Consider the following 72,089-nt stretch of genomic DNA (forward strand, 5'->3'; position numbering starts at 1 on the left):
ATGGACGAACCATGAAAACATTATGCTAAGTGAAAGTAGCCAGTGAAAAAAACCACATATTGTATGTGAAATGTCCAGAGTAGGCAAATCTATAGTGACATAAAGTAGACTGAGAATACCTATGACTGGGGTCATGGGAGGGTTGGGTAATGATGGCTAAGGGGTTCGGGGTTTCTTTTTTAGCCAATATATATACATAGATAATATAAATAGTGGGTTGAACTGTGTCCACTAAAAAATATGATCAAATCTTAACCCCTGATACCTGTGAATGTGATCTTATTTGGAAATAGGGTCTTTGCAGATGAAATCAAGTTAAAATGAGGCCATATGGACCTCCAATGAGTGGGGTTTTTCTAAGAGAAAGGAGGGGGGGATTTGAATACAGAGACTCAGAGGACACCTAGGGAAGAAGGCCATATGAGATGGAAGCAGAAATTGGAGTGGTGCAGCTACCAGCCAAGGAACACTAAGGATTGACAGCAACCACCAAAAGGTAGGAGAGAGGCAAGGAAGGATTCTTCCCCTAGCCTTCATAGGGAGCACGGCCTTGCCAACACCTTGATTTCAGACTTCTGGCCTCCAGAACTGTGAGAGAATAAATCCTGTTGTTTTAAATTACCATGTTTGTAGTAATTTGTTATAGAAGCCCTAGAAACTAATACAACATATAATGTATCAAGGGTTTTCATAAAATTAGACAGCATAGAAAGAGTTTTGGAGTAGGTCCTATAGACCTGGTTTAAACAATTGCTCTACCACCTTCAGGCCCATCTCTAACATTTGCAGGACATTGACCAAAAGTACAAATTGACAGTTATATGTCAACCTAGTAAACTTTTTTTTCCATATTTTGCATTTGTTTTATTCATATAGTAGGAATTTGCCTTTGTATCTTACTGTTTTTTTTTAATGCAATTTTGAGATGTACTCACACTCTATATAATCCATCAAAGTGTACAATCATGGCTCACAGTATCATCATATAGTTTTGCATTCATTGCCACCATCAATTTTCAAACATTTTCATTATTCCAAAGTAAAGAAAAAAAAACATAAAAAAAGAAATAAAAATGAACACCCAAACATCCCATACCCCTTATCCCCCCCCCATTATTTATATATTTTTTGTCATTATTTTATTACTCATCTGTCCATACACTGGTTAAAGGGAGTGTCAGTCACCAGGTTTTCACTATCACACGGTCACACGATAAAAGCTACATAATTATACAATTACCATCAAGAGTCAAGTCTACTGGATTGCCATTCAACAGATTCAGGTATTTCCTTCTAAACTAATAAAACTTTTAAATAAAGTATATTCCAGGCACCTACCATGGCAAGTATATTCTAATAATGACCAAAAGACCTGTTCGAGTTTAAAATGTTCAGACCCTTTAGAGTTCAGCATTGTGATATAGCAGTGAAGGAAAAGCTAACCCTAACCCTTGGGCTGCACCCCATCTTTTCTTACTGCAGTTCCATCCTGAACTCTGAGAGGTCTTGCATGCATTTATGTAGGCACCCAAGCCAACATACCCAACCCCCATCCCTCCCCACCCCTCTTCTCATGGGCAGACAAAGGTGGACATGGGGATGAGACTTTTCTGTTGGGGTTCTTCAAGAATAGATCCTTAAGTAGGGTTCCTCTTAATCTGATGACCTGTAAACACCTGAGACAAATTGTCTGCTCCTTTCCACCAACACACATAAAACACAACAGCAAGAGAGGATAATTGCAATAGAAACTCCTGTTCTTGAAGGGGAAAGTTAGAGGCACATAGCAGTCACTGATCCATTGCAGTTCTGAAATCTGGTCTGGTGTGTATTGTCAGTTCTTTGATTAGGACCTAGAACTGCTTCCTGGGAATGATCCTGTGACTTTTAGCTTTGTTCTCTGGGCTCTTGGTTCTGTCTTCTGGGTAATTCTTTTATATAAGAAATGGTCTGTTTCACACAGAGTGGTGTTCTCCACCTGTTTCCTGCCCATAGCAGTTAGGGGCTCCAAAGGCCTCTTTTGATTTTGTAGCGTATCTCCTTATTAGTTCAAGCTGATAAAATTTATTTTTAAAAACTGGGTGGAGTTCCCATATATCCAATTATAATTGCTTTATTAGACTAATGCCATACTCAGTTTTCAGTCAGACCCTTCTGGACTTTTTGCTAAGTCATGGTGTTGTGGAACTATGCCCTTAGGATTCTTAGAATGCTTTTTGTACATAGTTGAATGAATCTATGAGGCATCCACTTAGGATTCTAAGAGGACCTTTTGTTTGGAAGACAGTGTCTAAATAGTCTGTCGTTAGGCTTCTTGAAAGTCCTATTATTCGTGTCTTTAAATTATTTCCTGGGTCTCAGCAAACGGTCTTATAGGCATGCCCTTGAAATTTTTACCTGAGGTCATGATTTACTGGTAGCAGTGCCCTGGTTTTCATCTTTTCCCTTAAGCCATTTCTTTCTTTTAGAATCTTTACCTAGATGGAATGTCTGTCCTGAGCTTTCTCAATTATATTTACAAACTGAACAGTTCCTTTCATAAATCCCTCTCTTTTCATGTATTTTGAATTAATTTTATTTATCCACACTCCATATCCACCAAACATACCCCTCCTTCCCATTTCTAGTGAGAAGTCACTGTTTGAGCATTGAAACCATTATTCATTATTAATTAGATTTTCTGTGTCAGTCTTACATGGGAAAGATATGACATCCAAACTGAAACATGCGCTATCTATCACACATGTAATAAGCACTAGGCACAAGTTTGCAGGGATACATTTTTTCAAAACAACATTTCCATCAGTCCTGGGAAAGTATCTGCTGAAAAACCATGCTGGCTGAAGAGAAACAGAAAACCAAATATAAACCTATTTTTGATTCAGAAAAGATAAAACTGTAAGTAATGACAGATACTAAAAGGAAAGATGATAGAAGCAAACAACACAGAAGGGACTTCAGATAATATCTAGGGCTCTTTTGTTGTAAAATAACTTAATAATATTTTAATAATTGTAATTTATCAAAATATGCATTTTATTTATGCATAATATTTATGAAAAATATATTTTCCATTTTAAAGTTATAATCTTTGCAAACATTATTTCACTGGCTGTTCAAAATCTGTACACTATTCTTATTTCTGATTAAAGAAAATATAGTTTTATTATAATTAAAATCAGGGAATGTGCATGTATTATGTCATTCCCCACTTTTTTAAAACCTTATTTTTTATTGATAAACTTAGAATCTTTTAATTAACTGATGTTTGGAAGTAGCAAATCATAAGAGTCTCTCCCAGACATGCTAGATTCTGGACAGGGGAAAATAATGTTTAATTTACCTGATTTTCTAGTTCAGGATGTAAAAAGAATTTGAAATATATACCTCTGATAAAGGTACAAATTCTAAATAGAGCACCTACTAAACCCTTGTTTTCTTCCAATTAAATCTTCTTATTGAGAAAATTATATGTATATACGTATATACATATAAATTATATGTATATACGTATATACATATAAATTATATGTATATATGTGTTACATCTTAATAATACTCAAGCTAAGTTACTTTTATTTATTCATATTGTATTTAGTTTCCAGGTTTCTTAATTGCTTGCAATCTAGGCAAGTTTAATGTTCAGATATATATGTCTTTATTTTACATTCTACTCAAGCAATAATTTATTTGGAAAGATATTGTATAATTCCAATGAAAACCTAAAAATTTGTTAAAGTTATCCACTTAAAAACACTATTTTTATACTGACTGCAGTTTTTGCAATATCTAATAGTATCTTAATCATAGTCAACATTCAATAAATATTTGTTGAATGAAAATCATAATGAACTATGGTCCATTTAAATTCATTTTTGCTATTCTGATAATTTAATATTTTAATGATAATTTTATAATAGACACCTATTATTAACATATTATTTCAAAAACTTAGGAAAACTGAAATGACCCTTTGTTCTGTTAGTCTGCTCCTTTTACACAAATAAACAATGTACATAGACTCTAAATTAAGGACCCACATTTTCAAGGAAATGCTCTTTATGTTAAATGAGTTATTTTCAAGTCAGAAAATGAGAGTCATGGGTCTCTAACTTTATGTTCATCATTGTATTTGGGAAATACCTGATAAAATGCCGTAACTGCAAGGATAGGGAATAAGTATGTCATGTATAACTTACTTACAAGTCCTAGGCCATGGAAAGCTTTATAAATTAAAACGAACACCTAGAATGATTGTTGGAAGCCAGCACTATGCATAGAGCATCCGTATTACATGCCCTGTGTGGTTGACATTGCTAAACAGGAAAGCTGTCACATTCTGTATTAGTTGAATATTCCAGGGCTTTTCCTCTGTCACCCAAGGTAGAGGACATGGCAGTAGTCAAACCTCAAAGTGACAAAAACCTAACGTAGTGTGGTGAGCCCTGTATTATGAAGGGAAATTTACAAGTGTAGGTAGGGAGAAGCATCTCCTGCCACAGTATCTATATCATAATCCAAATGCATCCTTAGACATCACTATTAAAATAAAGGCATACACTTGTATGACAGGGACTATAGTCAGTAAATCTAGATCTCAAAAATAATAAAATAAGACCTCTAGACAGGGTCATTTTGCATATTTCTAAGCAAAACCAAAGATGAGTATTTTTAATACTGCAATCTTTTAATGGGAGAAAACATATATTTTGAAATTCAACAAAGAATGTTATTAATTTATTAGTAAATAGGCTACATGAATTTATTTCAATTCATCATAAAAAGAATAATGGTACATTTTATTTATTTATAAAACTTTTATTGTTTCTATTACTTATTCTAAAAAATAACAAAACATCTATTTCTAATTTTTATGATTTGTATCCTTATTAGCAAAAGAAGAACAAAAACCTTAAATCGCACATGCTTGACTTTAGGAGACAATTGATGAATTATGGCTATTTGGTGCCACCTAGTGGTTTAGGGCTTTTAAGATCAGGTTAAGTTACCTCTGCTTTTAGAACATTTGTAATGAAAAACAATTTATAGATAATTGTTGCTTAAAGAGATAAACATTAAGACAAAAATCATTTGATACTCATAGACATTAGAAGTGTCTCTTACTCTCAACATTGGATTGACATTTGGTTTGACTGACGTAGAATGCTTTGTGACTAAAAGACCTGATTTGGGGTTGACAGGTTTTTGTTCTATCTATTCTCTCTTTTTTTTTTTCTTTTTTAGAAAGTCAGGGCTATAGATTCAGGATTTACATATAAAGTTAGAGGTGCTAGCCCGTCTCAATTAATTTTTATGAATTATAATTTATCAAGACAATAAAGGATATAATTACGTCATTCTGTGGGCAAAGTGAAAATAACATATGCCTTATAGCATATAGAAGGTTTAAAAGTGCCAGATTTTTTTCAGAATTCAGGAATAATGGACATTCCAAATTTAGTGGTAATGTCAACATGGTTTTCTCTCCTAACATCTATTTTTAGAGACTCATGGCTCCCAGAAGAAGCAGTCACACAAACCAAGTGGCCATCCCTGAGGTACAGTTGATTGAACCTGAGTGGGTATTGAGAAGAAATTGAAATAATCTGGTTCTGTGGGCACTGAGAGGCTAAATCATATGAATGGAGGTAAGAGCTGAAAGGGAAAATTCATATTAAGCCAATGGCAATGCCAATACAATGGAATATCAAATTTATTTTCAAGTTATGGAATCCAGAAAGAAGCAGAAAAAGCCAACCTGTAGAGAAATCAGAATAGTGGAACCAGGTGTAGAATATAGCAAAGATGAAAGACTCTAACTTATGAGAGGAAGGAGTAATCTTAATTTTTGGTTTTCAGTTCCAGTTTTCTGGTGATCAAGCTTTTTACTTTGTTTCTTGTCCTTGGTTATCCCTGATAATTCTTTCAAATAGGTACCTTCTTACTTGACCTAAGTAGATTTTGATCCTTTCAACCAAATGATCCCATACTATAAAATTATACTTCAAATTTTGTGAAATATATTTTATCAAATGGGAATGACGTCTTTCCCAAAATTTCTGTGAATATCAGGATGTCACCAGGAAATTATAGAATATTTGATTGAAAATTTAATTTTTACACTAAATTTCTAGCTTTTTGTGGTTTTGACAATACTTTAAAACATGCATTTTTGGTCCTGCATTTCCCTTTCCCTTCCTCCCATTTTGCAAGTACCTAACACTGCTTTCTGCCTTGTATAAGTTTTTAGGAGTAGGGTATGTGAGAAACACTGCTCTTCCTGGCTTGGGTTTCCAGAAGTCCTAGCCTGGGCATGTTTGTATGGGAGGTGTGGGATTAGGATTATATGGCATAAGCAAATGCCTTGGATTAATGTGAAATGAAAAATACTTTCTCTAGTCTAGAAGGACATTGATATTGGGAAGTGGAGAAGAGAGAGGCTTGTAGGACTGGCGAGCAGAGGGGGAGTTAAGCCCTACTTCTTGAAAGCATTGCTGGGGGTGGGGATGAAGTAGGGTGGCAGGACTACAGGGAGAAAATGGCTATATGCTGTGTCTAGGCAGGGTGGACCATATGACGCCATAAAAAGTTTTCCTGTCCCACTAATATCACAGAAAGTGTTAGTGAGGAGGAGCTCCGGGATGTGCAGGGCTAAGTGACTAGACAAAAGATCTGTACTGATGACCAAGGTCAGATGGATCTCTTTTCCCCATCCTTGCTCCGTGTAAGTTCCTTGAACTGTGCCCTGTGCCATTACCATAGAAGGATTCCAGCAACGGCTGAGGTTAAGTCTTCAAGATCTAAGCTAACTGGGAACTAGGAGCTAGGAAGGAAGTTGTTACATAAAACAATAGTTCCTTTACACCTTGGTGCATGGGCTGAGATTCCACTACATAATTCTAAAATATAAAGTGTTTCACTGCTCTTTCATATTTTTCAATATTACATTCCCTTTATAAACATGTTAAGAAAGATTTTATTTTCCAATTTAGGGGTATCTCCCAAAACTGGCTGATTTGGCATTACCCAGGTGTTTACTAAAACAAATGCAGATTCCTGGACTGTACTCCAGATGCATGGCTTCTCCAGGGTTGGGGCTTTGGGGATACTTATTGAAACAAATGCCCTAGATTCTTCTGATTTGCTGTCCATTTGGGAATCACCACTCTAGTTAAGTGTAGCCATTAAAATGAGTTCATGCTTAAATCAATCTTTATTATTTTAAACCTCTTTTGATAAACTGCAATTCATTTGGAGGACTTTTTATATGGGAGAAAGAGTGTTATGTTCACTAAATTTACTTTAAAATCACTGTGTAGAACATGCATGCATAATCTCACTTTAAAGATAACAGCTATATGGTTATAGACTTCTGTGACATAAAATTCTTTCTCAACCAGAGAAAAACTATTTGAAATACCTGAACAGAGCAGATATGGTTTGCTTTTCGGTTGTGAGTGTCTCCTTTTAACCTATCATTGATCTTTTCCCAACCTTGTGATTCAAGGGGCAGGGAAGATGGGGTGTTACCAGTGGTTTTAGTTGTTCAGACCCCTTACCATTTTCAGGATTGTGGGTAAGAATTGACCACACAGATGATTGGAAAGGTACTGTTGGAACAAAAATATCTTTGACACCAAAATGTCAACATTTACCTTAATTTTTCAAAATGAATTGCTACTTTGAGATAAACTATTTTTTTTCCAGAAGAGTATAAATTAAGAAGAGAAGAAAGGTAGAGATAGCAGATAGCCTAAATAAGCCCTCCCTAACCTCCTTTCCTGCCCCATCACCCTGCAATTAGCACAGTGCTAGAGGCAAATTTATTTAAACAGAGCTTAACCTCATGGATTATAAAGTAAAAATAGAGCATAAGAATATTTTTAGCACCAGCTTGCAGGGTGAGTGGGTCTTAATAAGGGTCACTGCCCTGGGCAAGGTGGGAGGTTAGTACAGGCAGTGGGCTCAGAGTGGACCCCTCAACAGCCTAGGCACCCTACTAGGCAGTCTCAGGACAGGCTGTGGATGACAAATGGGGACAAACAAAATTCATTCATTCAAATCTCTGCTTCTAAGGACAGAAATCAGGTCTTTTATGGAAGTTCTGCTGAATTATATTGAATGTAAGAATTCCCAGGAGAGCCTATCTCCCTATCCTGGAGATGAATAGAAAGTGCAAGCAATCCTGGGACTCTATTTCTGGCTCCAAATACTTACCCAGCAGCCTTTGCTTTTTATTGAGAATCTAGGCATTATCTAGGCACTTGAGATACAAAGATGACAAAACCCAGTTTCTGTCCTCAAAGCAAACATAACTAAGAAATCTCAATATAACTTAATACATACCATGCCAGAGTGATGCACAAAATACTTTGGGTGCATAGAGAAAGGCCACTAAGCCAGCCTGAGTATTTTAGGATTTCTTGAAGGAGATGGCAAATAGAGCTGAATTTTGGAATTGATCTGGTAAAGAATGGGAGAAGACATTTCAGGAGAAGAAACCATACAAGGCTGGAGCTGGAAACATGACACTGCAAGTTATATGTGAGGAACAATCAAGCTAATGCAGATGACAAGTGATGAGGGCTCAGGGAACTGGAAATAGTAATAGAAAAGTTGAATCTGAGAAATATTTGGAAGGCAAAATTGGCAACCATTAGTTGCCTGGTAATTGATCAGATGAGGGGGAACATTGGGCTCTTAGGATGTCTTGTGATTCTGGCTTTACCAATTGGGTAGAAGGTGGTCTTATGGAGACAGGAAATAACATGAGGACAAGAGCAAGATTCAACACAAAGATTATAAGGCAAATTGGATGAATTGCATTTGAGGTGCCTATGGGGCATTTATTTGACCAAAAAAAGTAAGCAACTGGCAATGTAGGTCTAAAGTTCCAAATAGTTGTCAAGGCTTCAAATAGACATTCAAAGGTTTTAAACACATACAGGTGTAGTTGAAAACATGAGAAAGGATGAGTTCTATCAAAGAGATTTAGAACGAGAAGAGTAGTGTGCAAATTTGGAAGACCTCCATTTACGGAAACGTGGCTATAGAGTGAGAGGACACACTCAAGATTGCAAGTGAAACTGATGTGATTCTCTTGGTCATTGTTGCCTTGGATGACTTTCCAGGTCTGTACTTAATAGTTATCTGCCTGTTTCCGCTAGCCTCAATGGCATCCCAGACCCTGGATTTAACTCCCCCAAATTTGCTCTTCTTCCATATAGACAGAACTTTACTTTGCTTGTCAAACTGCTGGCTTCATTCTGGTGATTCCTTAGATTTGTGCAGTCTTCCAGGTTTCTCCAGTTCATGGAAAAACAGAGGGAAAACACATGGTGTAGTATACTGGTTTATATATATATTTTTAAAGCAGAGGGACCAATATTTCAAGTTAATAGATGGTAGATACATTGAGGCTGTTCTAGTTAAACCTGAGTGTGTGTCCCAGAATACCCTTCACTCACCTGACCCCTGTGGCAGCTCCTTATGTATCTCTTCAGAACTCTAGGACTCTACAGGACAGTTAGAAAATCACCATCATAGAGTAAATAGTATATGCATTGTAGTATGAAATCAAGAGTTTCAACCCTGAGTCTCTAGCTCACTGATTATTTGTCTTTGAACTGATCGCTTAAGTCTTTCTGAGCCATATCCTCCTTAGCTATAAAATGTAGTACTTCATGGGCTTGTTAGCATTAGATGAGCTAATGCATCAGTGCAAAGCTCAAAGGACATGAGAGTCTCAATAAATATTATTTCTCTTGCTTTCACCATCTCTAGGTCCTGGTGGACAATTTATGGAATGAAACAGAAATCTTGGAGTCCCACAGTGGGAAGGGGTTGAGAGCTATCTAGTCCAACTCCCTAAGGTGCCTTCTAAAATGTCCATAGCAGATGGCCATTTAGTAAGTGCTTTAAGATTGCTTAGAGACTGAGCTCTCATTTTTTTGGTGATCGATTCTGTTCCCCCAAGTCAAAAATTGCCTCCATTGTTCTAAATTTTATTTCTTAGATAAACACACATAATGGTAGTCATTCAAGTTTTAAAGCCAGATTACCAAGTGTTAGGTAAGTTGTGATCTCGTTTTGGTTAAAAAATATATGAGCATTCTCACATAAGTATGTACATATGCGTATAGAGACAACATCTGGGGAGATTTATATGAAAATTTAATAATGGCTGATGTTTCTTCTTTATAAAAATACTAAGCTAAAGATTTTTTCCTCTAATAATCATGACCTTTCACAGATACGCTCTTTCCTTGATTTTGATCCTCGTAACAATTTTTAGAGATAGGGGAGATATTCTCTTCTTTCTGCATGTGCTCAGGAGCACATACGCACACACACATATAAACACACACACACACCTGGAACTCAGAGGAATTAAGTAGTTTTCTGAGGTTTATTGGTAATGGTGGAATGGGAATTAAACTCAGATCTCCCGACTCTTATTCTTCCTACCATACTGGTGTTCTTGCTGTTGCCGTGGATTTTGGTTACTCTCAATTCCCCAGTTCCTTCAGCTCTGTCACTTTTGACGTTGACTCTCAAACTTCCTATCATTCTGGTCATTCCTCCCTGAAAACATTCCTTACTGTCACTTTCCTAATTAAAATGTAATGTCTAGAAGTATGCATAATATTCAGGTGTAATCTGAGAAGCACATAATATAGTTTATTACCTTCCTTGATTAGGATATTATACATTTATTAAATCAAGACATAATACTTTAATTAAATATGTATGCATTTCAGCTAATTTTAAAACAATATTTTATATTTCTATTATGAATGTAATATATGTTCACTGTAGGGCATTTGACAAGTACAGAAAAAGAAGCAAAAAAAAAATCACTCATTCTGTCCATGGTTCTTCTACCTAAAGATAACTTCTCAAAATATTTTGTGTCTTTTCCCACCAGAAAGGAAACTCCATGGGGAAGGATTTTGATATATTTTGTTCACTACTCACTCAGTGCCTAGATCAGTACCTGATACTTTAGTAGGCAATTGATTAATATTTGTTGAGTGAATAAAATATTCATATATATATATATACACATACATATATATGGTGCATAATGGAATCTATAAAATTTTGCATTCTGACTTTTTTTCATCTCATATTAAATTATTGATAATATTAGAATTTTTATCATAAATTCTATTATCATAATGACTGCATAATAGTCTATTGAGTGAATATACTGTCTTGTTTTGGACACTTAAATTGGTTTTTATAGTTTGCTGCAGTGACAATAGTGCTATTATAAATATCTCTTTGTGCATATTTTTCTGATTTGAGGAAAATATCTTTTGCAAATATTTCCAAAATGAAATTATTAGCTCAAAGGTGCAAACAGCCCCAAATAAATATTTTCCCCCAGTTACATAGATAGAGTTTGAGTACATATTGAATTCATGGTCATCTATTGTAATTGAACTTCCAGGTCTTTTTCATTTCAAAATCCAAAGATAAATTAATCAACATGCTCTAGGTATATTGTTCAGCTAGTTATGACTTTATGCTACTGTACTATCATTGTATACATTTCCTCACATTTCATAATACCAACCAATTCTTTCCGGTCAGAATTGGGTAGAAGTTCCACTTTTTGCTTCTACTATCTTCTGAGGGATGAAATTATCAGAAGACAATGAAGGAATTTGTCTGATGCTCAGCTTTTTAGTATAATGAGATTTCTAGAAGATGTCTTTATAGTGGAAGTGCCCTAATGTTGCATCTTTTCTGTGTGACAGATTTTTAATCTGTGATAAGAAAGCAATGTCCGTATCTTTTGTCAGGCTGGGCAGTCTGTTGTATGCTTTTACCCTATGTATTCCTTAATTTTTTTTTTCCCATTTGGCTTTCATCTTAGCTAGTCCATAGATTTCCATATAAAAACAATTCAAAAAATGTTTCATAAACACAAAAACATAATGCATATTTAGGGCTAATTTTAGAGGTCATATACCAATTAGAGAAAGCCTAGAAAATGTTGAAAAGTATAAAGAAGAAACTCCAAAACAACCCATAATCCAATAACTTTAAAGAGAACTTCTGTTAACATTTTGCTGTATTTCTTTTCAATTTTTTCTCTGTATGCAAATTTGTGTGTGTGTATGATATGGAATAGTGCTGCAAGTGCAACTTTTACCTTGAGATTATATTTAACATTATCTTATAAGCATTTTCTGAAGACATTAAGATTTTTAAAGATTAATGATTTTTAAAAAATTTCACTGTGGAGACAGGCCATAGCTCATTTAATCATGCTGCTGTAATTTTCATCATTTTCAATATGTCCCTAATAAAAATAAGACTTCCACAAATATCTTAGTATGTAAATCTTTTTATATACTTATGATGATTTCTTTCAGATAGATTCCTAGGTGTAAAATTACCTAGAGAATGTGCCACACTGATTTAGGCTACGGCTTTGTGTTCCTGTATTCCTGTACCTTTGCCAACACTGAGCTTTTCTAATCTTTGCTAATTTGAGTGCTGAAATTGAGGATTTACACCTTTAATACTTATCAATGAGGATAAACTTTTCCATCTTTTAGGCCATTTTAATTCTTTCTTAATTTGAGATTTGTTATCTTTATAATGATTGTTCTTCTCATGTAGGAACCGGCATTATGTTTCTATTTATTCCTGCTCTTGTTCTTTTAGTAGTTCTTATAATAATATAAGGTTTATCAAGTTCAATAGCAGTCCTTTGCTCACTCCAACCCACCACCAATTACATATTTTCAGAGACAACCATTTTCAACCATTTTGCCTGCATCATCTGCTGTTTTCTTCCATATTTCTGAATAAAGTGCTTATACAGCTATTTTTAAAAAATTAAATTCAGATATTATTTACTTGCTATTACAAAATTAGCTCTTATAAACTCCTCACACTCAACAATATGTATTTCCTCTTCACTCCACCTCCCGAATATAATTGTAGCACATTCTTTGGTTAGAATCAACAGCAGCTGTTTTCACAATTTGGGTTTCATAAATATTATTGATGAGCGATGTGCATGATGATAATATTTTCTTTCTTGTAAAGCTTATATTTTTCCTGTTATTTTCATCATAACTTCATGCATTCACCATTAACTTATTCTCAAATCATCTTGGATCCGTATGATCAAACACACTAGACAGATTTTTTCTTCTTTCCTTTGGTAACATCCCTGGTGGTACTCTCTGACCTCCTTCTCCAATCTGTACTGTTCATTCTCTAGGCCTGCTGTACATCTGTCACCAGGAACTCCCTTTGCTTCTTTCTCATATTAGATTCTATGTTTCTTTATTTACTCCTTTCAGCAGTTTCCTTCAAAAGGCTGCATGAGACAAAACATTTTTGAGATCTTGCACACTTTTTAATTTACTCTAATACTTGACCAATACTTTGGCTTTTTACATAATGCTATATTGGAAATAATAGTCCCTCAGTATTTTTAAAGAGTGGATCCATTATGTGTCTGGATTCTAGGATTGCTATTGAGAAGTCTGACATATTCCTAACCTTGTATTTCACATTTTCTCTCTGCAAGCTGTAAAATCTTTACCCTACTCTAGTATTCTGACATTTCATCCTCTTTGCTATGATAAATCAGCACTATCCTCAGCTGTTCACAAGGATACAGTTAACATCTCAAAATAAATCTTCTGAGTTCTTCTGGGTGAGGAAGAAAATGTGACCTTGTTTGAGAAACATACGGGGAAGGGGTGATTTTTATTGATTCATTCACTTGTTTGCTCATTCAGTCATTCAGTTTGTATTCTACAAAGATTTATCAAAGGCAAATAGTGTAGCAAACATGGTACCTGGCAATGGAGAAACAAGTAGATGTGGTTTCTCCTCTCAAGGAGTTTGCAGTCCTTTTGTCTTTTCCAATAATGATGTCATTATTCCAATAATGTTGTCTTTCTGTTCTTTCACCCAAGTATTAAATCCTAATATTTACTGATGTCTCAACACTAGTTTTGATTCTTTTTCAATTGCTTGGTGTATTTTTTCATAATTTAATTCAACAAAAGTTTGTTGATATTGCACTCTGTGCCATGTTCCGTGCTTGGGTTCAGACAACTAAACATGGAGTACATTCTCCAGATGCTCATAGTATAGCATAGGAGAGAGCTATGAATGTAAATAGGTAAATATATGCAGATATCTCCTACTCTAGTAGGAATATAGAAAATGGAGTTATTAATTCTTCCTGGAGGGGCTAGTGCATCTTAAAATAGGAAGTAATACATGAGTGTGTCCTTGGAGAATGAGTTAGAGTTTGGATAATTATTTTATTGAGAAGATGAAATGGAAAAATGTATCTGAATTGCTGTATGAACAGCAACATCTGATACCTTTATTACTGGTAGAAATATTAATGTTCTTTCATAGAAATACAACATACTTGTTAAGTATTAGAAATGCTTACTTATTAAGAGACTATGAATAAAAAGTTTTGTATCATTACTTGTAGTCATTCTATGCTAAAATAATTTGTTTTGCAGAGATAATACATAATAAAATGAATCAGTAGAACAGGTTAAATGCAAGTATTTCCATATCAGTGGTTCTCAAACTTTAGTGTGCATCATAATCACCTGCTGGACCCAGAGCTTCTGAATCAGTAGGTCTTTGGCATGTCCTGAGAATTTGCACTTCTAACATATTCTTAGATGATGCTGATGCTGCTGTTCCAGGGACCATGCTTTGAGAATCATTGTTCTAAATATTTTATGCAATGAATTATGTTCTATTTAGAGAAAGAAAGTTATCACTTTTTTTGCTTTTGATACTTAAAAAAAAATTCCCATATGCTACTTTGTAGTCAATTCCTACCTTAACTCGTGGCCCTAGGCAACTACTGATTTGCTTTCTGTTGCATTTTCTAAAACTTCATGTAAATGTAATCAAACAGTATGTGTCTTTGTATCTGCCTTTATTCACTAAGCATGATATTTTTTAGGCTCATTCAAGTTGTTTCATGTATCAGTAGGTAGGGTGGTTTGAAGCAGAATGTACCCCAGAAAAACATTTCCCCTTTTAATCATATTCAGATATATATTTCAGAGCTGTTAATTATGTTCACAGTGTTCTGCTACCATCACCACCATCATTAAAAAAACTTTTCCATCATTCCAAATATGAACTCTATGCATTTTAAGCCTTAACTTCCCACTCCCTATCCCCGCTCCATTCATTACCTGGTAAGCTCTATTCTAGATTCTATCAGTTTGCTTAAACAAATAATTTCAAATCAGTGATATCATACAATATCTGTCCTTTTGTGTCTGGCTTATTTCACTCAACAACTCAACATGATATCTTGAAGGTTAATCCATGTTGTCACAGGTATCAAGATTTCATTAATTTTTACAGCTGAATAATATTCCATTGTATGTCTATACCACACTTGGATTGGTTCCATCTTTTGTCAATTGTGAACAATGCTTTTATGAACAGAGGTTTGCAAATATCTGTCTGAGTCCCTGCTTTCATTTCTTTGGGGTATATACCTGGTAGTGGGATTGCAAGGTCATTTGGTAGTTCTATACTTAGCTTTCTGAGGAACTGCCAAAATGTCTTCCACAACAGCTGTACCATTCAATAATGCCACCAGCAATGAATGAGTGTTCCTATTTCTCCACATCCTCTCCAACACTTATTTTCCATGTTTTAATAGCAGCTGTTCTAGTGGGTGTGAAATGGAATCTCACTGTGGTTTTGATTTACACTTCCCTGATGGCTAATGATGGTGAGCATCTTTTCATGTGATTTCTGGCTGTTTGTATATCTTCTTTAGAGAGATGTCTATTCAGATCTTTTGCCCATTCTATAATTGGGTTATTTGTCTTTTTATTGTTAAGTTGAAGGATAGGTCTCTGATTTGAAGTCTCTCTTCTTTATTTTAATGTAAACATGTAAAGCTATGAATTTGCCTCTCAGCACTACCTTCATTGCATCTCTTATGTTTTGGTATGTTGTATTTTCATTTTCATTTGCCTCAAGATATTTCCTAATTTCAATGTGATTTCTTCTTTAACCCATTTGTTCTGATTATCCATTATATAATGTGGTGTATCAAAGTATCCTGCTATTAATGTAGATCTGTGAATTTCTCCCTTCATATCTGTCAGTATTTGCTTTATACATTTTGGGTTTCTGCTGTCAGGTGCATATATATTTCTAATTGTTACATCTTCTTGTCAAATTGTCACCTTTATCAGTACATACGACCGTCTTTATCCCTTGTAACTGTTTTTGACTTAAAGTCTATTTTATCCAATATCAGTATAGCTACTCCAGCTCTTCTTTGATTACTATTTGCATAGTAATCATTTTCAACCAACTTATGTCTTTGAATTTAGGGTGAGTTTCTTGCAAACAGCATATAGTTGGGTCATGCTTTCTCATCCATTTGCCAATCTCTGCCTTTTGACTGGAGAGTTTAATCCATTAGTATTTAATGTAACTACTGGTAATGCAGATCTTTCTTTTGCCATTTTGCTCTTTGGTCTTTACACATCTTATATCTTTTTTTTTTTTTGTCCCTTAATTATTCCATTAATCCCTACTTTTATATTTATTTGAATTTTTGCATGTACCATTCTGAGACCCTTCTCATTTCTTACTGTATATATTTTTCATATGTTTTCTTTGTGGTTAACATGGGGCTAAAATTTAACTTTCTAAATCTATAATAATTATATTTGATTTCATAGCAACTTAACTTCAAGAGTATACACATATACTGTTCCTATAAGCCTCTTCACCTCCTTTTAAAGATAATTTTTTTTATTAGAGAAGTTGTGGGTTTACAGAACAATCATGCATAAAATACAGGATTCCCATACCCCCACCACCAACAACACTGGAATTGGAAAATTTGATGTGGAAAGTTTGTTACAACTGATGATAGCAGTTTTTTTTTTTTTTTTTTTTTGTAATTCTACTATTTTTTAACTAATTACATTTGTTACAGTTGATAAAAAATTATTAAAGTAGTACTAGTAACTCTTGTCCATAGTTTATGTAGGGGTATTTCCTCCCTATAATCTCAAGGTCTAGTGGTAACAAACTCCCTCAGGTATTGTTTATCTGGATATGACTTAATCTCTCCCTCATTTTTGAAAGACAGTCTCACTAGATATAAAATTCTTGGTTGGCCATTTTTTTTCATTCAGCACTTAAGTGTTTCAAACCACTGCATTCTTGTTTCCATGGTTTCTGATGACAAATCAGCACTTAATCTTATTGGAATTCCCTTGTACATAGCACATTGCTTTTCTCTTGCAATTTTCAGACCTCTCTCCTTCTCCTTGGCTGGTGTGTCCAAAGTCTGGTCTTCTCTGTTGATCTTTTCTGGATTTTTATCTTATTCTTTTCAATGAACCATCATTTCCCTTTTCTTTGTCTTGTAATCTTTTGTTGTGCAATGTGCACTTTAATATTTAAAAGTGTTAACTCAGGCATATATTCTCTGAGCTGTCTGTTCCTTAAGTAAGAATCCAGTTGTGATATGACAGATATTTCCTTGAATTCCAGGAGCTAACAAAAACAAACAAACAAATGCAAAAACATCTTTCACAGTCTTTGCAAATTGCCTCTGCTTTGGCTGATGGTGTCCTTCAGAGGTACCCCTCCTATCAATAAGTTCAGCCCTATGCAAATGTGAAGTGCAGGGTCCTTTCTGTTTTATTTGAGCCTGAGTCTTGTTCTGAGCTTGCACTTGCCCATGACTTTAGGAATTCCCCCATATACAGGACTTCAAATGCCTCCTTTTCTCCCTGTGAAATACTTTCTTCCCCTCCTGGGTGCTCTATTGTATGACTTAACATAACTAATCATTTGCCCCACTCCTTTTTGACTTAATTGTTTCTTACACTGCTTTAGCTTCTGCAACCTGCTCTGCCTGCAGAGCAGAAAGTCCTGGGAGGGCAAGTCCAAGACGATTTTCCTGGTTCAGGCTGCTGCATAATAGATAGTTTCTGGTAGTTTTTCAAAGATTTTGGGGGAAATGGCACCCTGGATTGTCTGTGTTGCATTTTGGTTGACAGAAGTCTCCTCTATTGGCTTTTAGTTGTATTTCTTTGTGTATGTGTGTGTGCATGCACTTGTGTGTTTAATGGTTGTTCTAAGACTTGAAATATGCATTTAACATATCACAATCTATTTCAAGATATTACTCGATGACTTCTAGTTAAATATTGGAAATTTATACAAATAGAACTGCTTTTTCTTGCCCACCTTTCATATATATGGGGGAGGGCAGATAGAAAGAAAGAAGGAAAGAAAGAAAGAAGGAAGGAAGGAAGGAAAGAAAGGAAAGAAAGAAAGAAAGAAAGAAAGAAAGAAAGAAAGAAAGAAAGAAAGAAAGAAAAAGAAAAGCAGAGTTTATATTAGGCTGGAAACACAAGGATTTCATGCTGCAGTCTTGAGGCAGATTTTTTCTATTCCAGGAAACCTCAGTTTTTGCTCTTAAGGCTTTCAACCAATTGAATGAGGCCTATCCACATTATTGAGAATAATCTCCTTTACTTAAAATCAGCTAGTTGTAGGTGCAAGCCACATCTAAAATACTGTATACCTTCACAGCAACACCTAGATTAGTGTTTGATTAAATACCTGGGTACTATGGTCTAGCCAAGTTGACACATAATATTAACCAACACACTCTCTTTTTTTATATATTCATATAATTACTATCTGGTGCTCTCCATTTCTTTGGGTAGATCCTAATTCTCATACTTCATCATTTCTCTTCAGCCTGAAGGACTTTCTTTAGTGTTTCATGGAGCACAAATATGCTAGCAATGGATTTTCTTGGGAATTTAATCATCATTATTTGAAAGAATAATTTCTCTGGACAATTTGTGGTTGACAGTTTTGCCAGTTTGGATATATTTGTCCCCCAGAAAAGCCATATTCTTTAATGCAATCTTATGGGGACAGACTGATTAGACATTTGATTAGGGTGGAATCTCTGATTTAATTATTTCCATGGAGGTGTGGACCCCACCCATTCAGGATGGGTCTTAATTAGATTACTGGAGTCCTTTAAAAGAAAGAGCTGGAGCCAACAGAGATGCTGAGAGATGCTTGGAGATGTTTGGAGATGATAGACCAGAGTTTGCTCTGGAGAAGCTAAGAGAGGACCCCCAGATGCTTAGATGCACAGAAGCTGAAGAAGCTAAGAGAGACAGGCCCAGAGACATTTTGGAAAAAGCAATTTTGAAACCAGAACCTGGGAGCAAAGGATTAGCAGATGCCAGCCATGTGCCTTCCCAGCCAACAAAGGTTTTCTGGATGCCATTGGCCTTCCTTCAGTGAAGGTATCCTCTTGTTGATGCCTTAGTTTGGACACTTTTATGGCCTTAGAACTTTAAATTTGTAACCGAATAAATACCCTTTTTAAAACCAAACCATTTCTGGTATTTTGCATAATGGCAGCATTAGCAAACTGGAACAGCAGTGTTATTCTTTCAGCTCTTATGTGAAATTCCAATGTTTTCTGGTCTCCATTGTTTTTGAAGAGTTGACAGATGTTATTCACATTGCTTTTCTCCTACATGAGGTGTCATATTTCTTGTATTGCTTGCAAGGTTTTTTCCTTTTTTTTTTTTTTTTTTTTTTGCTTTCAGCAGTTTGACTCAAAAAGCTCTAGGTGTATTTATCTTTGTGTTTAGCCTACTTGGAATTCATTGGATTTCTTGGATCTGTAGTTTAATGTTTTCCACCAAATTTGGGAAGTTTTTGGCCATTATGTCTTCAAGTATTATTCTTTTGCCCCTTTTTAATCTGGTCTTCTGGGACTCAACACTTTTGTGTTGCTTTTATGCCACACATGTCTAAAGCTCTATTCATTTTTCTTTCTTCAATCTTTTTTCTATTTTTCATATTAGATGATTTATATTAATCTATCTTCAATTTCACTGATTCTTTCTTATTACATCTCAAATCTGTTCTTGAGCCCTTCTAGCAAATTTTTCATTTCAATCTTTGAACTATTTAGCTCTAGAAATTCCTTGTTATTTTACTTTCCATTTTTCTGTTGAAATTTCCTAATTTTTGACTCATTCTCACATATTTTCTTTAATTATTTGAATATAATTCCTTTATTTTCCAAAACATTTATTATTGCTGTGTTTAAATCTTTATCTGCTGAGTCCAGCATCTGGGCCCAATTGCAATTAGTTTTTATTGACTTATTTTTTATTCCAGAGTGTGGGTCTCATGTTTGTCAGGGTTACTACTACAAGTACCATACAGTGGGTTAACTTTAACAACAAGCATTTATTGTATCATGGTTTGAAGCCTAGATGTCCAAAATCAAAGCACCAGCAAGGCCATACTTTCTCTTTGGAGTCTAGTGTTCTGGTGCTAACTTGCCTCAATCCTGAGGGTTCTTCTGTGCCTCTCTAACGCCCATCATGTGGGGATCTCTCTCTCTCTGCTTGTGTCTGCTCTTCCCATTTCTGTTGATTTCTAGCATATGGCTGCTTTGATGGCGCCTGTAATTTCATCTCTTAAGGCCACCACTCATATGGATTAAGACCCACCACCATTCAGCTTGGTCACACCTAAATAGGATCTTAGAAGATTCTATTCACAAATAAGTACACACCATAACTGATAATACATCTTCAAAGAGTCCTATTCATAAATGGGTACATACCCACAGGAATGCAGATTAAGATTAAGAACATGTTTTTTTCTTGGGTACATGATTCAATCTACCACAACTATATAGGTCAATTTGGGAAAGACTGATATCTTTAGGTTATTGATTCTTCCTATTCATTAACATGATAGAGCTCTCCATTTAATTAAGCTTCCTTTAACCCTTTTCAGTAAAGTATTATACTTTTCTCCATACAGACCTCACATATACTTTAAGTCTTCAGATTTTATTGCCTGCTTTATTTTGACAGCCTCTTAATTGGTTTCCTATCTTGAATTCTTTAAATCCATCCTTTATACTGCCTCCATGATATGTTAATAAAATAAAAATCTGTTATATTCACAGATACAAGAGAATGTTTTTGTGATTTTTTGTTCAAAAGAAGGTTACAAAAGACTATGTACACAATGATTCCCCTTTAGGAAAATTGTTTATTTTAATATGTAATAGCAAAAGAAATGATAAACACAAAAATAAAAATGTAAAGAAAGATGAAACCTGGATATTGGGATTCTGGATGATTGTTTAAAAATTGTGTTATTTTTAAAAAAAAAAAAAAAAAAAAAAAACGACTACAATTTAAACATACATGCACCTTATAAAAATACAGTATGGTTTTGGTTTTATTTGTTATTCTTTGCCAAGAAAGAGTGAAATCTTCATTCAAGACAATGTCTCTGTCCTGATCCTGTTCTAATTTTCTTCTGCTTTTCTGTTGCTGTCACTGTCGAGTGTCACTCTGTGTGGCATTAGACTTGCTGACTGCTTCTTCTTATTTTCTGTCTGCAATTACTTAAACCTTGCACAGTAATCATTGAATACTTTTTATATATCACATTCTATTTAACCCATCCTCTTTCTGCATTTTATAAATGAAGTGTGAAAGAGTTCAGATATACAGAAAGGTACTAAAAATAACATAAAATTGCATGCATATCCTCCACTCAGTTACAGCAGAAACATAGTTTTAATGAGCATACTTCCTCTCTTCCATCAATTTCCTTATTTCTCACTCAAATTCACTTAATTTGGTGTTTATCACTTCCATACCTTTATTTATATAATAACTACATATATATGTGCCCCCAAAATAATGTAATACTATTTTGCTTTGTTGATAACTGTTATCATATGGTATTTATTTTTTTTTTGCAGCCTACTTTTCTCCCTCAACATTCTGTTAGATTCATTGATGCTGACACTTATAGCTCTAGTTTATTTCATTTTTGTGTAATATTTAAATATAATATATAATTATATAATATATTTAATAGAATATAAGTTGTAATAAGCGTACATACTATACATATATATGTGCGTAATTTATATACATATATATGTGCGTAATTTATTCTTCTGTTCTCTTCTTGATAGACTTTTAGGTTGTTTCCAAGCTTTTCCCTTTTAAAAATACTATTAGAAATGTTCTTGTACATATGTCTTTTTGTTCATTTGTAAGCATTCCTCTAGAGTACATGCCTAGGAATGGAATTTCTGGGTTGTGGAATATAAATACCTTCAATTCTACTAGATATTGCAAAATTTCTCTCCAAAGTTTTTATACCTATTCACATTTTCACTGACAGCATAGAAGAGTTTTCATTGCTCTATATCCTTTCTAGCCCTTGTTACTGTCATTTAAAAATCTTTGCAAATCGGGTAGATATGAAATGGTATCTCATTGAAGTTTAATTTTGCATTTTTCTGAGACTGCACTTCTTTCCATATATTTATTGGTTTGGGGGTTTCTGTTAATGTCTATTTTTAAATTTTTATATTATTAGACCATATTAATTACCTAATAACAATAATTGTAAAGGAAAAATGCAAATATAATGATGTTAACTTTTCCCACCATTTTTGTCTCCTGGCTGCTTAACACAGGTACCATGTGATGAGTTGGCTTAAACAATGGAAATCTATTGACTCATGGTTTTGAAGCTAGGAGAAGTACAAAATCAAGGTGTCATTGTGGTGATGCTTTCTTCCAGAAGACTGTGGCATCTGGAGGCCGGCTCCTCAAAGACTGGCTTTTCTGTCACATAGCAGTACACATGGTGGCCTCTCTTGGCTTCTCAGTTCTGTTGACTTCTGGCTTCTGGATGTCCTTCTAGCATTTTCTCTGACTGACTGTCACTTTGTTTATAAAGGACTCCAGTAATCTGGACTAAAACCCAACCTGATTCATTTGGGCCAAGCCTTAACTGAAGTAACTTCTTGAAGAGATCTCGTTTACAATGGCTCCACACGCACAAGAACAGATTAAGTTTAAGAACATGTTTTTCTGGGGATATAGATCCAAGTCACTATACCCACCCTCCCCAAACTCAAGTCCATGAACCATATCAAGACAGTGTGCCTTCCCTGATCTCTCTTCAGCCTGCCTTTTCATGTGGTCCTTTGTTTATACATTTCCCTCTGCTTGATTGAGCCTCCACAAACTCTTTCTATGCATGAGGTACATTATTCTAAAATGACTTGTTTTCATGATTATTCCATTCCTTACTTCCCTGCATCCCCAACCTCCCCAACCTCCCTACAATGGACCGTAACTTCCTTGAAATTAAGGGTCAAATCTAACTAGTTTTTGCATTCCTAGCGATCATTGTATTGCTGGTTATGATTTGATTTAGTTCCGTGGAGGGTTTAATAACATCCTGGAAAAAAATGGAGTTCAGCTGGGGCTGTCAACAGAGGTATCTGCACTTGGCCTCTCCATGTGACCCCTCTTCTGATAGCTTACTGGCTGAATTCTGAGAGGGAGTGTCCTAAGTGTGAGTGTTCCACCAGGCAGGAAGTAGAAGCTGTCGGTCCTTTTTAGACCTGGCCTTGGAATTCCCAGTACATCACTTTTGCCTTGTTCTGTTGGTCTGAGTGGTCCCTTAGCCCATCCAGTTTCAAGGGAAGAGAAAATACACTTGATGGGGCAATGGGAAAGTCACATTGCAAGTGAGCAAGTGGGACAGAAGGTATTGCAACCATCTTGGGAAATATAATCTGTCACACAACACCACAGCTTTTTCATTTTTATTTTAGTTGATAATTTGACCAGATAAATGTCTTAGGTATTGAAGAGTTCAATAAAATTGGCATAATTCAATGTTAAGGCAGCATGTAAAGGGTGAAACTATGAGTTGCCTTCTTGTTGTGAAATCAGAAATAATAAATCTGAGATTCAGTTATATCTTGGGACCAATTTCTACATGTGGACCCCAAATAGATATTTCATGTTTCTATTTAAATTAATTCCTAGGTCATCTAATTATCTCTTCAATAACATCAGAAAGATTTATGTGTTTATTATTAGTCTTTAAAAGTTCAGTATAGTGTTTAATACTTTATGTTGACTGCAATATCTTTTTCTCTGGGAACTGGAAAATGTGGAATGTTTGGTGGAAAATTCAATTTAATGCAAATATTTTAATACTAAAGAATTTAGTCTCAAATCTTTAGAATCTTAAGTGAAATGATGGGGTGGCCTCAGATTTCTGTCTTTCCCTGTTTCTTTCTTTTTTTTTTTTTGGATGAAATATATATGTATATATATATACACACATATACATTGTTTGAGGCATGTCTTCTTGGTATGTAAGGACTAATTTTGTGGGATTTGTATTTTATAATTGATGGGAAGTTACAAAATTCCCACATTACTTCATGTTGTGATAAGGCTATAGAATGAAATATGTAATAGTTCAGTGAACATTCATGCTTACCACATTTTTCTGTCAAAAGAAAAAAAATGATATAACTAAACTATGTGTTCTTTTCCCACACCATCTCTATTTTGCTAATCCTTCTGTCTAACTAAGTATATTTCTTCCAGTATATGAGGAGATAGGAATAGTATTTTGAATATGAATGTGCCATAATGATTGTGGATAAAAAAAGTGTTTTATGGGTAAAGGAGTTATTCTCTGAAATAGTGTTTGGAGTTACCTGAGAATTGAGAGTGGATGAACCCACAAGTCTTTTAGTGCATGGCAACGAGAGGGTCATTCTAAAAATTAATTGATTTGTCAGGTATAGATGGGCACTGTGGGAACTGGGAGGTCCAGTCATAAAAAACAGTGGAATGGGAAATACGTTAGATTTAATACCCCTTTTACTCAACAGATTTCTCATTTATTCCTCCAGAATATACAAGCTTCCAGCTTCAAACTTCAGTGAAGTGCGTCTGTTGCGCTATCAGCTATTAGCTTTGCCTACATGGGACACCCTTGGGAATACCTAAAAGCAAGTTGCCATACAAATGCATAGTTTCCAAAGGGGTCATCACTCCATCCTGTTCCAGAAGGGAAGAAAGAGAGACAACTTATCAGCAAAAGGTATCATTTAAATGGCTAATAAGAAAAATAATTATTATAAAAAGGTAACTAAATTGACAGAGATGAACATTTCCTAATCAATTTTAATTTGGGTGAATTGCTAGGTAAATATTTATCAGTGTTTTTATTTTTAAATTTCTAACTTTTTGAGGGGAATATTGAAGTATGTTTTGTACTTAATGTGTATAGAAATACATTAATTTGTTTCTTATTTATTTCAATAACAGCTTTATTGAGATATAGTTCACCCACCATACAAGTCATCTATTAGAAGTATATAATTCAGTGGTTTTTAGTATATTCCCAAAATTGTGCAATCATCACCACAATTTTAGAACATTTCATCACCCACCCCCCAAAATTCTGTACCTTTTAGCAGTCACCCTCCCACCCAATCCCCATCATTAGCCATAAGAAACCACTACTCTACTTTCTGTTTCAATAAATTTGCCTCTTATGGAAAACTCATATGAATGAAATATTCAATATGTGGTCTTCTGTGGTTGGCTTCTTTCATTTAGCATGTTTTCAAGGTTCATCCATGGTGTAGTATGTAACAGCACTTCATTAATTTTAATTGCCAAATAATCTTCCATTGTCTAGATGCACCCAATTTTATCCATTCATCAGTTGATGAGCATTGTTTCCACTTTTTGGCTATTATGAATAAAGCTGCTATGAACATTCACACATTTTTTTTTGTGGACTTTTTTTTAATGTTTTCAGTTCTCATAGCTATAATCATAGGAGTAGAATTACTGGATCATATAGTAGCTACATTAACGATTTTGCAAATAAAATGTTGTTGTAGTTGGTTGTAGGGCAAAGGGAGAATTCAAGGCTGGGAACATTGGCAAGTCAGGTAGAGAACAGTTATTTCTGAGACAGAGGAAGTATAAAGTCTCATTTTTTAATAAACAGTTTCATCTACCCAAAGTGTACAATCAGTGACTTTTAGTATAGTCACAAAGTTGCACATTCATTACCACATCAATTTTAGAACATTTTCGTTACTCTGAAAAGAAAAACCCCATAACCCTTAGCAGTCACCTCTCAATCCCTCCATCCTTCCCCAGCCCTACATAGCCACTAATCTAAGTCTGTCTCTATAAATTTATTTATATTTACGTTTTATATAAATGGGATCATACAATATGTAGAACTTTGTGTCTGGTTTCTTTCACTTAGCATAATTTTTAAAAATTATTGTTATTTTTCAAATTAGAAAATTTGTAGGTTTACAGAAAAGTCACGTAAAAAATAACAATGAATCCATATATGCCCCCTATTGTTGACACTTTGCATTTGTGTGGTACCTTTGTTACAGGTGATGAAAGAATATTACTGCTAATTATAGTCCATGGTTTACATTAGGTATATTTCCCCCATATACAACACTATTATTAACACCTTGTAATAGTGTTGTACATTTGTTATAATTCATGAAAGAACATTCTTATATTTGAACTATTAACCACAGTCCATTGTGCACAACAGGGTTCACTGTGTTATATAGTCCCATCTTTTATCTTCTAACTTTCCTTCTAGTAACATACACAACTCAAAATATCCCTGTAAAGGCCCATTTTAAATAGAAATTAAGTTCATTCATTCAATCATTCACTCATCTATGTATTTTTGAGCACTTATCATATGGCAAGTCTTTTACTAGGTGCTTGGGATTCATAATTAAACAAAACAGACAAATATCCCTGTCTTTATGGAGCTTACAGCCTAGCAGGGATTGGAGATACGTGTTATGCCCTCTTTCTTCCACAATGATGGGTTGGAAAAAAGCAGTATGGTTGTGCAAATTAAAGTAGCAGATATTTGTATTAAAAATATTCTAAACAAATATTTAGAAATAAAAATTAAAATCCCCCATTCATCTGTCTTTCCCCTGCTATTCTAACTCTATTCCTCAGTATTTTTCTTGTATATATTTTGTATGCCTTTAGATATAGGAACTATAATTCATTGGTTCTAAGAGATCACAAATTATGATACATCATTCAAATAATATTTAAAAAAATAATATCAATAAAAGAGACACTATGATAATAAATGCACACAATGATTGTATGACACATTTCAGGGAAAAATGTGCTTCTTAGATTTGAATAAATGCTGTTATGTGTAACCCAGGTAAGGCTCATGTTCCTCATCTTTATTCCATGCAGTATGAGAATTCTGGTCCCTCTGGAGTATTTCTGAAAATTCCCTTGCAGGCAATCACTCCAAACCCTTGCTCCATAGTTCAGTTTTAATCACCTCAAACAAGCTCAGTATCCCATCTGTTAGTAAGGATGTAGTTAAAGTTAACTGGCCACTTCTTGACAGAAGTAATGGCTTTTCACTAGTCTTTCGGCTGGCTGCTAGGACCTACTATATTCCTCTTGAAAGCTCTTTTTTTACTTCCTTGCTTTTCTGTGTCTCAGGTCTCCAACCCTTTCTTAGAATTCTAGAGGGAAAATTCTTGCTACTTTGTAATGTAGTTCAGTTTAAGCCCCTTCTTTGATTCAATTTCATCATGTTGGAGCCCAGAAAAATCAGTTCAAACTGCAGTTAGTTTTTAAAATATGAATTTTCCTAATTTCTATATCTGAAAGTTTTTATTTATAATAAAACAGAAATACAATCATGTTACATACTGTATATGCATGTATATATATGTATATATTGTGTGTATGTGTATATGTGGGTGCAATATTGTGAGCAATCACCTCATTCATTTTACTGGTTTACTGGGTATAGTGTTCCATTTTATGAGGATATGAAACATCAATTAATAAATATTTAGATTGTTTCCATTTTTTTATTATTACCAATATTGCTATACAATAAACATCTTTTGCACACATACATGTATGCAGTGATGTGGATATATATGTATATGTATCTTTTTACACTAAATGAGTATATCTGTCTATTAAATAAATTCCTAGAGATGAATCTGTTGGGTCAAAGAATACAGACATTTAAAACTTTGATATTTTTGACCAAACTGCCATCCATATCATTCTGGTAGCAGCTCCAAAGTCCTACACCGAAGGCATAGCTGTAATTGCCTCTTCCTTTGCAGTATTTGTCACTGACATTCCATGAGACAAAGAAAATATTTAATCTCCTTTTCTTGGAATAGTAATATATTGATTAAAATTATGGTGAATGATCATTTTGGTTTAGTGATTTGGCACATCCAAAAACTGCACTCTATTGGAATAGTTTCCTAAACGTTTATGTCTTCTAAGGCTGAAGAGATTATACTGTCATTGGGAAGTATTTTATAGTGATAAAATCTAAATGGTGATTTTGGGCATGCCAGTAACAATTGTGAATAGTCATTTAGAGGCCACATTTTAGCCTTTTCCCACTTACTGAGTCTATTTTTATTATATTTACTGTGATTGTATGTACTTATAGAAAACATCATTAATTTCATTTTTTTTAATATTTTTAAGCAACTCTCTAAACATGCAGATAATGACAGAAAATCAGCTTGACACAGATATCTGTGCTTTTGCAGTGCAGTGTGCTCATCAAGCTGACTGCTGAATTATTTCATGATAAGATAATTTTCCTTCAAATCTTAATACCGTCAAGGTCACATGGTCTGGTGGTATTCATGAGGGAACTGTCACTTTCAGGCTCCGAATATCAGTCACTCTTCTATCTATATTTGGTTTACGGATTCAGGAAAGTGTGATAGCAGTTATTAGCTCCTCTCAGAAAATCTTCTTGCAAGATAGATTTATTTCCCGATTAATGATGGAAATTATCCAGTGTTAATTTCAGTTTTTGATATCAACAATTTTATATTAACATCATTCTTGCTATGTTCACCTTTCAAATTACTATGATCATTGTAATGATTAAAAAACTATTATTTGATTTAGATTCACTCTATAATTACCAGCCATAGCATTTCTGACATTTCTTACTAAATTTGGGTACATGAGGTTGCACCTCAACTAACAAAAGATTTTCCTATAGAAGCTTTCTTACGTTCATCCAGGTAACTTGAAAGCGTAAAAAACTGAGGAAGTAGTATTTGTCATATATTCTATCCTGTCTGAATATGAGTCTTGATAGGTGCAGTGGAATTTGTTTCATTGCTTTTTATCTTGAAATTTGGATACCTCATTCAATCTTTTGTTTGTAAGGCATAGTTTTCTCGACATTTATTTTATAGCAATACCAAATTGCTATTCCATTACTCTATTTTTAAAAAATTGCATTCTTAGACTATTTGAAATTTCTATTCCATGTTATTTACTACTGTTAATGAGAATTGGGGCTTTTAGTTACAGCATAATGAGAATACTTTCAGTTACTACCCTCAGAATGTAATAATTACCTTAATACATCACACTTTTGTAACTGTTCTGATGAAGTAAAAAATGAAGGTAGCAAAACATTTGTCATTAAATGCCAAAAGCATCATTGATTTTTTATTATTATTTTTCTATTATATAGTATTCTGCAAAGTAAAAATTAGAGTGTATAATGCAAGATTTTCCATTGCCCTTCATTTATTGTGAAATTCTGTAATTTTCATGGCAATAGATTGTAAAAAAATCTTCAAGTATATCTTTAGTTACTGTATTTCATCTGGTTTATATTCTATTGTTTTTTTTTAAAATAGCATAAACTCTTCTCCTATAAAGTACCTCTTCTTTCTTGATCATTTTTTTGAGACTGATTCAAATAAAACAATAAGTGTTTCCTTTGTTCCAAAAGCTGAAGACTGCAATTACACTGGAATTGTATCTAGAACTTCTTGATATCCTTGGGTCATTTTCCCTTTTACCAGTATTTTAATATTGAAATTATTTCTTTTGAATTTTCTCTGTTCTTATTTTTATGGATTAAATATATCATCTACAGTGAATCTTGATTATTGGCACATTCATATTGCATATTGGATTATCATTGAATTGAATTAATCAAATTCATTTGAAGTCACTCTGTGCATCATGATTAGATGTCCTTACAGATGCAAGGAACTAGATAAAGAATCGCAACAGCATAGAAATTTAGGAGTAGAAAATGTATTTTGGGTAGTTCTCTAAAGGTATTTCTACAGGGCAGCGAATGAGTGTGCTGTCAATATTTTCCCTTGGTTTTCCTCAATGGGATCAGTGCCACTGGTTGATAATCCCTGAACTATTCTCTGAATATTACTGTGGGAAATCATTTCTTAAGATGGAAACTAATCCACTCACAGGGTCAAAAAACCTTCATCTAAAAACTGTTAAAGAGTACTTTCCATTCAAGAATAATAATGAAAGGTCAGATTTATACTTTGCCTTACTGAATACACTTTTAATTCCCATGTAGATTTTAAAAGAAAATGAAAATAGCAATTTATATCACACCATAGAGACCAGTTTAGAAAAAAAAATGCTTATTTAGTAAAGGAGTCATTTAAGATACAGAATTCTCTTTAGAGTTGATTGACTTCTGAAGTTCAGATCCAGAAGACATTATCCATCCTCTTACATCACAGTTTATTGACTCAAAAGAATGGAATTGGAAATGATTGCAAAAGATTCATAAACTTTAATAGATGACAAGCTGGGTCAGTTACTTAGTGTTAGAAGCAACTCTGAAAATCTGTTTCCAGGTTTCCAGTCAAGTGTTCCATTGCATAATGCTGCTTTGACTCCTTCTAACCTACCTTTCACATAAATTCTTTCTTGCTTGTTTAACAGTTTTTCCTGAATGTTCACTTGTTTTTTAGTCATTATCATTTACTGTCAGAAAATACATTTAACTCTAAAATTTCTCATGATGCAATCTGAGCTCATTGTTTTCTTACTTCAAAACTTTACAAATTTTGGCAATCAGTATAAATTCAAATACTTTCTTTTCTTTCATTTAATCTAACTAATATCCAAATGTTTTGTGATGCTAAACATGCTTCACATTGTTTTTCATTTGTGGGATCATTAAGTAAATATAGGGATGTTAATATAATGATTTTAAGCATAAAGTATTCTACTCGTTTTTTCTTTCTTTGTAAAATGTGTAATATATGTAATAACCAGCGAGTATTAATGTTTACAGTAACATAACATACTATATATAATGTATTACATATAATCTCCAGAGTACACTCTGGTTTATAGAATTTCTTTACACTTTTGCTATTTCCTTTTGACAGCAGTATTCACAGATTTTTATCCATTTCCAACAAATCTCATTTCTTTCCACCAAAATTTTCACTTAGTCCACATGTCCCGCTTTTTTCACATTAGCATACACTACACTCCACCTAGAAAGCACTCCCTCCCTGTATATAAATCCAGTCTCTTTATCAACTGCCTCTTTAACCTTTACAGAAAACACACCTAGATTAACAACTCTGACCATTCTTTCCTCTACTCAGCCTCCTCTTAGAATCTATGTGCTTGGTTTATATTGCATCGATTTGTACGGCTGGTGATATTACTTTGTACATGTATTTTTTCTTTAGATCTGCAGAAGTTTCTTACATGGATTCCATTGCCCCAACTAGATTATAAACTTTGAATTTGAGGAGTCACATTTTTATATTAGTTTCTCTATTTCCTTTCTTCTTATATACCCCTGTTACTTGTTTTGATACTCAAAAATTGTTGACTTTTTGGTCTATTGAAATAGAACAAGGAATTTCAGAATATGAATATCAGTTCAGAATTTGGGATGATGAATAGCTTAGACTATAACAGTTTTCACATAAACATAAAAAACTGAAATGGATTGTATAAAATATAAATAATCATAAATACTCTATAATACTTATCTCTTTTTATTCAGTTCTGTAAGATGCTGATTATTAATTTTTGAAGGGAATTATATTTCAAAACCTGTATAAAAGCCTTTTATCTTGATTTTAAATGTATGATGTTATTTTCTTTATTCGGTGTCATCATAGTATAACTGTAGAAATAAAAAGGCAGTATGCAGTACTGATTCATTAGTGTGCTCAGCTATTTGCGTTAGTGATAGGCATTTCATCTTGGTGAGGCTATGAGAAGATGGCTGGCCCAGTTTGCAAGGTGTGGCAGAACCAAATGTCCCCCCTCTTTAACCTGCTCAGTTTCATTTGCCTCTTTCTAGCCAAAGAAAAGTTGCCATTCATTAAGAAAAATTATAGCTGTCAAAAGGCAAGTTTTAAATATTTTATTTTTTATTAGATTTTTCAACATTGATTGCTCTTAAATACAGTAATGAATAATCCCCAAAACTGTTAAGTCTATTTTAGTCTGTTAAACAGTTTGTGGGTACAATTGGCCCAGGTTTGAGATTAATTTTTACTGACATCACAAACATAATGTAAGAAAATAGTGAATACTGATTTTTATACTTTACCTAACTTACATGCAATGGCATAACCACACTAAGTTTATTACATAGTTTATTAAATTATTTGTGTTCATTTTATTAAACCATCAACAGCACATGTGCTTTGAGGGATGCTTGAGTGGGTTGGGCTTGAGAATATTAATATTTAAGGTATAGTACTGATATTTCTGAGGCATGCATTAAGTTGAGCCCATATTAATTTCCTTAGTAAAAACAGACTATATTGAAAATAACTAAAAGTAAAATGTAGAATCAAGAAAATTAAACTTTATATTTTATTTTGTACCTACCTTACAAATTAAATGTATTTATAAGGTAATGAATCCTATTTTTATAGACTTTTATATAAATAAAAGGAAATAATTTTAATTAGAATTAAGTATATTTACTCCTGTGATGGTTAGGTTCATGTGTCAACTTGGCCAGGTGATAGTACCCAGCTGTCTGGTCAAGCAAACACTGGCCTAACAATTGCTGTGAGGATGTTTGAGGCTGGTTAGTAAACCAACAGCCTGGTTTGTTAAATTATCAGTCAATTGACTGCAGCTGTGACTGATGACTCACCAAAGGGCATGCCTTCCACAATGAGAGAATGCAATTGGCTGGATTTAATCCAATTAATCATTTGAAGATTTATAAGCGAGACAGATAGAGGACCTTCACTTCTTCTTCAGCTGCCCAGTGAAGCATTTCCTGAGGAGTTTGTCGAAGATCCCTGTTCATTTCCTGAGGAGTTCATTGAAGTTGCCGGTTCATTTCCTGAGGAGTTCATCGGACATCTTCCTTGGAGTTGACAGTTTGCTGAGTGCTCTACAGAATTTGGACTCATGCATACCCACAGTTGCATGAGTCACTTTTACAAATTTGTTAATCAGAGACACCTCTCATTGATTCTGTTTCCCTAGAGAACCCTAACTAATACAACTCCATAATAAGATTTTTATTTATCTAGTTCATTTGTAACAAATGATCAAAAGAGATGTATACTATATGAATTTTAATACATCCATTTCCATACAGGGAGTACGAGAAAGGAGCACAAGTAATAATATAAGGTATATAAAAATTATACTTACCTTAATTATAAAATAGATTTAATATAATTCATTGAATAATTTTTAAAATTGGTAATAGGGTTTAAAAATTAACATAGGAATCATTGATTTGTGATTATGTCTTCCATCACTATATTTAAAAGTTTTTGCTTTAAAAGACAATTTTATTAAATACAGTATACCACATTTTAGCTCTACCTTGTGTCATAGGATATCAAAACAAAATGAGAATTTTAAAATAGTTTTTCATTTTGAATAATATTTAATGAATTTAAAATTTCTGATAACTTTTTTGTTGATGCTTACAAACAAATTTTAATGGTCAAGGAAATGAAATGATTAGATTTCTTACTGATTATGGTAGGAAAGAAGTAGGTGTTAGGTTGTATAGTTAGAAAAATTTTAACAGCAACAATTTAAATAGTTTTTCTTCATTTTGATATGCCAGTGCTAATGATGACAACTTTGTTCCAAATAAAATATAGTTATTACATCTGAAATAAGTATTTTCAAATATTGTATTCAATGTACTATTAAAATAAAGTGTTTCCCACATAAGATTCAGGAAATAGGAGTGCAGTTGGTACAATAAATCTTAGTAAGTACACAGAATAAAATTTCCCTAGGGAACCAAATAAATCTTTTAAGCAGATAAGTCAGACTCCCTCTGTTGCCTTAGCTTTCCTGATTTTCTCTTCTGACTAAAATCCACATGAAGAAAGTCACTGATGTTGGCTGGGAGGATACTCCAGGAACTCCTCTTCCCCTTCACATCTTCCCATGTCAATGAAGCAATTATTCAGGAAGGTGTGGTGTCTTACACTGTTTTTCCATCCTTTTCATAGAAGGGAGAGTTGTCCTCAATGTATTCGTAAATGGAAGCTACATTCATCTTACTCATAGGTGAAGTGAGAATCACCTCTGATATTCAGAGTAATATTAGATAAAGATGGCTTTTCTAAAGTGACTTCTTCATTTATGGTGTTTGAAAGATACTGCTTTGCAAAAATTCCAGAAGTGGCATCAATGGATGGGACTCAAGGAAGCATTTGAAATTCTTTCTCACAAAAGTTAACTGCCTTTTGACCAGTCATTATAATAGCTGCCAATTATCTTTCATAATGGGTTTTCTAGCAATATAAAATAAATATTTTAGATAATTTACCAACTGATTCTGAAATACTGTGGAGCCCCATATTGATCACCTAAGATGTACATCACTTCATTCCTTTGTTTAAAATTTCCAGTGGCTCTCAATATTCACAGGATAAAATCTTAACTCCTTAGCTTGACCTTCAAGACCTTTAAATTCACTCAACGAACACTTATTGAGCACCTACTATGTGCAGGCACTGTTCCTGGTTGTTGAGGTAAACCAGTGAACAACAGACAAAGATCCCTGCCCTCATGGAGTTTACATTCTAGTGATAGGAGATAGATAATAAATGATAAATAAAATATGTAAGTAAATAATCCAGTATATTAGAAGATAAATGTTGTGGAAAAAAAGGTAGATCAGGAGTACTGGGAGGGGTTGAGGTAAGTTATGATACAATAAAATGATCAGGGTAGGTTTTATTGAGATTTGACTGCATAAACACCACCACATGCACCCTAACTTTCCACCATACCTTACTATTTTCACTTTCCAAAGAGCCAATATTCTGTCCCAGTACTATGTTTTTACAAAAATTGTCCAATTTCCATAGTAGCCCTTTCTTTGCTGACTCATTTCCACTTTTGATTCCACATTCTGCTGTGGCATCATTCTTTCTCCAAATCTTTCCTTGATCACCCCTTTTCTTCCCAGATAGGATTGGGTGTCTCTCTTCTTTATCACCTCCATCACATAGGTTTTTGCAATTACTTGTTAATTTTTGTATTAGGTTTTGCTAGGTTATGCTACAGTAACAACAACAACAACAACAACAACAACAACGAAAAACCCCACTAAATCTCAGTGTTTATCACGTGTTACATTTTGACTACAGCAACTGCATGAAAACTGTGGTTCTGCTCCAGGTGTTTTCTTCATTCCAGAAGCAACCCCTCTTCTGGACATGTCTTTCTCACAGCAGAAGGAAAAAAAAAATGGCTAAAACACAATTGGTCCTAAAACTTCTGTTCAGACGTAGCATACTTCACTTACACTCACCTTCTACTAGACAAAGCAAGTTAAATGGCCAAGGCCAGTGTCAATGGGCTGGAAAAAGTCCCCACAAGGAATCCCTGCAAGTCAATGGACAGCATGTAGAATCCTCTGATAGGATGAAAGAGAGTAAGTGTGATCAATAAAATCTACCACACTTGTATATCTCTCACATTGACTGTGCACTTTGAATGCAAGTTTTGTGGCTTTTATCACCTAGCATCTTCTCTGATATGTAACAGCAGCTTAATTAATTTTTTAGGAGTGAAATAAGGAAAAAAAGAAGGAAACTAACATTTATTTAGCGACTTGTACTAGTCACCGTAATTTATTACCTCCATGTTACAAACCAGGCAAATGAGAGTCCCAGGTAAAATAACTTGTATATGGCACACAGCTAAAAAGCAGTAGATCTAAGATTCTAACTCCAGTCTTTCTGCCTCTAAAGATGGTTTCTACTTCACTATCTTATCTTTGTAGAAGTATATGATCACTTGTGCAGTGATTTCTTAACATTAAAAAAAAGAAAAGAAATAGATATTTTGGTTTTATGAATGGTGATTCTAAATTTGTGCATCAAATCTTACATTTATCCTTTTCTTATCACACCTTCAATCGGGCCTTTGTTAACACCTCACTTAGAGTTCTGTAACAACCCTTTAACTATTCTCCTCTCTTTCTAAGTTCCATTCTACACCCAAGCAACATACTTTTTTTTTTAGCTTTTTATTCTATTCTTTAAATTCTATTTTATTGAGATATATTCACATACCATGTAGTCATACAAAATATACAATCATTTACAGTACCATTATATAGTTGTGCATTCATCACCAAAATTAATTTTTGAACATTATAATAAGAACAAAAATTAAAGTGAAAAAGGACAATTAAAGTTAAAAAGAACACTGGGTGCCTTTTTTTTTTTTTTTTTTTTTTTTTACCCCATTTTTCTGCTCATCCATCCATACACTGGCAAAAGGAGTGCGATCCACATGGCTTTCCCAATCACATTGTCACCCCTCATAAGCTACATTGTTATAGCAACATCTTCAAGATTCAAGGGTTCTGGGTTGTAGTTTGATAGTTTTAGGTATTTACTGCTAGCTATTCCAATTCGTTAGAACGTAAAATGGGTTATCTATATTGTGCATAAGAGTACCCACCAGAGTGACCTCTCGGCTCCTTTTGGAATCTCTCAGTCACTGAAACTTATTTCATTTCATTTCACATTCCCCTTTTGGTCAAGAAGATATTCTCCATCCCATGATGCCAGGTCTAGATTCCTCCCTGGGAGTCATATTCCACATACAAGGGAGATTTACACCCCTGAGTGTCAGATCCCACATAGAGGGGAGGGCAGTGATTTCACCTGCCAAGTTGGCTTAGCTGGAGATAGAGGGCCACATCTGAGCAACAAAAAGGCATTCAGGAGGAGACACTTAGGCACAATTATAAGCTGGCCTACCCTCTCCTTTGCAGTAACAGTCTTCTCAGGGACAAGTCCCATGATAGAGGGCTTAGCCTATCAAACCTCCAGTCCCCAATGTCTATGAGCACATCAGCAACCGTGGAGGTGGAGAAGCCCAACACACATGCATTCTCCCCCAGCTCCTCAGGGGGGCTCTGCATATTGTTTTTTCATTTTTTTTTTTTAATTAACTATTAACTATATCAAAAAAACAATTTTTTAAAAATACAATAAAAAAACATTTCAAGCAAAGCAAAACAATGGAATAAGAAAAAGACAAAGGCAAAGATGCTACAAAAAAGGAAAAAACTACAGGCCAATCTCCCTAATGAACATAGATACAAAAATTCTCAACAAAATACTTGCAAATCGAATCCAAAGACACATTAAAAAATTCATACACTATGACCAAGTGGGGTTCATTCCAGGTATGCAAGGATGGTTCAACATAAGAAGATCAGTCAATGTATTACAACACATCAACAAATCAAAAGAGAAAAATCAAATGATCATCTCAATAGATGCTGAAAAAGCCTTGCCTCTTTTTAAAAGTCTTTCTTTGTTGTTGTTGAAGATGAAGCTCTGACTTGTAGCTAACTGCAAACACTTTCAGAGAAGCATCAGAATAAAACAATGTAACCAACAAGGGAATTTGGCTTTTTCTATGACATATAACATTTTTTTCTAATTTAATAAATTTTATTTTGAAATAAATTCAATCTTACAGGAAGAGTTGCAAAAACAGTACAAATCCCATACATAGAATTCCATCATACCCCAACCCCCCTCCCCCGATACCCTGATCCACCACCTTTAACATCCTGTCACACCACCATTTTTCTTTCCCTCCCTCTCTCTCTCCCTCCCTCCCTCCCTATCATCCATCATCTATTGCTCTGTCCTCTGAACATGTGAGAGCAGGCTGCACATATCTTTGAACAAACAATATAAGTCACATATACCTTTCCCATGGACAAGAACATTCTTTTATGTAATCTCATTAAGTGCAGCTAAGAAGTTCAAGAAATTCAACACTGATACAAAGCTTACATTCTATATTTCCTTTTTTTTGTGTGTGTGTCCCTTCTGAGTCCCTTTGAGCCTCCTCTCCTCCATCCTCAGAGACCATCCAGGATCATCCTTGGCATTTAATTGCCGCCTTCTTTTTTTTGTCTTTTTTTTTTTCATTTGTGGAAACATATATAGCCTAAATCTTCCCATCCACCCCTTCCCTAGCATTCCATTAGTGGGATTAATCACATTTAGAATGTTGCAATGCTATCACCTTCCGACCATCCATTTCTAGAAGTTTCCCTTCACTCCAAACAGAAACTCTACTCTCATTTCTTAGCCCCCCATTGCCCCTTCCCCCACTTCTTGGAACCCCTACTCTACTTTTCATCCCTATGGTCATTTTCTCTGATACTTTGTGTTTACCGTGGGGCTTAAATTTAACATCTTAAATCTATAACAATCTTGTTTTTCTTTGATACCAACTCAACTTCAATATGACACATAAACTACATTCCTATACACCATCATTCCCCCACCTTTATGTAGTTCTTGTCAAAAGTTACATATTTTACATTGAGTCCAAAGCCACTGATTTGTCGTTACAGTTTATGTATTTTAGATCCTGTAGGAAGTAAATAGTGGAGTTATAAATCAAAAATACAGTAGTGTTGGTATTTATATTTACCATGTGATCTTTACTAGAAATCTTTATTTCTTCATGTGGTTTCAGTCAATTGCTTAGTGTCCTTTCCTTTCAGCTTATTCAACTCCCTTTAGCATTTCTTATAGGACTGATTACTGGTGATGAAGTCCCTCAGCTTTTGATTATCTGGGAATGTTTTTATCTCCCTCTCATTTTTATCTTCCAGGTATTTGTGAATTCCCCAAGTCTCTGATAGTTGTTGACTTCTATTTGTATTCCATTGTGGTCAGAGAATGTGCTTTGAACAAATTCATTTTTTCTTTTTTTTTTTAATTTATTGAGGCTTGTTTTTATGTCCCAGCATATGGTCAATTCTGGAGAAAGATCCATGATCACCAGAGAAAAAGGTGTGTCCCGGTGACTTGGGATGTAATATTCTATATATGTCTGTTAAAATTCTCTATCTCTCTCTCTCCTTTCTTTGTTTCTCTGTCAATAGGGCCCCCTTTAATATCTGAAGTAGGGCAGGTCTTTTATTAGCTAAATCTCTCAGCATTTGTTTGTCTGTGAAAAATTTAAGCTCTCCCTCAAATTTGAAGGCGAGTTTTGCTGGATGAAGTATTCTTGGTTGGAAATTTTTCTCTCTCAGAATTTTAAATATGTCATGCCACTGCTTTCTTGCCTCCATGGTGGCTGCTGAGTAGTAACTACTTAGTCCCATGTTGTTTCCTTTGTATGTGGTGAGTTGCTTTTCTCTTGCTGCATTCAGAACTTGCTCCTTCTCTTCAGTATTTGACAGTCTGATCAGAATATATCTTGCAGTGGGTTTATTTGGATTTATTCTATTTGGAGTTTGCTGGGCATTTATGCTTTGTGTATTTATATTGTGTAGAAGGTTTGGGAAGTTTTCCCCAACAATTTCTTTGAATACTCTTTCTAGACCTTTACCCTTCTCTTCCCCTTCTGGGACACCAATGAGTCTTAAATTTGGACGTTTTATTTTATCTATCATATCCCTGAGATGCATTTCAATTTTTTTTATTTTTTTCTCCATTCTTTCTTTTGTTCTTTCATTTTCTGTTCTGTGGTCCTTGAGGAGGCTGAGTTGTTGTTCAGCTTCCTCTGATCTTGTAATATGAGTATCCAGAGTCTTTTTAATTTGGCCTACAGTTTCTTTAATTTCCATAAGATCTTCTATTTTTTTATTTACTCTTGCAATTTCTTCTTTATGCTCTTCTGGGGTCTTCTTTATGTCTTTTATATCCTGTGCCATGCTCTTCTTCATGTCCTTTATATTCTGTGCTGTGCTCTTGTTGCCTGTCTATACTTCTTTGATTAATTGTGCCAAGTACTGTATGTCTTCTGATCTTTTGATTTGGGTGTTTGTGTTTGGGTTCTCCATATCATCTGGTTTTATCATATGCTTTAAGATTTTCTGTTGTTTTTGGCCTCTTGCCATTTGCTTTACTTGATCTTTAATTTGTCAGAACTGCAGCTTGGTGGCATACACTTTCTCTATCTAACCAGCAGATGGCGTCCGTGAGTCACCTATTCCCCTCAAGTCAGTTCTCCCCAACTTTGTCTTTGTGGTGTGTGGGGATCTGACTCTTGTGGGGTCCAATAGGTGCACTTAATTTGGGTGTGTTGCTGGTGCTGTCTGCCCTGAATGTGGGGCATGTATCTGGGTGGTTAGGCAGGCAGGGCAGCTTTAATAATCAAACCTCCCAGGTGTTCCCGGAGATTTAAGGCTGTTCTCTGCCACTGACCCACAAGTCCTTGGTATTGATGTAGGTTCCCTGGGATTTCTGAGTAGTTCCCCCTTCCCTGCTGTTCTCTTCCAGGACCTCTGCTGAGGGAGGGCCACGCCACATCACTAGTGTGCGCCAGCCTCCAGGGAAACCCTGGGACACCAGGCTATGCAGGGGCGTTCCCAGCCTACTTCAAAGATGGTTGAATGGGACACATTAAGTTTCCCCTTCCCACACAGCACCACCCTCCCAGCTCCGGGACAATCAGCTGTGAGTGTATTAAAGGCCACTGTCCACGGCCAACACTGTGGCATGTGCACGGTGCTGCGGGAAAGATTCCCTGTCCCACTGGGCTTCCCAGCATGACTCTGGGCTGTGGGTCTGGCCCTGGGCAGGAGCGTCCCCAGCCTGCCAGGGAGATGGCTTCAAGTCATGCGATCCTTTCTCCCTTTGGCTCCGTTTTGCTCCCATGGGCCTGAGACAGTCAGCAGTGGGTGTGGGAAGGGGTATCCTCCACGCCAGACACCTAGGTGTTAGCCCAGCCCGTTCCCACTGTGCTTCACTGCGGGGCTCTCCCTGTCATATCTGCAGCTGCTCCCGGGCTTTTTTTTTTTTTTTTAAGGAACTACTCTATCTCCAAACGCCAACCCACCATTTTCCCACACCGCAGCATTGCCAAGGGGCTTTCAGCCAACTCACTCACTCGTTTCAGAATGCCGACTCCTGGTTTCACCAAATGCATGGTCCCTGTAGATTTAGCAGACCTTGTCTGGCTAGTGCTACTCTGAGACTGATGTTCTGGGTCACTTTCTGGTTTTTATCTAGTATTTTTCGCAGAGGTGTTTTTTTGCCCTGTCCCACCTAGCCGCCATCTTAGGTTCTCCCCCAAGTAACATTCTTAAAGCATATCTTTGATTATGCCATTCTTCTGTTCAAAAGTATTTCAAGGTTGCTAGTTACCTATACTACAAACTTTAGTCTTAACCTACATGTTTTCACTGTTCTTCCTCAGATACCTTTACTGAATATTGACATCTTTAGGATCTGATCTCTTTTCTAAATCTTTGTTTTTGCTTTCTTTATTCACTCTAACTTGTATAACCCTCCTTTAACCTTCATTTATAGAAATGCTTTTCAACTTGAAGACAAATGCTTTTTATTGCATACACACGGTTCAGTTTCCCACCTGAAAGTCTCCTCTCCCTTCTCTGTTTCCATGGCAGTTTGTAGCTATCAGATAACTGAAAATATTGAGGATGTTTAGACTATACAAGAATGGATGTTGATATGATATTTCTTACAGATATCTGAAGGGCTGTCAGCTGGAAGAAGGATTGGCAGTTCTAAAGGGAAGAACAAAGACAAGAATAGATAGGTAATGGGAGAGTAGGTTTCAGCAACTTTGATGTCTACCACAAAAAGCATGAAATTCTTTCTTCAAAGGAAGTATTTAAGCAAGATCTAGATGCTCCCTGATTATGGATATTAAAAGGTGTATGATTCATATATCACAATTTGTATTATAGTAATTTGCAGATATTTCCCTTACTAGACTTGAGCTCTTTAAGAATAAAGACTTTTGTTGTTTATATTTGTGTCTCCCATAGCGTTTATTGAATTAGTTTTGTTATGCAAAAGGGATATGGACTGACACACAACTAGCACCATGTTGTGTAAATATAAAATAAGTTTCAATGGGGGAAAAACTTGCAAGCAAAGAAGTAGCAGAGTTCACATCATCTTCCAAGCTCACTTATTCTCAATAGAAGTGGATTTAGACTGTGCATAGCTGGTCTGTATGCACCATAGAAAGGGTCCCAACTGAAGGGACTCCAGAGGTAGGATCCATCTAATCAAGCGAGAATTTCCTGAAGGACGAATTGGTTTCTTTAGAAAGGAGCAGCCTGTGTTAGTCTGTTTTCCCTTGAACTAAGATCTGATAAGCGAACTTCTTGTTAAGTTTTCAAAAGGATGGAGGAAATTAGTTATCAAGACACTCTGATTTGTTTCTCCTCAAATTTACAAAGCCTTCAAATGTAAATAAGTACCATCTAACAAAGGTACTAAAAGAGAAAGTCTTTGTATTTGATGCAGGAAAAGAGGGTAGAAAATGGGAAAAAAAATCCTTTAACTTTTGTGTCCAGTTAGAAACTGATAGCTAATGTGTATCAGTTAATTATTGACTACAGAGACAAAAACCAAAGACTCTGACTACCTAGAGGAGAAGTGAAGTACTGTAAGAAGAAAGGTGCTGATGGAATGGAAGGGATAACTGGAGGATGGGGCTTGTGAGGTGCAGAAACCAACGTCAGACTAGGGCACTAGAAGCAGGAATACTAGGAAAGCATGGTGGTGATGGTGATGGTGGTGTAGGGGGAGGGTTGTGTGGCAAGAACACACTGGTCAGGACAACTATGAGACTAATGGGATTCAATTGTCCTTTTTTTTTCATGCTTCCCTTGCCCAAGATTACTGTTTCAGTTTGGCCAAACTTAGGTCATGTGCCCTCCTGTTCATCACAATGAAGGGAAGGATCTGCCTCTTAGACTTCTCAAAGGGAAGCAGGCCCAAGGATTTTATAGCCCACCAAAATTATCTAGCTGATGAGGAAGTATAGTCCCCCAGAAGTAATCATGATGCTATTAGGAAGAGGACATGGATATTGGGCATATGAAAATACACCTAAATGTCATTACAGAAGGCAAAAAAAAAAAAGCAGTAATCAGGCACAAAACAATCTTTGTAATCAAAACTGGTAAGATGTCTTAATAAAAGATACAAAAATCCTCAGACATGTTTATTACTATTTTTTAGAGTCTAACTTTTTCTTAAAAATGTATGTGGTTGTTCTGTATGTAGAACAAACTCTTTGAAATATACAAATTGTTAAAATGAAATTCTATTCCCTTTGAGGAAGTTAGTAGAATGTATACTGTGAAGAACTCAGAGGATAAATTATAGTTGGCATACAGCCCTTTTGAAATCAATTTGTATGTAATATATTTTTTAAACCAGTATGGAATAAGGGACGTCACAATTAGGTCTCCACTTTTGGAGTATCATAGTTCTTGGAACTCTTTGTGGAATTTTATTTTGGTAAAATCTTTGGTGTTTATAAGAGGCTTCCTTGAGGTGTTTGACAGGTCTAAAAGGTAACTACTTAGTAAAAACAATGATAAATTTATAATTGAATTTTAGGACACAAGGAATATAAAGAATTTAACTACAGTTCATGTCTGTTTCCACTCCTACAGTGTTCAATGACATTTGTTTTCTATGGTGACAAAGTTGCAAAGAGAAAGCACTTAAACAAAATTGAATATAATCAGATCAACATAGCTATTTTATGTGTTAAGAACATAGCTTGGTTAGTCAAGACTCCTTTTTGTCATGGTATTTATAGAAATTTACCTGAAAGACAGATGACCTGTATTGTACTCTTTATACCACAGTAATATATCAAGCAAGTATTAGTCCAAATCAAGAGGCAATTGATCTCAACATTCTAATTCACAATACAATTAATTTTCTTTACTGGCACACAGGTCAGAAAATGTGAAGATTTGAATATTGTTACAATAGAGCAGAAATATCACTGGATTTGAATTCCAAAGACCTAGCTTTGTGTACTGAATGTTACTGTCTTTGCAAACTGAAACAAGTCATGTGACTTCTGTGTAACTGATTTTTCTGTCTTACAGTGATGTTGTAGAAGATATCATACAAATGCATGCAATTTGTTATGATGTATTTTCTGGTTTTTACTCTATGGAATTTTCCTCAACAGATAATTACGTTTTTTCAAAATACTGCTTATGGTTTTAATGTCATTTGAGGGAAACTGAGGGCATAACAGAAGCAAGTTAGTGTCATGGATTACCCATTATAAGAACAAACTTATTCTGCAACTTGCTGTCTTTCCATTGGCAAAACCATATGTTTGCTACTCTTGTTAGGAAGTGTAATCCTACCACCAGTAATTTTAACCACGGCTGCTATTTTAGTTTCCTAAGCTGCCCAAGCAAAAATCATAAGATGGTTTGGCTTAAACAATGAGAATTCATTCACTTATGGTTTTGAGGCTGGGAAAATGTCCAAATCAAGGCTTCATCAAGGTGATACTTTCTTCCCAAAGACTGTGGCACTCAGGGACGGGCTGCTGGCGATCCTTGGTTCTTCTGGCACATGGCGACGTCTCCTGTTCTCCTCCTTCTCTTCCGAGTTCCGTTTCAGCTTCTTGCTTCCTTTGGCTTTCTCTCTCTTTGTCTGAATTTCATTGTCTTATAAAGGTCTCCAGTAATAGGATTAAGACCTATCCTGACTGAGATGGACTACACCTTAACTGAAGTAACCTCATCCAAAGATCCTACTTAGGATGGGTTCACACCCAAAGGGATGGATTAAATTTGAGAATATGTTTTCCTGAAGTATATACAGTTCCAAACTACCACAGCTGTCCCTTAATATCAACCTTCATCTTTCATTATCTCCTCACCATATACTTTAAAGAAAGTTCATTTAATACTGGTTCCTAGTATTAGCCTACTTACCTTCAGTGATGCAATCCCAAACATTAAAGTGAAATAACACCCCCCAAAATAAAAACAAGCAAACAAAAAACAAACAGCATGAAACCTGTAGGTAACAGTGTATAGTAGCAGGATAATGAGTATGGAACAGAAAATGTTAAATAATGAAATATGGGGTGTGGTGAGCATTCACTTATTCTATACTGTGGCAAGAAATGGGATGGGGATTGATAGGTATATAGTAGAGAGGAGGAGAAGGATAATGTGGAGAGAAGACAGACTGGGCCAAAGGTGAGGAATGGGAGGACAAATAGCTTCAGTATCCAAGCACAACAGGTGAAGCTTAGATTTTATTTTACCTGATGTTAAATAACATTTTTACCCATATAGTTATTGGGAGGTGGCATTTAATTAGAGAATGACAAGCAAGAAATAGCAAAGTGACATGGACTCATTTAAGAGCAAAGCCATCATTATTTCTCTTGACGCTTGCAAAACTTTTGTATTGTCCTTTATTAGAGCTTTACATTATTACTGTGAGAAAGATTAATAACAAGAACTAGATATTTTCTCTTCCTGTGGACTGAATAAAAGGAAACTGGTTTAAATTGTAGTAGAGTAAAAATGTCTTGGCTTAAAAGTCCATATATTTGCTAAAAGGTATTTCCTAAATGAACTGCCTGTTTTAATAAATGGCTGCTGAATTTACTAAATTTCATTTTTACTATAGATTGGTTTTAAACCAATGTGATTACATTCTAAGACCCAGGGCTGAACACATATATAGAAGGCAAAGTCAGCTTTTTTACGTTATGTTTATTTAGCACTCTCTTGCCCTCAAATTGTCCCTGAAAGGCCTATTACATTTCCTGATATATATTATTAATTCTTTGAGATGATGCACTGTGGTCCCCACAGGAAGAAAATAGTACCTTGATTACACTATCCATCAATTTTGTCCATTTACACTCAGATTTTTTTGTTTTTGGAATAATCCCCAATCGTCAAGAAAAATTCCAAAGGAATGTAATACAGGGCAGATAATTTTCAGTGGAGCGAGGAATTGAATCTAGAATCATTTAAGACAAGGATACTGGGTAAAATTCCCTGGTAGTGGCTTGTGATCATGAAAATCTGTAGTAAAAGAGGTCAGCAATTTAAGATGACAAAAGTCTTAGCCTATCATTGAATTATTCATTCAACAAACATTTATCAAGCCCATATAATGTGCTAGACACTGTCTGCAGTGCTGAGGATATAGTAGTTAATAAAATAGACAAAAATCCCTGTCCTCATGGAGCATAAATTCTAGTGGAAGAGTGTTCTGGTTTGCTAAATGCTGCCGTTATGCAAAATACCAGAAATGGATTGGCTTTTATAAAGGGGGTGTTCTAGTTTGCTAATGCTGTGGAATGCAAAACACCAGAGATGGATTGGCTTTTATAAAAAGGAGGTTTATTTGGCTATACAGTTACAGTCGTAAGGCCATAAAGTGTCCAAGGTAACACATCAGTAATCTGGTACCTTCACTGGAGGATGGCCAATGGTGTCCGGAAAACCTCTGTTAGCTGGGAAGGCATGTGGCTGGCGTCTGCTCCAAAGTTCTGGTTTCAAAATGGCTTTCTCCCAGGACGTTCCTCTCTAGCAAGCTTGCTCCTCTTCAAAAGGTCACTCACAGCTGCACTGAGTTCCTTCTCTTTGAGTCAGCTCATTTATATGGCTCCACTGATCAAGGCCCACCCTTAATGGGTGGGGCCATGCCTCCATGGGAATATCTCCTCAGAGTCATCACCCACAGCTGGATGGGGTACATTCCAAGCAAATCTAATCAGCACCAAAACGTCTGCCCCACAAGACTACATTAAAGATAATGGCATTTGGGGGACACAATACATTCAAACTGGCACAGGGGGTTTATTTGGTTACAAAGTTACTGTCCTAAGGCCATAAAAGTGTCCAAACTAAGTCACCAACAATAGGGTACCTTCACTCAAGAATGACAAATCACATCCGGAAAACCTCTGTTAACTGGGAAGTCATATGGCTAGCATCTGTTCTGGGCGTCTGGTTTCAAAATGGCTTTCTCCAAATATCTATGGGCTTGTCTCTCTTAGCTTCTCTGGAGCAAACTCTGGGCTAGCATCTCCAAAGCATCAGTTTTCAATGGCCATCTCCAAAATGTCTCTCTCAGCTCTCTATTGGAACATTTTGTCCTCTCTTATCTTCTTCAGAGCAAACTCTGGGACAGCATCTCAAAGTGTCAGCTCCCAACTGTCTCTCCAAAAGTCTCTCTCAGTTGCAGCACTGAGCTCCTTCTGTCTGTAAGCTCTTATAGGACTCCAGTGATTTCATTAAGACCTACACTGAATGGTGGGGTAAAACCTCCATGGAAATAATCTAATCAAAGTTATTACCTACAGTTGGGTGAGTCACATCTCCAGGAAAACACTCAATCAAAAGTTTTTACCTGGTAAGATTGGGTTTAAAGATTATGGCTTTTTTGGGGGGACATAATATATCCAAACCAGCATAGAGAGACAAGCAATATAAAGCAAAAAATGAGATGTCATCAAGATAGCAATGTAAAACAGCTACTGAAAATCTCCCCCCAGAGATTCAGCAGAAAAAGGGACAAATCTCACTTGTTCAGAACTCTGGAGGAAGGTAAAGACTGGAAAAAGATCCTACAAATGCTGAAGTGAAGAGAGAGAAAAAGAACAGGTAGGAAACTTCCCTCCCAGACTGGCTGATGCTCTTCCCTTTCCCTCACTCAGTCCCACCCAGCTTGGGAAGTGCCCAGAGGCAGCAGCTGGGATCCCTCCCACCTCTCACTGGGAACACAGACTATAAAATCTCTCACAGCAGTGAGGCAGGGCCCCACCTATATCCAGGTGCAGTGACTCAAGCCTACAGGAACCCACAGCAGGACAAAAGTTGCTGGGGAAGGCAGAATATGAAAGAGCACCAAGGAGAAGTTTCCAAAATGGAGGACAGGGAGGGAATGGCAAAATATACTTCTTTCCCAGAGCAGCAAGTTGCCAGGCAGAAACTGTCCAAATCAACTGTTTAGGGACCTGGGGGATGGGGGCAGAGGGGGACATTTCAGGGTCCTGGTCAGTGAGGGATGAAGAGTCTGAGAAAACATTGACAGAGACTTTATTTCCAACTGTGGATCCTGGAGCCCTCCTCCACCCTTGAGGAAAACAGCAGTGGGTAGCCTGATCTTTGCCTGGAGGACTGCTGCAGACTGGGCAGTGGGAGGCCTTTGCCCCAAGTAGAGAGGAGCACAGCCCCACACTGAGTCATATTTTGGCCTTCAAAATGATGGCACAAGAACCCTGCAGTTTCAGCCCCACCTGGTCAGAAGGTAAACAGCTTCTGAGCACAAAATTGTAGCCAAGGAGTGCCATCTGCTGGGCAGGCCATAAAGAGCAGGGGAAAAGAGAGGGCTTTTCAGAGCCTCTCCCTGACTCTTTCCCATGTACATCAGAGCTGGTCTACAGCCCAGGCATTGGTACCCAGCCCTGTTTTGGCTGAGAAATACTGATGACCAAATTGTCAAAGAGTACCCTAATATGAACCCAGGCCACAATTAAATCCTGGACAAGAGAGGGAGACCAATCTTCAGGATAGATCCATCAAGATAATCAGATGACCAGAAATCAGCAAAAAATCACAAGGAACACTAAAACTCAAGAAGAAATGGCCCAGAAAAAGAAACAAATCAAAAAGTCAGAGGAGACTCTGAATCTGGAACAACTAATCAAGATGTTCAAACAAATCTGAATCAATTCAAAAAATGAAGGAAAATGTGTATAAAGAGATAAAGGATATTCAGAAGACCCTAAAAAAGTGTAAAGAAGAATTTGAAAGAATACATAGAAAAAGACAGGCATTATGGAAATAAAAAACACTGTAGATGAAATTAAAATATACTGGAGACACACAACAGCAGATTTGAAGAGCAGAAGAAAGGATCAGTGATCTAGAAGACAGGACAACCAAATTCAAACAGACAAAAGAATAAATGGAGAAAAAAATGGAAAAAATTGAGCAGGGTCTCAGGGAAATGATTGCTAACACAAATTGCACAAATATACACCTCATGGGTGTCCCAGAAGGAGACGAGAATGGAAAAGGGCCAGGAATAATATTCAAACAAAGAATGGCCAAAAATTTCCCAATCCTTGTAAAAGACATGAATATGCAAATCCAGGAAGCACAACATGCTCCAAACAGAATAAATCCAAATAGAACCACTCCGAGACACATACTAATCAGACTGTCAATTCCTGAAGAGAAGGAGAAAATTCTGAAAGCAGAAAGAGAAAAGCAATTCACCATGTACAAAGGGGACACCAAATAAGACCAACTGCTGTTTTTTCATCAGACACCACAAAGGCAAGATGGCAGTGGTATGATATACTTAAGATACTTGAAGAGAAAAATTGCCAGCCAAGAATTCTCCATCCAGCACAGCTGTCCTTCAAAAGTGAGGGAGAGTTTAAAATATTCACAGACAAACATAAGCTGAGAGAGTTCATTAATAAGAGACCTGTCCTACAAGAACTGCTAAAGGGAGTTCTGACAGCTGAAAAGAAAAGACAGGAGAGGGAGGTATGGATGAGGGTACAGAATTGAAGAGTATTAGTAAGGGTAACTAAAAGGATAAAAAGAGAGGAAAAAAATAGTTCTGACAAATAAAAACCAGAGGAAAAGAGGATTGAAATTAAGAACTGCCTTTACGGTAATAACTTTGAAGGGTAATGGATTAAACTCCTCAATGAAAAGATACAGAATGGATTAAAATATATCCTTCTATATGCTGTTTACAAAAGACTCATTTTAGACCCAAAGATAAAAATAGGTTAAAAGTGAAAGGATAGAAAAGGATATTCCATGCAAGCAGTAACCAGAAAAAGCTGGTATAGCTATACTAATGTATTACAAAATAGACTTTAAATGCAAAAATGTTATGAGATAAAGAAGGACACTATATACTAATAAAAGGGGCAATTCACCAAGAAGAAATAACAATCATAAATATTGGTACTCCTAATCAAGGTGCCCCAAAGTACATGAGGCAAACACTGCAAAACTTAAGGGATTTGAAAAGCAGAAGAATCACTGAGCTAGAAGAAAGGATAGATGATAGATAATAGACGATTCTACCATAATAGTGGGCAACTTCAACACACCACTCTCTCCAATAGGTAGAACATTTAAACAGAGGATCAATAAAGGAAAAGAGAACCTAAATATGATAGATGTGTCAGACCGAAGAGACATACATAGAACATTTCACCCCAAAACAGCAGGATATACATTCTTCTCAAGTGCTCCTGGAACATTCTCCAGGATAGACCATAAGCTGGGGAACAAAACAGGTCTTAATAAATTTTAAAAGATTGAAATTATATAAAGTATTTTCTCTGATCATAAAGGAATGAAGCTGGAAATCAAAAACAAATGGAGAAACAGAAAATACACAAACGTATGGAGGTTAAACAACACATCTTAAACAATCAGTGGGTCAAAGAAGAAATTGCAAGAGAAATCAGTACATATCTTGAGATGAAAGAAAAGAACACAATGTATCAAAACTTATGGGATGCAGCAAAGGCAGTGCTGAGAGGGAAATTTATAGTCCTACATGCTTACATTAAAAAGGAAGAAAGAGCTAAAACCAACAACCTAACTGAACAACTGGAGAAACTGGAGAAAGAACAGCAAACTAATCCTAAAGCAAGCAGAAAGACAGAAATAACAAAGATTAGAGCAGAAATTAATGAAATGGAGAATAAAAAAATGATAGAAAAAATAAAACCAAAAATTGGTTCTTTGAGACCAAAAAAGTTAACAAACCCTTAGTTATACTGACAAAGACAAAAATAGAGAAGCTTCAAATAAATAAAATCAGAAATGAGAGGGGGGACATTACCATGGACCCCAAAGAAATAAAAAAGATCATAAGAGGTTACTATGAACAACTATATGACAACAAACTAGAAAACCTAGATGAAATGGATAACTTCCTAGAGACACATTGTTCTAGTTTGCTAATGTTGCTGGAATGTAAAACACCAGAAATTGATTGGCTTTTATAAAAGGGGTTTATTTGGTTACACAGTTACAGTCTTAAGGCCATAAAGTGTCCAAGGTAACACATCAACAATCAGGTACCTTCACTGGAAGATGGCCAATGGTGTCCAGAAAACCTCTGTTAGCTGGGAAGGCACATGGCTGGCGTCTGCTCCAAAGTTCTGGTTTCAAAATGGTTTTCTCCCAGGATGATCCTCTCTAGGCTTCAGCTTCTCTCCAAAATGTCACTCTCAGTTGCTCTTGGGGCGTTTGTCCTCTCTTAGCTTCTCTGGAGCAAAAGTCTGCTTTCAAAGGCTGTCTCCAAAATGTCTCTGTAAACTGCAGTCCCTCTCTCAGCTCCTGTGCATTCTTCAAAGTGTCCCTCTTGGCTGTAGCAAGCTGGTTCCTTCTGTCTGAGCTTACATATGCTCCAGTAAACCAATCAAGGCCCCTGCTGAATGGGCAGGGCCACACCTCCATGGAAACTATCCAATCAGAGTCATCACCCACAGTTGGGTGGGGCACATCTCCATGGAAACACTCAAAGAATTACAATTTAATCAACACTGATATGTCTGCCCACACAAGATTACATCAAAGATAATGGCATTTTGGGGGACATAATACATTCAAACTGGCACACACATGAACAACCTACACTGACTCAAGAAGAAATAGAACACCTCAACAAATCAATCAAATAAAGATATTGAATCAGTCATCAAAAACTTACCAACAAAGAAAAGCCCAGGATCAGATGACTTCACAGGCAAATTTTACCAAGCATTCCAAGAAGAATTGATACCATTCCTGCCCAAACTCTTCCAAAAAAAAATTGAAGAGAAAACACTACTTAACTCATTCTATGAAGCCAACATCACCCTAATACCAAAGCTAGATAAAGTTACTACAAGGAAAGAAAACTTCAGACCAATCTCTAATGAATATAGATGCAAAAATTCTCATCAAATACTTACAAATTGAATCCAACAGTGTATTAAAAGAATTATACACCATGACCAAGTGGGTTTTTTCCAGATATGTAAGGGTGGTTCAACACAAGAAACTAAGTTAATGTAATATACTATATTAATAAATCAAAAGGAAAACACCACACGATAATCTCGATTGATGCAGAAAAGGTGTTTGACAAAATCCAGCATCCTTTCCTGATAAAAACTCTTAAAAATGTAAGAACTGAAGGAAACTTCCTCAGCATGATTAAGGGCATATATGAAAAACCCACAGCTAACAGCATACTCAATGGTGAGAGACTGAAAGCTTTCCCTCAAAAATCTGGAACAAGTCAAGGATGCCCACTGTCACTACCATTATTCAACATTGTGCTGGAATTTCTAGCCAGAGCAGTTAGGAAAGAAAATGAAAAGGCATCCAAATTGGGAATGAAGGAGTAAAACTTTCACTATTTGCAGATGACATGATACTATATATTGAAAGTCCTGAAAAATCTGTAACAAAGCAGAATTAATAAATGAATTCAGGAAAATGGCAGGGTACAAGATTAACACAAAAAGATCAGTAGAGATTTATTCATTTGTAATGATTTAAGGAAAAAACTTCCTTTTAAAAAAGAAAATAAAAGAATCTAATATGTAGGGATAAATTTAACCAAGGATGTAAAAGACTTGTACACAGAAAACAACTAAACATTGCTAAAAGAAATCAAAGAACACCTAAATAAATGGAGACATTACATGTTCATGGACTGGAAGACTAAATATTGTTATGATATCAATTCCACCCAAATTGATCTACACATTCAACACAATTGCAATCAAAATTCCAACAGACTGCTTTGCAGAAACAGAAGCACTAAATTGTATTTGGAAGAGTAAGGGGCCCTGAATAGCCAAAACATATTAAAAAAGAAGAATGAAGTGGGAGGTAAAACACTCTGACATTAAAGCATATTTTATAGAGGGGTGATCTAACAGCATGGTACTGGCATAAATATAGACATATTGACCAATGGAATCAAATTGAGAGATTAGAAATAGACCCTCAGATCTATAGCCAATTGACTTTTGACAAGGGTCCCAAGTCCACTCAACTGGGACAGAACAGCCTCTTCAAAAATGGTGCTGGGAGAACTGGATATCCATAACCACAAGAATGAAAGAGGATCCCTACCTCACACCCTGTAAAAAATTAATTCAAAATGGATCAAAGACCTAAATATAAGTAGTAGAAGAAAACTACTAGAAGAAAAAATAGGGAAACATCTTCAAGATCTAGTGATAAGCAGTTGTTTCCTAGACCTTACACCCAAAGCACAAGCAATGAAAGAAAAAATAGATAAATGAGAACTCCTCAAGTTTGAATACTTCAGTGCTTTAAAGGACTTTGTCAAAGGGTGAAAAGGGAACTGACAGAATGGGAGAAAATATTTGGAAACCACATATCTGATAAGGGTTTGATATTCAGAATACATAAAGAAATCCCGTAACTCAAAAATAGAAAGACAAACAACCCAATTAAAAAATGGGCAAAAGACATGAATAGACATTTTTCCAAAGAGGAAATACAGATGGCTAAAAAGCATATGAAGAAAAGACGCGCTCAGCTTCGCTAGCTATTGAGGAAATGCAAATCAAAGCCGCAATGAGATATCATCTCACACCTACTAGAATGTCTGCTGTTAAACAAACAGGAAACTACAAGTGTTGGAGAGGATAAGGAAAACGAACACTTTCTCACTGCTGGTGGGAATGTAAAGTGGTACAGCCCCTGTGGAGGACGGTTTGGTGGTTCCTTCACAAGTATAGAGTTGCCTTATGACCCGGCAATCCCACTACCCAGGATATACACAGAAGATCTGAAAGCAGGGATGCCAACAGACATTTGCACACCAATGTTCATAGCAGCATTATTCACAATTGCCAAAAGATGGAAACAACCCATGTGTCCATCAACAGATAAATGGATAAACAAAATGTGATATATACGTACGATGGAATATTATTCAGTAGTAAGAAGGAATGGGGTCCTGAAACATGCAACAACATGGATGAAACTTGAGGACATTATACTAAATGAAATGTCAGGCACAAAAGGATAAATATTGTATGATCTCACTAATATGAACTATATAATATGTAATTCCATAGACATAAAATATAAAATATAGGTTACCAGGATATAGAATGAGGCTAAATAATGGAGAGCAGTTGCTTAATATTTGCAGAAAGTTTAACTAGGTTGAAGTTAAACATTTGGAAATGGATAGAGGTGACGGTAGCACATTATTATGAGAATGATTAGCAGCACTGAATGTTGTGTGAATGTGGTGGAAAGGGGAAGTTTAGATTATGTACGTCACCAGAAGGAAAGATCGAGGTTAAAACATGGGAATGTATAACACAGTGAATCTTGTAGTAGTCAATGTCTGTGATTAATTGTACAAATATAAAAAAAGTTCTTTCATGAACTAGAACAAATGTACAACACTATTTAAAGGAGTTAGTAATAGAGGGTATATGGGAAAATGTATCTAGTGCAAACTATGAACTATAATTAGCGTAATATTTTAATATTATTTCATCAACGGTAGCAAATGTATGACACCAATACTATGGCTCAATAATAGTGGGGTATGGGAGGGATTAGGGGTATGGAGTATGGATTCAGGTTTGGGTTTTCTTTTTTCTTTTTATTTCTATTCTGGAGTAATGAAAATGTTCTAAAATTGATCATGAGGATGCATGCACAACTATGTGATGATTCTGTGATCCAGCAATTGCATACTTTGGATGGTTTGTGTGATGTGTGAATATATCTCAACAAAACTGCATTTTTAAAAAATGAAAAATGAGCAAATTGTGCAGTATGTTAGATATTGATGTGCTAGGGAGAAAAGTAAAACAGGGAAGGGGGATAAGAAGTGTGTGTGTGTGAGTGTTTCCCAGTGAGAAGGTGGTAATTTTAGGTAAAGGTGATGGTAAAGGAAGCAAGGAAATGAATCCCTAGATATCTGAGAGAAGAAAAATTCAGGTAGATGACACAGGCAAGGGCATCAAATAATATCATGAGGGCAAAAGGAAAGAAAAATTTCAAAAGGAATGATGAAACACTAAATTGAAGTTTACTTCTTTAACAATTTTGGTTAAAGCCAACCTTGCTTCAAACCATTATATCCACCTCTTCAAATGATCATATAGACACTAGAGCTTGCCTTGTCTCAGTGCTCCTTCTGCTACTTAGCCCTCTGGTGCTTTACTAAAAGTAATATTATCTCCAGGCACTCTTCTAGAAATCTCCTCTTGCTTCAATCGTATCCTCATCTCCATCTATTTATCATTTGACTCAATTTCTCTATCTCTGGAAATTGATCCCTCTATCAACTTTTGTAACTCTCCTGCTCTCTTGCCAACATCCTTCATTTCCAGACTCCTTATGCTTCTGGTGGACAATCAGTCTACAGCTCCCAGATTTTGATCACTCATTCCCATCACCCTTGCCTGAAGTCTTCACTGCCTATCATCTGGATTATAGCAATAACTTTTTCTGAATTCCTCCCACTTTCATCTTCCCCAAGAGGTGATCACTCCTTCCCCATATACCACCACTCTGCTCTATACTCATGTCAGCTGCTCTAAGTGTGTGGTGTTGGAGGGGCCCGCTCAGGACATTGTTATTGCTTCTTATTTCCACATGGGGCTCCTTTGATGCTTAGCCCGCATCAGGCTGAGCACAGTGCACTTCTAAAACAGTACCACTGCTGACTGTCCCAGATTTGGGAATCTTTATTCTCAACTTTCTCAGCATTCCCAGTGGACTGCTGATCTCAGAAATGCTGGATTAGGGCTGGTTCCAGAATCTGAGATCTATCTGAGTACAATCTCCTAGGAGAAAGGCAATTCAAACAATGTTTCCCTAGATAATGGGGTTGCTTATCTGTTTTTCTAGTGGATGATACACTTAGGGACTCCATGGTGATTTGTCTTTGAAGGGATATTCCTGGTACGAGGACTTGATCAGCGATACAGAAGTCATTTTCTGCCACTCTCATTTGAATAAAGAGATTCACTCTATCCTCGCCCTACCCCAACATACAAAATTAAGCTCTGATGGGGTGCCTAGCCTCACAAGATAAAAAAGAAGAATTGTTCTAAAGTCTTAAGGAGTTTACACTCTAGTTGAAAAAATTGAGCTTACACTTATCTTATGTGGAGGAACATGGTCTTATAAGTCTTTGGAGTCTCTTCACCCAATGTTCTCAATTATTTGCTGCTGCTAGTGTTGCATAAAGTAACTTAGAGAAAATTATGTATTAAATTTTAGATTTGTAAAATTTATAAAATGCCATTCAATGTGGATATCCAAATAAATAATGGACACAAGGTAAATAGGGCATAGGCAAGATTTTTTACTTGAAATGTAGACTAGGGTGTTATCTATATGGTAATAAAAGAAAAAACAGAGTAGACTGCTACCTTAGAGGAAATTGGTTCTAGTTAAAGATTATATTGCATGAAGTTTCAATAAGTAACAGTGATAATAATACAAGCTGTTATTTATTGTCATTATATACCAAGATTTTGTTCTAAAAGTTCCAATGGAATTATCTCATTTAACCCTCCCAGTGACTGTATGCGTAAATGATATTATTATCCCTAATATACAGATGAAACTCAGAATAGGTAGGTTACTTTATCAAGATTACATAGTAAATGGTAGATCTTAAAATTGAACCTAAAATTTAGGCATCAGAACAGGTGCATTGAAGACTAGTAACTTATGGCTTCTTCTATTTTGTATATTGCTGTTTTTTGTTTACATATGCATGTATGTATGTATCTATAGATGTTGGTTTGGTTATCCTCTAACCCTTTAATTAAACTTGCCTCTAGTCAGAGGAAATTTATAAGATCCTAGGCTAATAGCACAGAGGCTTATCACTGTTGTCTTCTAATCTTGACTCCTTCAGGACTTACATCTAAGTTTAGGGGATGAACTCTTAATTCATGATCCTCTTCCAGAACTGGAGGTCTCCTGTCCCTCTCTATTTCCATTTCTGATACATGGATAATATTCCAGTTCTGCCTATTGCATACTGTTCTGAAAACCATCACCATTCCTACCACTTTCATTTTAAAAAAAATCTATTTCAGGAATCTTCCAGGTATTCAGGTTTACCCAAAGCCTGGTTTGACTTACCCGTCTAACATCTAAGTGAACATATCCAAGGATACTTTTCAGGTGGTAACCTCTACAGGCCTTGGTGATTGCATGGGGGCTAGGTATGAGACAGCACCAACTACACTGCTACTGTCACTTTCTCTCTAGCTAGATAGATGGAAAATTGAACACAAGCCTGTCTGACAGTTCTTGCCTGAATAGTTGGATAGATGCTGATTCCACCATGTGGGATACAAAATGACTTGGTGATTGACGATAAGGACAAGGAAAGAGTTAAGAATCAATAAGCCTGTGGATTGGCTGGCTGGTGTTACTGTAAATTAAAATAGCAAATCTTGAAGAGAAAGTTTGGGGAGAGTGTAGTAAATTAGGAAAATAATTTGGGGCATGGTAAGTTTAAGATGCCTTTGAGAATGAAGAAAAATACATGACTCTAGAGTTTAGGAGGGTTAGAAAAAAATATGGGAGTTGTCCACAAATGTTTTTATGTGTCTATAGTAGCTATGCCATGGGGATGGCTTGTTAATTCTGAATAATATTTTTAACTTTATCTCAAATAAAAATTATGATAACATTTTTCATATGGAAGTTACATGCTTTCTCATACTTATGTGCGGACTGAATAAAATTTTACAAAGAGGTGCTATTTTTATTGACTATAATATACAATCTAGATAAAATCAGCGTGCTTGTCCACAGATGTAGCTTCAACACAAATCCCCTTGCTTAACAATACTCCTTCCCTTAATCTCTACTTATATAGAATTTTGAAGCTACCACTGCATATCTAATACATAGATCTCTATACTCCACTTTCATTAAGACATTTGGGACTTTGCTAGATACTTGAAGTGTTTTAAGGGGAGGTTCTAGTTTTATTTGCACTATTAGATGGCACATATGATGAGATACAAATACAATAAGTTATTTCTCCCTTAAAGTCACAGTCATTGGGAAAAGAACAAATAAAGCATATGGATTCTGACATCCAATCTTATACCCACCATTTGCAGTAATGGTAGGAAAACTTATAAAATCTTTTCAGTTTTTAAATATTTATCAATGTTATTTTTAATATTATGTTGACCTGTTAGTCAAAGATAATATTTGTATTTAGTCAAGACAGTATTACTACATAAGCTAGTTTTTCTACCTGCTTCAATTCCATTTATTATCATATTACTTTATACTCAATAAAATGAATTTTATGTAAAAATTAGCATTATGGATTGAAGGCAAGAAAAGGAGACTCTTTAATACATAAATAGAAAATGACTACTTATTATATTTTCACAATTGTATTTTGTGAACTTTTCTTTGGGCACTATAAAAATTAAAGAATAATGGCTATGAAAATGCTTTCTTATAAACTTAAAAATGCCTTTCAGACAGGCAGTTATAAGTGTTAGTGATCTTTGTAAACACAAAAACTTTCAATAAACTTTTGTGCTAAAATATCTTATTCTATGTATATTCTTTCAACAAATTTGTCTTTACATGTACTTGGTCATAATCTTTTGGCACCTTTCTTTTCATGGAATGCAAGCAGGTTGTTATTATTATTTACACTGTCATTGTGACTCTCTGTACACTAGATAGTTGGGATATTAGCACAAGGATTAGACCTGATATTACTACGAAAAGTTTGACTTTCATCACTTGGAAAATTATTTTTAATACTAATTGATGATTACACGTTCTCTCTTTTCTTCTAAAACATGTGTTCTCTATTGCAAGCTAAACATTTGAATAGTATATTTATGTGTTTATAGCATTTATCAACTAATGAAAGGGCTTTCATTTTTTCATATTTATTGGGTATGATAAATAATACTGTTTTTCTTGTTGCTTGTTTTCTTGTTGCTGTAGCTATCCTTTATCCTTTGGTGATACAAGAATGTGTACAGTTTAGAAAGGAACCACTGCTTGTGCATTTTAAATCTGAGCCATTCCTAAAAATATTTTCACAAATATTCTTTTCTTCCTTCTAGATTCAGCTCAAATGTTTTCTCTTCTGAGGTGTAGTTTCAGTTAGAATTAATCATTCATCTTTATCTACTTGGCAGACTAAAAGTGTAATGAGATCTATATGTTGAACATTATTAACATGGCTTTCTCTTTCTGCCTTTCTAAACTCTATTCTATTTAAAGGATCCTTCTGCTTGGATGTAGATTTAGACTTCTTTCAAAAGGAATTAAAAGACTGAGGTCATAATTAGCATTCAAAAATAGAATTCGCAGCAAGGTAATAGCCTAACTTTCAGTGATTGAGAATTGGACTTTCCAAATTCCATGACATCTATCATAAGCATAGACTTGGGAGCCTTGTCTGTAGAGTTTTACATAAAAATTCTGGACAGGAAAAGAATAAAGAAAAGGCTTGTCCCTTTCTTGTCCAAGGGATATGTAGCAAGAAAAGAGAAAGTTGGGAGAATAAGATGAAATGATATATCCTTTCTATAGTAAAGATACCACAGTGCCAAGAGCTGCTGTGCCCCCTCCCCATTTGGGACTCTGGGTGGAGGCCTCGTCATAGTTTTCCTTGTACCAACTTGTCTGGGACTCAGTCATAACAGAGTAATTTTGATGGCGCATCCTGAAATTTTATTTTTCCAACCCTCACTTACCCTTTGTCTGTATTACGGACTCCAAATTAGCTAGGGGTCTGGTTGATGAGTTGCTGAAAGGAGGTCAAATTGACCATGTGTCTGTTTCTATTAGAGCACCGCAGCATGGACCACCTAGGCTAGTACTGAATGGGATATCCAGCTAGACCTCAGAGATTATAGCAACAGTATGAGTGAAAGTGAGGCTGAACCTCTTTGTGGAGCAATACTGGTACACTGCAGAAGCCAAAAGAATAGTTCACAATTTGCTAGATCATACTTCAGCACTAGAGAACCCTAGGCCACCAAGCAACCAGGCAATCAAGGAATATCACCAGGAGCCCAGAGGAAGACCAACACCCCACTGAAGCAACTTCCTACCTCTGCCACCTTTATCTCACATCCGGATGCTGTATTGGAGAGGAGCCTAAGAGGGGTACAAAGCAGTGGAAAACCCAAGAGACAGAAACAGTTTGGTCTTATGAATATTTCCAAATGTATTGTTTCAGTTGTCTTATTTGACTAAAATTTAAACTGAATTGGACAATTATTTCATGCTTCTCTCAATAAACCACAGTTGGGGCCTCCTGAATATTCTGTATATTTTCTAGGAATGAAATCTTGTAACCTAGTTTCACATTTTTATTGAAATAATTGAACTTCATTCTCCCCAAATACTTAATTTGTGCATCTATTAAAGTTCTTTTCATATTGTTTTATAGGGAATGATATATTGTTTTATAGGGAATGATATATATATCTGTCTCCATTTTGGCGGTAGTTAGCTGAAGACAAGGACCCCATCATTTTATCCCTACTCCTTAGCATGGTGACTGACACATAGTAGGTACTCAATAAATGATGAATAGACACAAAGGAAAGTAATGTAAATAAAATGCAAACTAATGTGGGGGCACAGACTTTTGAAACTTGGATTCGAGTTTCATCTATACTTCTTAATCCTGACCCAGTCTCTGTATCTGTAAAGTAGGCCTAATAAGAATAATACCTCTCTTTTTGAATTGTTAAAAGAATAAATAAGTGTCTGTTAAATTATAAGAGCTCAATAAATGTTAGTTGTGATTATTATCATTCAACTCTGCTTCATTTTCTCAGCCTACTTTCATTTGCATATCAGCTAAAACAACACCTTTCTTGTCTGATAGGAAAGATCACAGCATCCTAGATTGTAATCAAGGTTGTAGAGTGAGCTCATCATGGATCCATCATCCTGGGTAGTTGTTCTCTGGGGATTGTTAATGTCTGCTTGCGGGTGATATTTTGGCCCCAGTGATGGGTCTTAGTGTTTTCAGGCAAAGTTAGGCTGAATTAATTTTAGAACTGACCCACTTACATATTTTTAAACTTTAGATTACAGCAGCTGAACAGCTAAGTTGGAAATTTACAAATTGTATTATGGCTTATATGGGGCAGACCACTCTCTAAGTAGGACCAAGGGGCCTGAGAGTCTGAGTGACTAGTTGCTTGACAGTTTCAAAATAAACTAAATCCTTAACCAATTAAATCCTTAACCTTTGGTGTTCTACCAGTCTAGCAGTTTGGAGGGGAAGAAAACAGAAAATATTTTAGTCTGAATGGATAATCAAAACCAACAAAAGAAAAATCATACCCAGAATGTGACAGAATGGTTATCAAATAACAGAGATAAGGACAAATTTAAAACACACTGAGCTATATTTACTCAGATACAGTCAAATTTGGATTGTAAAATGTGAATTAGTTTGGTAGTCTTGCAGGCTGTTCAGGTTTTCAGGGAATGGTATAGGATTCATTCTCAAGCTCAAAACAATATTTGTGAAATCTTTTATCATTTTCTCCATGAATTTTTCTTAGTAATTCTTGCAACTAAAAGAATCTCTCTCTTCTAAACTCCAGATTAGTACATTGTATTCTTCATATATAGTTTTTATTGTTCAGTGCATTACAGTTTGTTTTGCCTCTTTGACTTCCTGCAACCTACTACCTTCCTTGAGGTCAAGGGGGGTAACCAGTATATATTTCTCTCTCTTGCAGTGACATGTCCCGAGTCTTGCACATAGTAGATGCTGGTTAAATGTTAATTAAACCCAACCAGTATCTATACAAAGCCCACATCCTGCTTCTTGCTTTTATGCAAGATTCCATTATAACATTTTTCCTACCACGTTGGCTTGGGACTTACAATTTTTCTCAACACAACACTCCAGGAAGCCATTACCAGTCAGTTGCACTTGGCACAAGAATGAAACCTCTTTGCCATTCTGGCTCTTAAGTTTCTAGCTAGAGATTTTACCTTGAATTTTAATCATTCGTCTAGACCTTTGTTGTTAAGGATAAACGAAATGAGGTATTTTTAAATCAGGTCAAACTTATCATTGGTACTTACAAAACAATTTGTATATTCTGCTGTATTGATAGCAGGTCAAAACCACAATTGTAATGTAGGAAAGACAGCCAACTCCTACTGGTAGTAGAGACTAAAGGTGTAAGAGTAAAAGAAATACTACTAAGTATTATGAGTGAAATTATTTTAAATCAACCTCTTTAATAGTTGTCTCATTTCTTATGGGTATTATTCAGTTTAGTGTGGAATAATTTGAGGATATCGTCCCTCCAATCACATTGGAAAAGTTAGTTCATAGATGACTATATTAAAAAGAGTACTACATGGTGCTCCTTTATTAGCTTAAATTATTTAAAAAGTATTTGGTACTATTATAATGCTTCTGAGAGTAGTATAGACTTTTGCATCAAAGTAAATAATTTTACTCTTTTAAATTTTGGACAATGTTAACCTTACTAATTACTTTTATGTGCATAGAAGTGTATTTCTCTTATCTCCACATAAGGGAAAATGTTGTAACCAAGGGTACATGGCCAGAGGAAGAATGTACACACTGATCACACTCAAAGAGTTATTCTGGAGGAAGCCCTTCTTACAGTAAACCCTGTGCTCTCCCTCAGTTAGACCTAAGGAGACTTCTACTAACATTATCCCAGTGTGAGAGTCAGCTGTAAGTCAAGTTATCTCTTCATTTTTGTGAAGTTTGTAGGGATGATCAGCTACTTCTCCTTTATATGGTGTCTTTTAGGATGTAGGCCTAATGATTTTGTTGCATTTGCTAGTAGTATTGGGGGCAGAAGAATACCTGGCCAAGAAACAATAATGAAACCAGAATAGATAAATGCTCATAATCAAATCTGAAGATAATACTATTTCTTCAGACAGCTGAGATTTGTATACAAGATTTAATCCACTTTTGTCCTAGAAAATACATTATAATACATATAACCATATAAACGTTAAGTATCTAATATCTCAAAGGAGCTACTATATTTAGAAAGACATTTAAAATATTAGAATTTGTCTCATCAACCAAACTAAAAAATAATCTTATTTCATACACTAGAGTTTATTTATTGGCAAATGGTTTCTTCCTGTTAAAATTCTATAAGGATCTGATTTTTGAAGCCCATTTAAAAATAATAAGCAAATCAATAATAATTTAGTGAACAACTTCTTTCTACTTCAACTTCCTTCACATGCAATGAATGAGAACATTTAATTTGAGAGTCAAAGTCATAATCTATTGACATAAAATCCATATCTCCTGGTTTGCCTTGGCCTTGATATTTTATCTAAAGCAAGGGAATATTATCTTGGGACAAGATTTTGGTTTAAGTATATACTTCTTAATTGATAACCCTTTCTATTCAACTAAAGATAAGTTATGGTAGGGACACCCTAAGATTGCCAACATTTTGCTAAAGAGTAAATACTGTGGTCAAAAATTACTAAGTCATACAAATGTTCCTCAGTGTTTAACAGTAGTATTGGATTAACATCTAATAATGGAGCACATTTTAACAGTATATTATCTGCAGCAGTTCTACATAGTTCTTCTAATACAGGAAAGAAAAAAAATTGCTCAAGGATGTGTTTTTAGTTATTGGAACTTATTAGCTTTTCGTTATCTTATACTGTGTGAGAAACACTTCCTAAACACCTATCAATATAGGCTGAAGTCTTTAATTGTTAGTAGATTGGTGGAGCACATAAGATAAAAGCACTCTTCAGCGATAACACAAATCTATAATTTAAAAATGGAAGTATAAGCAGCACACAAATTTAAAATTACTGAAAAATTACTACAAAATCTTCTGCAAGTGCAGGCTGTTTTCATTCTTAATGGAGAAATCATGGAATAGTAATTCACATCTTCATTAAAACATCAGTATCCCACAATTTTTGTGTCCCTTAGAAAAATAACTTATATAATTAAAATCACATCAGTTCTCAACTTTATGTTTCTACAACTGTAAATTATAGATTTATAACTGTAAATCAAAACCTGTTCAACGGTTCTTTTAAAGGGACTTTTTTAAAAAAGGAAGGTGCTCCTTGTAAGCTTAAATAAAACACTTTGAGAGTTTTAATTTATACTAATTGTAAAGTTTTATTTGGTTATTGTGCATGCTGATTGGAGATATTTTTTAGGTAGACAGGTTAAATGTGTAAAGGCAGACTGATAGTCAAGGACTCTACAGCAAAGGACCACCATTCAACTCTCCTTACTCTGCTCTGCTTAGGACCCTGCCTTGCTTTTAGTCCCAATTCTATTTTCAATCTGTCTTTGTTTTTACAGTATACTTCAAGCTCTGTATGAAGACCTCAGAGGGAGTCCATGCATGGAGCATGCCTGCCACATGCTGGGGAAATAGAACCCACGGTAATTATCTCTATTTTATAACGGATGAAACTGAAATGCAGAAAGGTTAAGCCATTTGTGAGAAACCACATGTAAGTAAGCATTCTTTGAGATGGAGATAGAAACCTTTAATCAAGAAGAGGTTAAAATGTCACAATTCCAAATCTGAAATAGAAGGTCTGAAATGGCAGATTCTTAAGAGAGAGTAATTAAAGGAGTTGATGCCTCATTGTCTTTAACGATACTTCTTGCTGTTCCATCAAACCATTGAATAGATAAGAGGTGAGCAATAAGTTTCAAGCTGGTCTTTTGTGTCGCCAGATAATTTAGACAAAAGCTCATAGGGATGGTGTAGAAAGTAAATTTGGCCTCCAAATTTCTGTAGAGGGTGAATGAGTGACACCTAGATACATGGGCCAGAACAAAACAACTCTTTGTATGCTGCTTTCCTTTTTTTAATTTGCAGTGCCAGACCACAGATCACGTATGCTATAATGAGTATAGTAGATTGAACGTTGGAAACAGAGACTCCTGTGCCACTTCTGAGTTTTAGGCTGGGCAAATGAACTTCATTCATAATATATTTTCACTTCATCTATGCTCAGAAGACTTAACCTATAATTACATAATAGAAAATAGTTGATCCTCATTCTTTATAATTTCCAGTTTTTAACGGCTGGAAGAAAATGTCACCTTCAAGTAGGCTAAGATGTATTTTTTAGACCCTTCTCTACATGATTGGGAAAGTTCTGGATCAGAAACCTTGCAAGGCGTCTTCCCCACCTCTGCTTTAAATTCTGAGTAGTTCCCTGGGGAAAGGAAATAGGCCATTCCTAAATTTAAAATCTTTACAACCATGTGGAAATAGTAACAGTATGTATTTATCACATCTCTTCTAATGGTTCTAAATCCTTGATATCTGTTTTAATGGATCATTTCCTTCATGTATTCCTATTTTATATGATACTATGCTTGAAAAATGATCTACTGTAAGTCTACTTGTTCATGGATTCCTAACTCTGCATGCTATTGCTATTTACAAGTATTTTTTAGTCATCTTCTTTGAGAAGATATGGTAAATAGCTTCTTATAGTGACACCTTCTATGGTGGCTGCCTAATAAATCAAAACCTGTTTAGCTGTTTTTTTAAAAGGATGTTTCAAGAAGATAAAAAGTGTTCCCATTTAGGTTCCAGAGTAATCAGTGGAGAAATCACTTAAAAGAGGGGATGACCAGGGAAATGATGACATATAGTATTGTAGGAATCCATTCTCAATTGAAGAATCATCTTTGGGCTGTCTTATTGTGGAATGTGATAATGATCCCTGTGAGAACTGCTTTGATGAACAGGATAGATGCCACTTTCCTTCAGAGAACTTGCTTGATTTTCAGACATAGATTTTATGGGTCATCCCAGTCTTAAGAATTTGTACAATAAAAATATCTGGAAAATAAGGGGCCAGCTGCTAATGCTCAGCAAGACAACTTCTAGGGAGATACAGGAACACATTTTAAGTGGTTCTCTTAATTTATTAAAAAAGTACAAAAAACATCTACTTAATGAGTTCATGGAAAGAACATTGGATTGCAAGTCAGTTGATCAAATGCTGGCTTTCCTTATGCTGCTAGTACATTAACAAGAGGAGGGAAAATAAATGCCCTTTTTCCCTGTAGGCCCACTTTTTTTTTTTTTTTTACAGTAAAATGAAGCAATGGATCTAAATGCTCTGTAAGATCCCCTCCAGTTTAAATATAGTATACAAACATCTGCTGGTTGGGCTGTATACTTGGAGCTGTGGGAAACATGGTATCATATAAACACTTTTCCAGACATTTTGTAATTAACTGTTGTGTTTACTTCATCATATCTGAAAATAGAGAAAATAACCTGAAACCTAGAACCAATCTTACAAAATTATTCAAGTAAATGGAAAGACCCTAAAAAGCTGTCTGCTTTGAACCTGGTGATACTTATTCTTCAAGGTCTGCTTTGAACCTGGTGATACTTATTCTTCAAGGTCTGTTTCTTGGGCATGCAGATGGCATTATAAGGGTGGAACACCAATCACTATATGAATCCAGTGTGGTCAACCTTAAACATAGTCAAGTTATCTAAATATCGTATAGAAAGCTATAGATGAAAATCTTCAAAATTAAAAGAAAGTCAAAGGTTGATAGACTCTTAAGGAAGTAAAAGGAAGAAATAATCATTCTATCTAAAAATAGTTGTCTAATTCAGAATGGAGAAGTTAGATAAGCAACATTTTCTATGTAGATTGTGGTTCCCTTGAGGGCAGGGACACTCTCTTCTTTCTATGTGCAGGGCCTGGCACAAGCTAAAAGTATCAATAAATATTTATGGAATTAAATCATGTGAAATGGAAGCATTTGGGGTCAATCAATAGTGCCTGTTCCAACACATGCACACACATTCTCACTGAACAAATAGGCACAATTCAATCTACAGGTGAAATCACATTGCAATAAGTTTTGTGGGGCATTGAGTCAGAGTTAAAAAGTTAGAGAGGACCTTAGAGATTAAAATTGATTTATGATAATGAAATTTTGTTATAACGAAACGACATGACTGGAAATCACATCCTCATTCTGTGGGAGCTGGGGATGAGAAAGAGTTTATGTTTAACCTTTCTGATGGGATTATCAAATTAACATGTATTTAAATTCCAGTACAGTAGAATGGATAGTATCAGATCTTCACCATCACTACCACTTTATCCTTTATAGGTCTAGGAACTTGTGTTTTGCCGTGCTATTTGTTGTGGTTTTGATGTATACGTGAGTGTTTTTCAGGATGGGCTGAAGGGATTTGGGGGTGGGGGATGGGAAGAGAGTTGGTTTCAGTGGAATAAAATATAGTAACTACAGCTTTACTTTCCCTTTGCTGGTTCAAATGCAAATTGAACACTACAAGCTACAGTTAGTTAGGGGACTTGGTAGTCAATGCTTTATTGGTACAGTGTTTATGTTTGGGATGATGGAAAAATTTTGGTAATGGATGGTAGTAATGGTGATATAACATTGTGACTGTAATTAACAGCACTGAATTATATATCTGAAAGTGGACAAAATTGGAAATTTTAGGTTGTATATATGTTACCAGAATAAAACTTTAAAATAACCTATAGAACTGTACAACATAAACAGTGAACCCTAATATAAACTATGGATAATAACTAATAGTATAATTATAATAATACTGTCTCACCAATTGTGACAAAGGTACCACACTAATGCAAAATGTTAATAATAGGGAAAACTGTGTGTGAGGGGGAGTATATAGGAACTCTGTATTTTCTGTGTGGTTATTCTGTAAACCTACAAAAGCTTTAACAAAAAGAAAGAAATGTACACAAACAGAAACTAGATAAAATATTTGTTATAAAAGAAATATCCAATTGATAGTGTGCTTTGGAAAATGTGAAGTTTTACACAAGATTACTGTAACAAAGTAACTCATTTTGAAGTTCAATGTATGCCATTGCTAGTTGAACATCTGTTATGTGCTAAGCAGTATGCTTGGCCTTTAAAAATGTATATTATCTCACTTAATATTCAGAACTGTACTGTTATCAACATAGTTTTACATTTAAGAAAATGAGGATCCTTTAGAGAAATCATGTGCTTGCCTAAACTCACATGACTGGTAATGTATAAATCCTAGTTTGAGTAGAATTTTCTTTACTCAGAGACTCTTTTCATAATATGCTTTTCTCTCCCCAGGGTTTGAGTTCAATGGAATTTATTGTAAAATGTTAAGTAGATGAAGGGCACTGGCTCTGGGACTAATGCCATCCTTTTACTACCTAGCTGTGATGGGGTCAAGGTACTTATTCTTTCTGCCCTTTACTATCCATACGTAAAAAGAAGGGATTTTAAATAAAGTTCCATATTGCTCTAGAAATACGCTCTATTTTTTCACCCTTCCTTACCATAAGAACATCTAAAAGACACAGAAATAGCTTTTAATTTTTTTCTTTTTATTATCACTTTTCCTTGTAATCACAGCTTCATTATGAAGAAACTATCTTTGGCATTCAATTGCATAGATTATAATTTCATAGCTTACTGGAAGTTTGTACATGCACAGGTGATGGAATTTGGGAATATTGGACCTAAAAATCTCCCACCCCCAAATCCATTTCAAAAAAATATATCCTATTTAGGAATGTTTGTTTTAACTTATTTGAAAACTGAATGTTATAACACATGAAAAAAACTGACAAGAATAATGTTATCTTATATTAAGGCTTACAAAATTAATTACACAAATATAAATTGAAAGAAACCTGGCTGGACAGCACTTCACCTTTAAAAGATAGAGGTATTGCCTTCCTCTTTTTTGCTATTATTCCATAGCTTGTGACCACAGCTCCTGCCAAGAATAACTAGAAAAGACAGAAATATGGAGTTATCAGACATGGATTTTAAAATCACTGTGATGATTAATTTCAAGAAAATAGCTGACATGATGGAAAAGTTCACCAGAGAACTGGACTTATAAACATTGAGATATAATTCACATACCATAAAATGCACCCTTTTAAGGTGTACAATTCAGTGTTTTTTCTATATTCTCAAAGTTGTGCAGCCATCAGTGCCATCTAATTTCTGAACTTTTACATCACTACCAAAAGTAACCTCCTATCCATTAGCAGTCACCCATTCCTTTCACCCCCAACCTCTGGCAACCACTAATCTACTTTCTGTCTCAATAGATTTACCTATTTTGGACATTTCATATAAATTAAATCTACAATATGTGGTCTTTTGTGACTGTCTTCTTTTTACTTAGCATAATGTTTTCATGATTCATCCTTGCTGCAGCGTGTTATCAGCACTTCATTTCTTTTCATGGATGAATTATATTCCATTGTATGAATATACCACATTTTATTTATGAACATTGATAGACATTTGAGTTGTTTTCAGTTTTTGGCTATTATGAATATGTTGCTATAATCATTTGTGTATAAATTTTTTGTGAATAGATATTTTCATTTCTCTTGGGTATATATACCTAGGAGTGAAATTGCTGGGTCATATGATAACTCTATGTTTAACTTTTTGAGAAACTACTAAATGTAGTTTGGCTGCACCATTTTATATTCTCACCAGCAAAGTATGAATGCTCCAATTTTTCCACACCTTGTCAAAACTTATTAGTGTCTGCTTTTTGATTGTAGTCATCCTAGAGAGTGTGATGTGGTATTTCATTGTGGTTTTGATTTAAATTTCCTTAATTACTAGTGATGTTCAGCATCTTTTCATGTTTTTGTTGGCCATTTGTAAATCTCCTTGAAGAAATAATTTATTCTAATCCTTTGCCCATTTTTGAACTTGGTTACTTTTCTTTTTATTTTTGAATTGTCAGGACTCTTTATATATTCCGAATGCTGGTCCTTTATCTATCAGATATATGATTTACAAATGTTTTCTCTCATTCTGTGCACTGTCTTTTCATTTTCTTGATAGTGTCTTTTGAAGAATAAAAGTTTTTAATTTTGATTAAGCCCAGTTTCTCTATTTTCTCATATTTTATGTTTTGTTTCATATCTAAGGTCATGAAGATATGCCTATACTTTCATATAAAAGCCTTATAGTTTTAGCTCTTATGTATAGGTCTTTGATTCCATTTAAGTTAATTTTGCATATGTGTGAGGTGAAGGTCTGATTTTATTTTTTTTCATTTATATATCCAAGTTAACCAAGATTAAACATCATAGTTAACGGTAAAATATTGAAATCCTAACTCCATAAATGAAGACTTAGATGAGAATGGCAGGTACAGCCACTGCTATTGAACATTGTACTAGAATATTTTGCCATAGCAAAAAAACAAAATAATAAAACAAAAGACATAAGGTTGAGAAACTAAGAAATAAATTATCATTATTCATAGCTGCCATGATATTATATGCATAAAATACAAAATAAGCTGTAGAAAACCTACTAAAATTAATAAATAAATTTAGTAAGGTTATCAGATACAAGGTATGCAAAAACCAATTGTACTTCTATATGACAACAAAAGGAAAAGCAGAAAATGAAATGTTTAAAATGACAGTATTGCTATTAGCATAAAATATAAAAGTATAAATATAAAATTAAAATATAAAAAAAGTCTAAAAATAAAACATGATAAATGTGCAAGGGTTCCTCACCAAAAACTACAAAATATTATTGAGAGAAATAAAAGAAGAGCTAAATAATGGAGGGTGAAACCATGTTTATGGATACAAAACTCAATATTGAAAAATATCAATTTTGTAAAGATATCAATTTTCTTATAAATTCTCTTCAAATAATCTATAGACAATGCATTCCCAATAGAATGCTAGCAGGGTTTTTTTGTGAGTGTAGAAATTAACCAGCTAATTCTAAAATATAAATGGAATTACAAAGGGCCAAAAAAATTTTGAGGAAGAACAAAGCTAGGACTTTCTTTACAGGGTATGAAGACTTATTATAAAAGCCATAATAATTAAAATGTGATATTAGTGCAAGGATAGTAAAATACACCAATTTTCCATATTGCAAAGTACAGAAGCACCCCCACCCATATACACATTTGTAAGATGACTTAATTTATTACAATGGTGACACCATAGTGTGAGTGGAAAGAATGATCTTTTCAATAAATGATGCTGGATAAATTGGATGTTTTTATGGAACAAAGGATATCCTACCTGATACCATACCCACAAATCAATTCCAGATTGACTGTGGATCTAAATGTGAAAGATAAATCATAAAGGTAAGACTTGCAAATGAACTCTCTTTAAAATAAGAGAGTCTGTTCATCGAAGGACACCCTTAAGAATACGATGGCAAGTCACATAATGGGAGAAATAACACACATATAAACATGCACATTTGTGTGTGCATGTATGTGTGTGTGTGTGTATAAACACTTTACAAAAGAGAACACATAAATGGCCAAGAAATATACAGGTACTCAACTTTATTAGACATCTGGAATACTCAATGCTTGAAAGCATGTGAAGCAACTCGAAATCTCATATGTTGCTGTTGTCAGTGTAAATTTGTCCTGCCACTTGGAAAATTTTTTGGCAGTATCTACTAAAAATGAATTGACACACACCCTATGATCCAGCAATTCTACACTCATGTATATACCTAAAGAAATGCACATGTATGTGCACCAAATGACATGTACAAGAAAGCTATCGCAGAACTGTCTTCAGTGGCCTATATCTGGAAACAACCCAAATGTCCATCAACAGAAGAATAAATAAATAGATTATATTCTAGTCATAAAATAGAATATTGTGCATCAAGGATAACGGAACATTCCATTTATCTAAAGCTCAAAAACAGACAAAACTAATCAACAGAATTCAGGATAGTGGTTACCTTTGGGAGGTAGCTATTGGTAATGAGCATGAGACGGATTTCTGGCTGGGGTGCTGGTAATTTATTTTTTTAACTAGTTGGTTGTTCATGTTTAAGTTCACTTTGTGAAAAATTCATTGAGCTGTACTTACGATTTGTACACTTCCCTGCATGATGTAAT

This window comes from Choloepus didactylus, chromosome 5, assembly GCF_015220235.1.
Source record: "Choloepus didactylus isolate mChoDid1 chromosome 5, mChoDid1.pri, whole genome shotgun sequence".
In the NCBI taxonomy this organism is placed as follows: domain Eukaryota; kingdom Metazoa; phylum Chordata; class Mammalia; order Pilosa; family Megalonychidae; genus Choloepus; species Choloepus didactylus.